This window comes from Podarcis pityusensis, assembly GCF_964106645.2.
Source record: "Podarcis pityusensis genome assembly, chromosome: 16".
NCBI classification, from domain to species: domain Eukaryota; kingdom Metazoa; phylum Chordata; class Lepidosauria; order Squamata; family Lacertidae; genus Podarcis; species Podarcis pityusensis.
The window spans coordinates 23,065,163-23,135,609 of NC_138041.1; the positions used below are offsets into that span (position 1 = coordinate 23,065,163).

The window sequence follows — 70,447 nt, forward strand, 5'->3', positions numbered from 1 at the left end:
TTTCAAGTGAAAGATGCAGTTGGGTGAGGAGTGCTGGCAAGATGTTGGGAGGGCATACCTTGAACAGGTCCGCGGTCAGACTTTGCATGGCATGCAAGACTTAACAAAAATTCCAAATGTATATTAATTTGCATATAATGAAGAATAACGTCTAGAAGTGGCTGTAAAGATTATAATGATATTGGCCTTCATACATCAGACACAGATGATTGCATTCCCAGGATTTTATTTTCAGTAATGTAAGTTGGGGTCCTATCAGGGGGGGAAATGAGAATCAGATCATACAATTGGTTCTAATGCCATACATGTAAGAAAACAAAACTGATATTTAAATACTTGATTTTAAAAAATGCAGTTGGGCCACCCTAACAAAATGACATTTCAGTTCTCCAGACCTTTAAACCTGAGAAACCTCACTTCCTGCAATCAAAGGAGTACATTCCTTGAGCAAAGAGATTTTATCACCAACACAGAATTGTAACGAAATCCTTTGTCCTACCTTGCTGGAAAAAACAAACATGAATGTGTCAAAGGCATTCCAAGATGCCAGAACAAACTTGCAAAAGTTAGATTTAGATGGCTGATTCAGACTAGAGCAGTTCCGTAAACTGGTTCCACTCCAATTCTAGAACTGCAGGAATGCGACACCGGCGCAAGGAAGAATCTGTGTCAGTGGTAGATTACAGACAATGGCTGCTATTCTTTGCACATGTTCCCAAGTCCTTCTCTTTTTAAAAAGGGGCACTGTCCTTGGAAGTTCCATCTGAAAAGAAGCAGGAAATGCCACCTTCACTGTAATCTGTACAGCAAAATATGTCCTAGGCTTTGGATGTCTTTCACGAGCGCTGGAAAATGAAGATCAAGCCAAATTTATCAGCTTCTTGAAGAATGGCTGGCACTCAATATTTGCTCTGCATGCAAAACACCCCAGATTTGATACCTGGTGTCTCCAGATAGGCCTGGGAAACACTCCCATTTGAATCCCATGAGAGCTGCTGCCTGTCAGTGTTTGGCAGTACTGGCTTAGATGGATCAATCGCCTAGTATAAGGCAGATTCCTATGTTCCTGTGAGCACAACTTTGTTTTTGGAACATTGGTTTAGAGAAGTACCATAAAACAAACAGTAAAACAAACAGAATAATGAAATAATCTGTTTTGACAGGGTGAACAATGTTCAAAAAGGAGTGCCTTAAAAGAGAAAAGCAACAGGAAGGAAAGCATGAGCCGAATCCCATTTGCGCAAGGTGACTCGAGGATTGCAAGAATAACATTTTTCTAAACATGCAACGCACATAGGGAAGTGACAAGATCCACCACCGCTCCACATCTAAGGAATTCCAGGCTCAGAGACAGTATGTCTTAGGATCATGAATGACGGAGAGGCATTGTTCTCATGCCCTGCTCATAGGCTTCCCAGATGCATCTGGGAATATAGGACAAGATAAGTCAGGTGTAGGGAACCTTCTTTAACCCAAGGTACACATTCCCTCATAGGCAACCTTCTAGGGGCTGTATACTTCATATTTGATTTCTTAGAATGTACATATAGTTTGACTGTTAAAAGAAAACACCTCCGAGCAGTTTACAGAAAGAATAAAGCAATAAAATTATTGGTTAGAAAAAGTTAAAAATGACTATTTCAAAACCTCAACAAATAATTAAAATCAACAATCAGCTAAAAAAACCCAGATTAAACACATGTCAACACAGCGGCGTAGCGTGGGTTATCAGCACCCGGGGCAAGGCAAGTAATTTGCGCCCCCTAACCCGGGGCAAGGCAAATAATTTGCGCCCCCTAACCCGGGGCAAGGCAAGTACAGTAATTTACTCTCCCAAGCAGCAGCAGCGAGGCTTCTCTTTTCCCCGCGCTCTCCTGGAGCTGCCTCTTTTCTTTCCTTTTTTCCCTTTCTCCAAGGCTTTTCGCTTTCTCTCCTTAATTGATTCCTCCTCCACACCGCAGCGTTTCCTAGCTGCTTCCCCCCCCCTTCCCCTCTCTCTCCTCCTCGCTCTGCTTGCCTTGCCCTGCACCGGCAGCAGCAGGCGCAGCCAGACCCCCGCCAGCCAGCCCGCCCGCCCGCCCGCCCACCCGGCTTCCTCTCCTTTTTTTGCCCGCGGCAGAAGGCTTCGCTCTCCCCCTTCCGCGACCTCCTCGCCAAGCCGAGCGAGCGCGGGCTCCCTAACCCGTGGATTTTAGTAGGGGCAGAGAGCTGCTAGTGCGAGCGCGCCCCCCCGCCCATGTTGCGCCCGGTGCGGCCGGCCCCCCTGGCACCCCCCACGCTACGCCACTGTGTCAACATTTTACATGTCTGGACAGGCCTGCCTAAACAAAAAATGTTTTTACTAGGCACTTAAAAGAATACAGTGATAGCAGCTGCCATATCATTGGTGGGTGTGGCCAGGCACTCACAGCTCTCCATCCTTCATCCAAGCAAGCAAGCAGGAGTTATTATTTCAGTTCAGGGACACATTCAGGCTAGGTAAAACCCACAGAGGGGACACAAAGTAGCGATGGGGGAGAAATTCAATTCACTTTGCATCAAAAGGTGAACCTACCTAATTTGCACTTTCTGAAACAATACTGGAATGGAAACACAGCCATTCTTCACAAATCTGTACTATGAATTTTGCAGTGAGGTCTACAAAAACGCACATGCTGAGGTAAAGTATGCATACAAATGTATATGTTAGTAAAAATAACATTTCAAAACACATTATTTTAGGGGAAATTACTTTCCACGAATGTGTATATTAGGCGAAAGTACAAACTGTAATGAGATATTCGTACTATGGTGCTGGTGAATTTTAAGGATGGTGATCATGATGACAAACAAACTGGTGTGGAATTGTGAGGAACTGAACATAAGACTGGAAAAAGGAGAAACTTAGAAAAACAGAAATTGACATATTAATCCATCAAGGTCACATTCCAGCCAGGTAAAACTAACAGAGGCTGTACAGAGCAGAGCCAGTGAGGAGCATGGCGGGCTGGGGGGAGTTGCATTTGACCTGAGGTTCGCCACCTCTAATTTATATCCTAGATTTCTAACCTTACTTATTCCTGTGGTTCGGGTTCTCTGACCTACTTGTGAGAAGAAAATACAAACAGCAACACCACAACAACCCACCACCACAATCTTCAGTCTGCAAGCGCCCTTTTGTATTCTGCTGGAAAAAAATAAATAAAAGTGTGAAGAATCAACAGTAGCCTTCTTTCCATGCAAGAAGGAAGTTCATTTGGCCGCAGCTGAGAGTAGCAGGAGCTGGTGGAAAAGAACTTTGAACAGAGAATCTTTCTAAACATACAGAAAAGCAGTTTTTAAGATTGTAAATGGTGAGGCTGTCAGCTGGGAACTTGCTTGACACTGAAAGAACCCAGAAACTTCGGAAAACGTTTTTTCCCTCTCTTTCTCAATCTCAATTTTTTGCAGTTTGCATGAGACATGAACAAATAAATTAAAAGCCAACCTCAAACCGTCTATCTCCTGGGAAGACTCTGGCATCTTTTCCTGCATGCTGCATTCTTTGAAAGGGAGAATGCTGCCTTGTGCCTTATCACTGGCTGAGGCAAAAAAGGTTCTCTTGGTGCTCAAACAGAGCCAAGACAATTAGCGACATATATCTGTCAAACCTCCAGGCAATGTCAAGGCACTCATCCCAGGCTTTGACTGGATAGGACACTCTGGACCATTCAATAGTTGTGAATTCAGCGCTCAACAGCTTCCAAGCAGCAAATCAGCCCCTGAGACGGGTCTTCTTCTTATGTAAGTCAAACTCCATTTCCTACAGTTCCTTTGTTTAGAAAGCATTAGGATCTCGTCCAGATTTTGCTCCTGCCAAAATATGAGGTCCTTGTGAGCTATTTTTCAGGACCAGTTTAGCTGTGTGATGTTTGTGTGTGTGTCTTTAGCCCACGGATGGGAAAACTTGTGGCCCTCCAGATGTTGTTGGACTACAACTCCCATCAGCGTCAACCAGCATGGACAATGGCCTGGGAAGACCGGAGCTGTAATACAACACTGGAGGACCACAGGTTCGCTAACCCTGCTTTAGCCCTTGTACAGCTATTAAGGAAGAAACGAAGAAAATGCATAGAGGGACCCTGGAACTGCATCAGGAGGGCTGTGGCATGGAAGGGGCTTTAGCCCTGTATCCTTACATGGTCTCAATAAAAATATTGGGTGGGGGCAGTTCATGCCAGCTATTTGTAATGGGAGGAGAGCTTCCATCAGTACAAATGGGAGAGTTTCTTCCAATACAAATAGCAAGAGGGGACCCTGCTTCCACGTAATCCAGATCAGGACCACAGTGGTGTTGAGGGGAAGGGTGATGGAGCCCTTACTTCCACAAAGGTCATGGTTCAGATTACCCCCACCACCTCTGTGACTGCTATTTACTTTTTTTAAAGCCAAGTGTGTGAATGAAATAATGCCTATTTTGTCCCTCAATGTTCAACTGAAAGCAGCAGCCCTTGGTCTTCTCTAAAAACCCATTGGGGCCCCCCAAAGTGCATCGGCCCCTAGGAGTCAGGACCTATGTTAGCAGACACCTGTTCCCTTCATGGAGCTACAATTCTCAGAGTGGTTTAATGATCAATCCTTCTTCCCAGGGAACTCTGGAACTGAAGCTCTGTGCAGGGCATAAGGGTTTCTTAACACCTCTCAGCACCTTTAACAGACTGCAGTTCCCATGATTCCTTGGCGGAAGCTGTGCCTGTTGAAAGTGGTATGATACTGCTTTAAATGCATAGTGCCGATGAAGAACTATAGTTCCTCGAGGGCAAGACTGAGACTAAGGGCTCATCCAGACTTTTTATTCTGCGTTTCTAGGCATAGGTCCAGGTTTTAAAGCTCTGTGTGCAAGCAGGGTTTTTTGTCCTGGCACTTTCCCTGGGGAAATCTGCTTTTTACTACTGAATTAGAGCAAATGGCAATCACGTTTTCAGCAGTAATACAGAGGTTTCCCCAGGGAAAGCGTTGGGACAAGAAAACACCTGTTTGGACATAGAGCTTAAAGTCCAGACCTAGGCATGGATAGCAGGGCCGTCTTTACCTGGGGGTGCAAGGGGTGCAGGGCAGCTGGGCGCTGAATTCTGGGGGCTGCCAGGTGCCAGCTGCTGAAGCCGCCCTAGCTCTTAACTATCTACCTGTAATGAAATAATAATTTTGATCAAGCTAGAAAAACAAAATACATATATACCTAGGTATTACCGAAATGTATACCTACTGTTTCACTAAAGGACTTTCAACTTTATGTGCTCATTTACCAAAGACATGCCGCACCAGTGGCAGTGCTTGTCATTCAGAACGGCGACGCTTGTGAGACTTGGGGGCACTGGTCAGATCTTTGCACCCTGATGGTGCATATGCTAAAGACTCCCTGGATGGATAGCATGCTGCAAAAGGAAGTCTGGATGAGCCCCAAGGAGGAGGAAACTGACAGTGCTACTCCCTGGACCGGTTGTAAGTAAGAAAGCAGGCAGATGGTGGACGAGCCCTGTGTCTGCCACATTGAGTCAGCATGGTAAGATGGATGAAGGAATACTGAATGTTGACAAGGGATATCAGGGTGCCAAATCCTCCTCAGTTATTTATAAGTGATGGGAACGGTAGTCTGAAACATCAGGAGGTCATCAGATTGGGGAAGGCTGCACTATAGCAGGTACATGTTGTGGTCTGCTATTCATAGGAATAAAGAGCAGCAAAAAATACTGTTATGTCCAAGTTTTTGTCATTCTTTAGATCCTAGCCTTTGGCCTGCATATTGTTGTCAACAAGTTTCAGAAGCAACCCAGTTCAAAACAATACCATTAAAAATTTGCATATAGTCCTACAACATTTCTGCATTATTGTAGCTATAAAGCACATTTTACTTTACTGTAGTTATATAAAAAAGAAAGGAAAAATGTAATGCCAAGCCTCAGGTTTCAGCTATCAAAAACTGGCTCTGACTTTACAACCTTCCCCATATTTGTAATTTTTTGCATAATTTACTCAACCTCAGATATGATAAGCTTCGTCAATGGCAAGCGTTGTTAATAAAACCTGATTGTAAGTTTCCTAAAGACTGCCCTGTATTAGGCAACTTACAACTTAGATAAACAAATAACAACAGCAGCCCAGTTGTAAATGGATTGGGCCTCATTTTGCACCTGGGTATAGGATGTCTGCCAAAGGAAATTAAACATAAGTCATCCATGGTTTCTTTAAAAATAAATCATTTAGAAGATGCAAAAAGGAGAGCATTAAGTCTACAGCATTCTAAACAGCTTTCCAAGCCCCTTGAAGTACAAGGCAAACAAACTCTACCCACTGCAGTCTCCTTCCAGAGAGGAGAGAGGCTGGCATGTTAATAAGTAGATACTGAATAATGGTGAATTACAAACGAGAATAATACAGTCTGTCTCCTCTAGTGTATTAACACGTTTACTCCCTCTAATAGCAAGCTCAAGTGATGAGTGCCAACGGGGCTGGAGCTAAAATGGGGTCACAGAGAAATCAGAGGAAAGTGTCGGCATGTGTGAGTGAGGGAAACACTGAGATTGGCCGGCGTACAACAAACATATTTTAAAACTCCAGAAACCTAAGGAGCAACCCCCTCCTGAAAACAAGCCAAAGAAAACTGAGCATGCTCACTGTCCAGGGAATGTTGAGTGTCAGCAGAACATTGAGGAAGAGCCATAGTTCAGTAGTAGAGCATCTTACATTCAGAAGGTCCTAGGTCTGATCCCATCAGCCCCAGCCAATATGACCAGTGGACAGAGAGGATGGGAATTGCAGCCCAACAACATCTGGAAGGTCACAGTTCCCTATCCCTGCTTTATGGAGTATTATAAAGAGAGAGAGAAAAGGCAGCTCCCAGCTCCCAGGAGCTTACTGCCTAAACTTCCCAAAGTGGGAGACTAGGAGTAGATGAGATAGCAGGATTTGGAGAATGCAGGAATGTCAGGGCTAAGAAGTCGCTGGAGACAAGAACAGGGGTCACCGGGCAGTAGACACAAATGGGACAAGGAGGCAGAAGTACTTATCAGAGGAAACATAAAAGTAAGGCAGCATTGCATAGTGGTTTGAATTTGGAGTTAGGACCTGAAAAGCCGTGGTTGAAAGTCCTACTTGACCATGAAACTCACTGCATGACCCTTAGGGCGGTCACTGCTTCTTAACCTAACATACCATGCAAGCTTGTTTTGAGGATTAAAATGGGGAGAGGGAGAACCATGTGTCCTGCTGTCTATAATATATGAATACATTTCAAGACAGACCTGAGCCTTACAATGAGGCAGAGTGAGGCAGCTGTCTTAGGCAACAGCTGCTGAAGTGCAAGGAGTGGCCACAGCAGTGCCCCTGTACTCACTACACCATCCTGCTGCCAATCGCAGTGGAAGATACTGTTCGTTCACCAGGATTAGAGTAAGATTCCAATTGGCTTATGATGTGCCCTGGGGAGGGTGCCATCAGGCAGCAAAACGTCTTGAGCTGGCCCTGGCCCTGATGCTGGCAAAGGTTATTTGTACAATAACAATACACCAATATGTAGTAGTGTCGGACTATGACCTGGGAGACCAGGGTTCAAATCCCCACTCAGCCATGTTGAAGCTCACTGGATGACCTTGGACTGGTCCCTACCTCACAGGGGTTGTTGTACTGATAAAATTGGGAAGGGGGGAGGAAAACCCTGTATGTCATCTTGAGCCCCTTGTAGGAAACGTGGGATATAAATGTAAAAATTAAAAACTATAAAAGCCCAGAAAAATACACAAGTCCTATATGGTCTTATTTGCCTTTGATTTAATCAAAAGGGGACGCAAGAGAGAGAGAGAGAGGGAGAGAGAATTCAATATTTCAAGCCATATTTCTGGTTCTGAGGTTCTCCAAAAAGCCCTCTCTTTGCATCACAAGCCTAGATGGTGTACCGGGCCTGCAATCGCCCTGCCTGTCATGGAAACACTGTATTTTCTGCAACCCTGCTTTTTTATCTGGATTCTGTCATGTTGAGTGACAAAACAAGATATCATGGTGGGATTAATGTGCAATTTAGATAGAGTTAACTAGCAAACACGTACAGTGGTACCTCGGGTTACAGACACTTCAGGTTACAGACTCTACTAACCCAGAAATAGTACCTTGGGTTAAGAACTTTGCTTCAGGATGAGAACAGAAATCGTGCTCCAGCGGCACGGCGGCATTGGGGGGGCCCATTAGCTAAAGTGGTACCTCAGGTTAAGAACAGTTTCAGGTTAAGAACGGACCTCCGGAATGAATTAAGTTCTTAACCTGAGGTACCACTGTATTCAGTCTCAAGCTGTCTAGGGTAATCTCCTCAAACAGTGGGAGAGAAATTCAAGAGGTGCAGAATATTTCCCTATGTAAAGATTCTTGATTGTGACGTGCTTAGTGCCTTTTATCTTGTTCTCTGAGAATCAGGTCAGTTCCCTGTCCTTTTATATGACAAGGTGTCATTCCTTTTTTATGTTTTATTTCTGATGCGTTTCATTGGAACATGAGCCCACTGGTGACACACCTTTGTCATTATTATTCTTAAAGCTTCTCTTTACAACTTTTGGGGCACGGATGAATGCTTTTGTGCTCAAATTCTGCTTGTGGGTTTCACACAGGCATCTGGCCTGATCCAACAGGTTCTTAGCCAGCACCCACTCTCTTTCTAACACCCCTTCCCTTCTCTCTCTCTCTCTCTCTCTCTCTCTCTCTCTTTTTCTCTCTCTCTTTCTGCCACGCCCTATCCTCTCACTCTTCCTTCTCCTCGACACCCCCATTAAATTAGGCCATGGGCCACGTGTGGCCCATAGGCTACAAACTGCCTGATCCTGCCATAAAGAAATATTGAGAATTGTCGACTGCTGAAGGCCCTGAGCATTCTCAGGGCCTTCACTCCACAGAATGATAGTTCCCTTGGTTCCTTCCCTACTGTGAGAGAATAACTTTCAAAACAGTTTTAGGTTGCAATCCTAAACAAATTGACTGGGGTGAAAACTCCACTGAACACAGCAGGGGGTTACTTCTGAGTAAACATGCATAGAATCGAACTCTGACAATTTAAGTTTGGGAGCTCAAGACAGTGTACACTCGCTCTGAATTATAGTGTTGGACTGGGACCTGGGACACCAGGGTTCAAATCCCTACATGGCCACAATGAAACTCACTGGGTGAGCTTGGACCAGCCACTGTCTCTCAGCCTAATCTACCTCACAGGGTTATTCTGAGGATAAAATGGGGAGAGGAAAAACCATGTATCCATGACAGCAAGGGCAAATGTATCAAAAATTCAGAGAACCTTTCTCTTAGATAATTTGTATTATTGGTACTCCAAGGTCTAGCAGATAGTCCTACTTGAGAAATTTCCTACAAATTATAGTGGCTTTAGTTAAAAAAAAAGGCAGGTTTCCACCCCCCCCCAACATGGTTTGATTTAATCTCATTTATAATAATAATATAATAATAATTTATTATTTGTACCCCGCCCATCTGGCTGGGTTTCCCCAGCCACTCTGGGGGGCTTCCAACAAAGATGAAAAATACACTAAAATGTCACATATTAAAAACTTCCCTGAACAGGGCTGCCTTCAGATGTCTTCTGAATGTCAGGTAGTTGTTTATCGCTTTGACATCTGATGGGAGGGCGTTCCACAGGGTGGGCGCCACTACCGAGAAGGCCCTCTGCCTGGTTCCCTGTAACTTGGCCTCTCGCAGTGAGGGAACCGCCAGAAGGCCCTCGGAGCTGGACCTCAGTGTCCGGGCAGAACGATGGGGAGGAGACGCTCCTTCAGATATACTGGACCGAGGCCGTTTAGGGCTTTAAAGGTCAGCACCAACACTTTGAATTGTGCTCGGAAACGTACTGGGAGCCAATGTAGGTCTTTCAAGACCGGTGTTATATGGTCTCGGCGGCTGCTCCCAGTCACCAGTCTAGCTGCCGCGTTCTGGATTAGTTGTAGTTTCCGGGTCACCTTCAAAGGTAGCCCCATGTAGAGCACATTGCAGTAGTCCAAGCGGGAGATAACCAGAGCATGCACCACTCTGGTGAGACAGTCTGCAGGCAGATAGGGTCTCAGCCTACGTACCAGATGGAGCTGGTAAACAGCTGCCCTGGATACAGATTTGACCTGTGCCTCCATGGACAGCTGTGAGTCCAAAATGACTCCCAGGCTGCGGACCTGGTCCTTCAGGGGCACAGTTACCCCATTCAGGACCAGGGAATCCTCCACACCTGCCCGCCTCCTGTCCCCCGAAAACAGTACTTCTGTCTTGTCAGGATTCAACCTCAATCTGTTAGCCGCCATCCATCCTCCAACCGCCTCCAGACACTCCAGACACTCACACAGGACCTTCAACACTTTCACTGGTTCTGATTTAAAAGAGAGGTAGAGCTGGGTATCATCCGCATACTGATGAACACCCAGCCCAAACCTCCTGATGATCTCTCCCAGTGGCTGCATGTAAATGTTGAAAAGCATGGGGGAGAGGACAGAACCCTGAGGCACCCCACAAGTGAGAGCCCAGGGGTCTGAACACTCATCCCCCACCACCACTTTCTGAACACGGCCCAGGAGGAAGGAGCGGAACCACTGTATGACAGTGCCCCCAGCTCCCAGCCCCTCAAGATGGTCCAGAAGGATGTTATGGTCAATGGTATCAAACGCCACTGAGAGATCCAGCAGAACTAGGAAACAGCTCTCACCTTTGTCCCTAGCCCGCCGGAGATCATCAACCAGTGCGACCAAGGCAGTTTCAGTCCCATGATGAGGCCTGAATCCTGACTGGAAGGGGTCCAAATGGTCCGCTTCTTCCAGGCGTGCCTGGAGTTGTTCAGCAACCACTCGCTCAACAAACAAAGAGGCACAAGGTCAGATGGTTCCTACAGTTTATGCTAAAATGCAGTATAAACCATAGTCAGCAAGGTTTCCTACTCTTCAATATTACTCTTCTTTTGTATTAAGGCACATATAATGACAAAACACAGGAGACAGTGTTATCATTTGAACCACCATTTGGTTAGCAGACTGGTAAACTGTTTATATATATACATCCTTACTCCCAAACATATAGAAGTATCTGCTTATTTACATAGGATTCCATTGCAACTGTACCATTTCAATAATGTTGTTATATGCAACTTGTTTTCTCTTCTGTTAAGTTCTTTCTTTCAACAATTCAAAGATATAATTAAAAAAATTTTAGAAAGAAAAGAAAAAAAATGTATGTCACCTTGAGCTCCTTGGAGTTGGATATCACCCAATTCCAGGTAGCACTGTACAAAATATTAAAGCACAATAAAACACCAATAAAAAAAATTCCCTGTACAGGGCTGCCTTCAGGTTTCTTCTAAAAGTCATAAAGTTATTTATGTGTTTGACATCCGGTGGGAGAGTGTTCCGCAAGGCAGTCGGGTGCCACCATCGAGAAGGCCCTCTGGCTGAGATGCCAATATTCCTGGTGGCAGAGTATTGTTTCCGGGGCTGGGGAGAAATTATCCCATTTCCAAAACTTTGATGGAGTTTTAGTCAGAGCCCCAGATCTCAACACCATGGAACATCTGAGTAACCAATTTTCTGACAAAAATTAATATAAAAATATAAATAAGTGTGGGCATACTGAAAACTGTTGAATTGAACTTAATTAACTCTGGTTTCAAAGGGTCTACACTTAATCCTGATCGGACCCTTTATCACCCGCAAAAACTGCAAACAGAACCAAAGCTTCTATCCTGCAGAGGAGCGTAATATGACGATTAACAACTGCTACGTTTATTATCTCGGCGGACCTTCCTCCGAACCGGAAGCGCTTCTTCGACCCCGGAAGCACTAGGCCGGCAGGGAAAACCGGGTGGGAGACTATTATTTGAGCCGTGTCGAAAAGAAACGAAAGCGGCCGCGGAAGCTGGAGGGCGTCCGGGCCTCGGGTCAGTGGTTGACTGAGGGGCGCTCTGAGGGAAGGAGGGGAATGAACCGAAGGGGGCGAGGCAGGCGCGTGCGAGCCGGAGGAATGGCCGTTATGACGTTACACGGGCGGCGTGGCAGCTGGTGGCGGGGGGGGGGGTTGGTGGCCAGTGACGTCGTGGCTCGCGGGGTTCGTTAGTGGGTGGCTGGGCAGCGTGGAGCCCCGAGTTCGAATCCACACCTCCAGCTATGATGTCGTCACCAGATGGCCGTATATTTAAAGTTCACCACTTACATTATTTTAAAGTTATGTTTTGTTAAACCCTTGCCTTCCTTCCTTTCTCCAAGAAGCTCAAGGTAGCGTAATAAATTTATTACTTATACCTAGCCCATCTGGCTGGGTTTCCCCAGCCACTCTGGGCGGCTCCCAACAGAATATTAATACAGTGGTACCTCGGGTTAAGAACTTAATTCGTTCTGGAGGTCTGTTCTTAACCTGAAACTGTTCTTAACCTGAAGCACCACTTTAGCTAATGGGGCCGCTGTGCCGCCGCTACACAATTTCTGTCCTCATCTTGAAGCAAAGTTTAAACCCGAGGTAATATTTCTGGGTTAGCGGAGTCTGTAACCTGAAGCGTATGTAACCCGAGGTACCACTGTAATAAAAACCATAAAAAGGCAATGAAACTTCCCTAAACAATGCTGCCTTCAGATGTCTTCTAAAAGTCAGGTAGTTGTTTATTTTCTTGATATCTGGTGGGAGGGCATTCCATATGGCGGGCGCCACTACTGAGAAGGCCCTGTGCCTGGTTCCCTGCAACCTCACTTCTCGCAGAGAGGGAACCACCAGAAGGCCCTCGGAGCTGGATCTCCATGTTCAGGCTGAAAGATGGTGGTGGAAATGCTCCTTCAGCAGTCATGTTGGTGCTGGGGTGACTTTGCTTATTTACATTATTTCTTAAAAATTTAGTTGTGTTTTATTAAGGCAATGCTCAAGGCGATGTACCTGGTTCTCCCCCAATCCATCCTCTCAGCAACCCTGTGAGGTAGGCCCAGTTGAGAGGAAGTGGCCAGATTTCCCCCTTCAGCAATTGGGTGACTTCATTTTATACACACACACACACATTTACAGTATTAATATTAATATTTATTTACATTTATTATTCTATTTTGTATCCCAGCCTTCCTTGAAGAAACTCAAAGCAGTGTCCTTGCCTCCCTTCCTCCCTCCACCCCCCATCCTCTCAAAACACCTTGTAAGTTAGGCTGGGCGGCAGTGATGGCTCAATTCCCACCTTCAGCATTGACTTTGTCACTGGGTGACATAACCTTGTTTTTTTTTTAAAAAATAAATATTAAATTGATTATTTTTATATTATTTTAAAAGTATCATTATATTTTATATCCCTGCTTTCCTCCAAAGAGCTCAGGGTGGCATACTTGGATTTCTCTCCCCCCCACTCCATTCCCCATTCCCCATTTTTACCTCAGCAACGCTGTGAGGTAGGTTATGCTGAGAGGTAGGGACTGGCCCAAGGTCACCCAGTCAACTTCCAGTCCAAGTGGGGATTTGAACCCTGGCCTCCCAGGTCCTAGTCCAACACCCTAACCACCTCACCTCACCCGGCTCCTTTCCAGCTTAACTTCCCACACAAGGTTGTTGTGATATAAAACTGGGAGGAGTACACTGCCTTGAGCTCCTTGAAGGGGGGATATATATGTAAGAAATAAATAAATACATTATTGAAAGGCGGGTAAGGATACAGTGGTTATCTGCTCAGAGATTTCATCTTCCCTCCTTGCAGGGAAGCAATAAAAAAGAGAGTCATACCGTTTTGGTTCTTACTCTTTTCTCTCCTCTGCTGCATCACAGTGTTGACTCATGTTATGTTTGTTGTCTACTAAGACCCTAGATCCTTTTCACATGTACTACTCACCTCCTCCTGTTGTGTTTTGAAATGACATCAAATCTGCATAGAGTGAAGAGATCAAGTGTGATATATAGACCTGATAATATATACTCACCTGTTCCACCTCTGATTAACAACTCAAGCATCTTAGAAATATCCCATAAGCTCTTATAGTTATCTCCCAACTGCATTCCAGAGAACCCCAATAAAGCTAGTAATAGGAAACAAGCTTGGCTAGATGACAGTATAGGAATGCTGTCGTATACTTAGCCAGACCATTGGTCCATCCATTTCAGTATTGCCTCAACTGACTGGCAGTGGCTCTCCATGATTTCAGACAGGTCTCTCCTAGCTCTACATGGAGATGCTGGGGACCAGACCTGGGACCTTCTGCACGCAAGGCACAAGCTCTAGCCATTTAGCCAGACCACAGAGTATCAGCCTGAGGCAGTGGCTGCTCAGGAGTCCACAAGAGAGCTAGTCAGAAATGTAGCTCACTGCAGGATGAAACGGTGAAATCTGCTATGATTAAATGGGCACAAGATGTTGGACATAACATAATGATGGCTGACTGGGAACAGTTATGGACCACAGGTATGAAGTTTACGGCATGTAATGCCTTAAGAGAGAATATTATGAAAATGACATACAGGTGGTACATGACCCCAGTCAAGCTTGCAAAAATCTATCATTTGCCCGATAATAAATGTTGGAAATGTAAAGAAAATGAAGGTACATTCTTTCACCTATGGTGGACGTGCCCAAAGATTAAGGCTTTCTGGGAGATGATTTATAATGAAATGAAGAAGGTATTTAAATATACCTTTCTAAAGAAACCAGAGGCCTTCTTGCTGGGCATAGTCGGCCAATTGGTGCAAAAGAAGGACAGAATTTTGTTTATGTATGCTACAACAGCAGCAAGAATACTTATTGCAAAGTATTGGAAGACACAGGATCTACCCACTCTGGAAGAATGGCAGATGAAGGTGATGGACTATATGGAACTAGCGGAAATGACTGGCAGAATCCGAGACCAGGGAGAAGAGTCGATGGAAGAAGACTGGAAAAAGTTTAAAGACTATTTACAGAAATATTGCAAAATTAATGAATGTTAGAATGATGTTGGATAGAAACTAAGTGGTCTTTAGCTGTAATGTTATAAGGGAATATGAAAAAATGGAATATTAATAGGTAAAAATTCAATGTTACAATATTTTATGATGAATGACTAGGGTATATAAAGAGGGGAGGGATTTGCTGAACAAACAAACTAAACTGGAATACAAAAAAGGGAGGCTTGAGGAGGTCCGGGAAATAAGCAAATGAAAGATAAGTAGTGGAAAGTAAGAAATGTTTTTAACTATTTTTATTTTGTATTTTTCTTGTATTTTTCTTTTTTTCTTTATCTTGTAATATTTCTGAAAACCTTAATAAATATTTTATATATATAAAAAAGAAATGTAGCCCACTGTACAGAATAGACTCCAGATCCTGCTGAATTACAACTCCCTTCATTTCTGATGGTTTACTATGCTGGCTGGGATTGACAGGTGTTGGAGTCCAACAACACCTGTCCCCATCTCTGATTCTGTTGCCTTTAGGATATTTGTATTGCTTTGTACACCTTAAAATTCCCTCACTCTCTGGTGCCTATTCATGAAGCGATGACCAATATCTCTAAATTATGCTTAGCTCTCTGGGCCCCGTGCAGGAAACCCACAAATACTTTTCCTCCTGAGTTGCACATCAGCTCCTCTGTTTGTGTAAAAAACATAGCAGATGTCTCTAGGTGTGGCTGTTGTACTAGGAGCAACCTGTCTTGCTTGTTGCTGGTTGTGCATTCTTGAAACAGTTCCTGATGCAACCTGTGTCTATGTGCTTATGTTTTAAAGGCAGAGATAACACGGCAGCATGCCAGCACTGCCACTGGATGAGCTCCAGTTGACAGAGAAAGATTCACTGACTGGGAAGATGAAAACTTTACCCGCCCTGGTAAGGGGGGTGCTTTTATTTTTTTTGCAGTTCAGAAGCCTGACCCATTCTCTTCTTATTTTTGTTAATGCATAGAATAAAATTAGCTAAGGGGTGAAAATGCAGTATATGACTCCTTTAACTTGGGGTGGGAACCTCCTGAGCATGTTTGACTCCAGCTTCCATTATCCCCCAGGCAGCATGACCAATAGTCAGGGATGGTAGAAGCTGCACCCCAGCAACATCTAGAGGGCCACATGTTTCCCTCTCTGGGCCTACACTGGCTGGTTGCAGATTTCTACGCTATTGGTCCTATGCTCCTGAAGGTTTCAGACAGGGCACTTTCTTAGCAATACCTGGAACCCGGGGCTTTCTGCGTGCAAAACAGTTGCTCTACTGTTTTACTGTTCCAAAAAGACAATTGGTCCAAAAGCAAATCAGGTGCAATAACAAAATAGAGAATTCCCTTCCTCTTAGTGCCTGGCATTCCTCGTTATAACTGGAAACCTAGTGATCTGGCATCTGTCCACTGAACTGCAGGTTTCCTGCACTAAAAACAGAAACTGCCCTAAAAATAGCTGAAATTAGCAAGCTGTGTAAATTATGCAAATATGCAGGATTTGTTTTGTCTAATGCATTCTGTCATTGTTTCTATTTTGCATACTTTATCCTGCTTCTCTTCATTATGGGGAAAAGCCAGTTGCTGTTTAGGGCACCACAGCCCCACCCCTACCCACCAGAAATCTCATTTGGCCACCTCTCTGGCTTCTGATTTTTTCCTCCCTCTGTTACACCAGGAAGGTTTTCTCAAACTTGTCCCAGCGAGCTCTCTAGCTGCAAAACCAGTTTCATCAAAAACCACAGTAGGACACTAAAAATAAAAAATGGAAAAACTAAAGCAAAACCTAAACCACATGGAGCAAAATAAATGGACATGTGCTTTTCCTGTGAGTAGCACTGAATCCACAATTCCCCCTTCCAGCTCCCTTGAAAAGCTGTCACCTGTGCAGTCACAGTAGAGACTACTCAATTAGGGCAAATAGGGCACTCTAACATGTCTGCCTTCACCTGCCTGCTTTCTCACTTACTGCCTGTCAGCTTCTTCCTCCTTAGTCTCAGTGTTGCCCTCATGGAGCTCAGTAGGGAGCAGGAGGATGGAGACAAAACTAGAATTGGTTGGCTCTGCCTCTCATTGGTTTGGCTCCATCTACTGATTGATCCCATGCCTTCTGCCCTACCAATCCCAATAGACACTGGTCACCCCTGGAATACGGGTTTTCCATTTTCATACTATGTTGTGGCTGTTAGTACAGGATCCTGGCATATTCTCAACACATCCAAAGAGTGCTCTCCGACCAGCTTCTGCTATTTTAGTTTTGAAAACACAGGAGCACGAGGAAGGTGCCAGCTCTTATCTTAACAGGAGCCAGGCAGCGTCTGTTGTGACTTCTGCAGGATTCTAAAAGTGTTATTTGCAAAACAAGGAGTTCTTCCCAAACTGCCACTCAGCAGGCCTCTTGCGATGAAAGAGAAACGGGAGCAGCCAGCAAGCCAAAGGCAGCAACAAATGAGGGGCTGGATTCCTGCTAAACCACAGGCCAAGTTTCTGACAAATAGGAGAATTATCCCTGGTGTGCCCAGGTTCTTGAGATAGCTCAGAAAGCCAACACCGAGGACTTCTGTTTAGTCTTTGACCTGTTGACATCCCATGGCATTCCTCCCCCTCTCTGCAGCATCCTGAAAAGAAAACAGAGCGGTCTTTTGTGCTGTATAAGCCCCCACCGAAAGCCAGAGGCGACCGTGCCCTGCTGGAGGAGTTCTGGGAGAGAGCCAAGTTTGTTGCAGATGACCTGGAGTGGCTTTTGACTCTGCCTCATGACAAATTCTGGTGCCAGGTATAATTTCTTTTGTAAAGGAAGAAAGAAGCATGTGTAGATGTGTTGGTGGTGACGATGAAAGTATAAGTCCTCCTCCTACACTGGGGTGGCGAACCTTTTTTTCATGCTGGAGGCTGCATTTCCCTCCTGGGCAACCTTCTGGGGGCCATGTGCTAGGGATGGGTGGGGCCAGAGGCAAAAGCGGGTGAGACAAAAGGTATGAATCGTTCCTTTCTGCAGTAGGCTAAGTTCCAGCCACGAAGAAGTCAGGCGTTTCTACACCCCCAGTTGTACACACATCTCTCGATCCGGGCAAATGAGAGACATTAACTGTGTTCAAGGACACATATCGATCAAGTGAAAGCAGTCAAGGAGGGGGCAGGGAAGGGTTGTGTACTAGAGAGAGTCCTAGGGGTTGTATTTCACCCCTAGCCCTCAGGTTCTCCACCCGTCCTCACAACTCTTAAAGCCCTACCCTTTTTTCTTTCACCTGAGCACTCTAGCACCTGCTGTAGAAGCATCAGTAAGGAGCTCGTAGGGGAGGGGTGAGGAGCCTTTGGCCATCCAGGTCCTGTTGGACTCCAACTCCCATCAACCCCAGCATTGCAGGCAGGCAGGGATGATGGATGTTTTGGTCCAACAGCAATTGAGGGGTGGGCTTCCCCATTTCCGCTGCTAGAAGTAAGGGGAAAAAAATGTAACAAATGCAGTTTTGATAGTTGATGCTGAGAGTTATGGGCACACCTTTTGTGGGTTTTTTTAGGAGGACCTTGAGTCTCTGGTGTTACTGAACACAGAGTAAAAAGATAGTATTCAGGATCATATTTTATTCAAGCTGTGACATTTTATTTACCAGATTCTTTTATTTATTAAATTGTAAGTTATCTTAATGCTTCCTTCAATACCTCAAAAAGGCATAGCTTGAGATTTTGATACGTGAATCAGGAGGCTTAACCAGCCAGTTAAAAAGCAATTAAAATGGTCAGTGGTCCTATTTATGAAGCATGTTTGACTCTGTAAATGAGTATAATAAAACCTGTAAAGGGGGTGAGGCCAGGCCTCTGCATTACACTCAAGATAAATGTGTGGTGTAATGAAACTTTGAAAATGTCCTGTCCCCCCCCCCCCAAGTGTCCTGGAATCTTTGCTTCTTTGGTGCAGCCTTCATCTTAAAATGTTTTGCTCACTTGTTGATTCAACGTGCAATAGACTGACATAAGTTCCTGCGGTGATCTGCTGTCCTGCTAGGCGGCCAGATTTCTTTTTCCCATGAGGCCTTTTGTTTCCTTGTGGCAGGTGATATTTGATGAGACGCTCCAGAAATGCCTGGATTCGTACCTGCGCCACGCCCCTCGCAAGTTTGACACAGTGGCGGACTTGCCTCCAGAGGTGAATGACCTCCAGAGACGCCTCCATTGGAACGTTTTCCTAACCTTCCTCCGCATGTCCACTCACAAGGAGTCCAAAGTAAATAATTTCTTTACTCAGCCTGCTTTTGAGATGTGTGTACATGTTTTTGTGTGTGGAAAAATAGCAGGTTTCTGTTTGTCTTTCCTAATGGCTTTCCCTTCATAGCCTCTACCTGGAGTTTCATATATATATATATATATATATATATATATATATATATATATATGCCATTCCCTAGTCATTAATGAATAGAAGCACAGTTACACTCCAATATATTCAAATGGTTTTCGGGAAATGTTAATGTATTTGTTTAGGTATATGGCCCATTCTGTCCTGAAGGCCGAGGTGGGAAAGAACATTTTCTTCTTTCCTTTCACCTTCACAAATAACATGTGTGGTGCCTTTTCAGCCAAAGAGGAGCCCAGTTTGAACCTAGGTCCTGATCCAATATTCTGTCAGCTGTTTCCTCGGGGGGCTCCTATGTACATAAATTGTCTTGCCACCAGGGAGGTTCAATTAGTTGGAACCTTCAAAGAGATGTAGTTCCATGGAGGTTATTTATTTCAGGGGCAGAAAATCTTTATTGTCGCCAGGGCCACATTTCCTTCTGGGCAACCTTCTGAGGACCACATGCCAGTGGCAGGCAGGGCCAGAGGCAAAAGCAGGCTGAGCAATGAATGTCAATCTTAAAGTTTCATAGTAGGCCGGTTTTGACACACACCCCTGTCTGTCCTGTATCCAGGTGAGCAAGAAGCTCACTTCTGAGGGCTAGATAGGGAAGCCTCCATGTCTGAGGTTCCCTACCCTTAATTACCTCAACTCTTTTCAAGTTAATTTTCATAGAAGTAACTTCAGTACATCCTGTAAAAAATAAGGCAAAACTGGCTGTTCCTATTGGTTCTATCTGCAAGAACACCATTGGCTCCCTCTTTCTTTTCCTTTTTTAGATGGATTGTATCCAGTGCTCAAAGTAGACCAACTGAAATTAATGGACCTAAGTGAGCCATGTTGATTGATTTTAGTGGGTCTAGTTTGAGTAGGGCTAGCACTGGAAACAAGCCACTGATCTTAACTTTTAAAAGCACAGGTGTCTAACGTGTGGCCATCTAGATGTTGTTGGAATACAACCCCCATCTCTGACCATTGGCCATGCTGGCTGGGGGTGATGGGAATTGTAGTCCAGCAACATCTGAAATGCCACAGATTAACCACTTCTCACAACAACCAGGTGACCTCAGCAGTGTATTTCTCACATATGACCCTCTTTTTTCACTAAGGTCATTGGAAGAGCCTCTTTGCTGTGAATCCTTCCACTTTTCTGAAGTTAGATTCAGGACCATGCTGAATCCACTGATGGGTTTTTCAACTAGTTTCTGGCAGCCAGGCAAGAGGTATCCCTGGTCTTGTGTTGGGCTTCAGAGGCACTTGAAAAGCTGTAGACCTCCTTCTGAGTGCCTCCAAAGCTCAGCTGAAACTTGTGGATGCCTGGTCAGATTGATGTAGCCAAGGAATACATCCTTCTCAGTAGTGGTACCGATGCCTTGAAAATAAAACCGTGGGAAATGTTCATAGGTTCTGCCCTGTCACTGTCCTTAGGCAGATTATATGGATGTTTGGAGCTACAGAGGGGTGGGTGGCTGCTTGCGTGCGATTTTATCCTGTTTTACAGTGTTTGTGGCTTTAAGATGTCAGTTCTGCTGATTTAGGGAGATGAATTTTAATCTGTGCTCGTTGATCATGGTGCTATGTTTTTGTCATGCTGTGAGCTGCCCTGGAGGTTCTTTGGAGGCATGTGGTATCGTCTAAATTCTGAATGCCTATGCGTACTTAAAAGCTACTCTGTAGAGCCTTTTAGCCCTAAATATACGCTGCTCAAAGCATGCTCTGTAAAGGCAGCAAAATCCAGAGCACTTTTAGATCTCTCCAGGCCAGCCCCTAAATCAAGGGCTTGTGCTCTTCCTGCTGACTATAAAGACTGGCTTGTCCTTTGTCCTCTTAAACTTTTACATCACAGCATGAAGGGCAATTACGCACACATGTGCATCATCCCTCCCCAACCCCCTCAGGGCGCTTGCAGTAGAGAGTCAGCGTGGTGTAGTGGTTAAGAGCGGTGGACTCGTAATCTGGTGAACTGGGTTCACGTCCCCGCTCCTCCACATGCAGCTGCTGGGTGACCTTGGGCACACTTCTCTCTGAAGTCTCTCAGCCTCACTCACCTCACAGAGTGTTTGTTGTGGGGGAGGAAGGGAAAGGAGATTGTTAGCCGCTTTGAGACTCCTTTAGGTAGTGATAAAGCGGGATATCAAATCCAAACTCCTCCTCCTCCTCATATCTGTCATGACGACAAAGAGCGTTTTGCTAGTTATCCATAAGCATCTTTCAATATCTTTCTCTCCCCACCCCTTTTTAGGATCACTTCATCACACCATCTGTTTTTGGAGAGATCCTTTACAATAACTTCTTGTTTGATATCCCCAAAATCCTGGATCTATGTGTGCTCTTTGGAAAAGGCAACGGTCCTCTGCTCCATAAGATGATTGGTTAGTGAGGGAATGGGGTGTGTGTATGTGAAGTGTTGGGGGGCGGCACCCTCTAAAAATCAGGATTTAAATCAAATTTGCCACTTTCCTCAGTCCAATCGACTTTACTAATTGTAGGAGTAAAGTGTCTGTTTCTTAATTTACTGTTTAATATTACTTTCACTTTGGTCAAGTCAGGCTCCATTATTTCTTTACTAGGAAACAGAAAACCAGCATTCAGCTGCAATAGTTTTTAAAGAGGGGCTGTTCCAAAATGGCCCATTGCTAAGGGACATTAAAACTTTAAAGCAGGGCTGAGGAACCTTGGACCTGGGGTCCAGATATGGCGCTCCAAGCCTTTCTGTCTGACCCTTGGTATTCACTGGTCCTGCTTTACACCCTCCCTCTGTGTTTTTGGCTGGCTGGAGTGTGTCCTTGAACTCTGATAATGCCTCACCCTTGCCTGGGTGGAAAATAGAGAGGAATGTGCTAAACCATAGTTTGGCTTAATGCAACATTCAAACCAGGCCATTATGAGTTATGTGTAACATGAAGAGGATGCATGGAGATCTCCTAATTAAGCGTGAAGCCTTTTGTGGTGTTGGATATTTTAACCTGCCTGAAACCAGTCTTTTTCTCTTTCCTTCCTTTCTTCCTCCCTCTCCACCCTACCCCTCAGAAAACATCTTTACTCAGCAGCCAAGCTATTTCAGTGACTTGGATGAAACTGTGCCTACAGTCCTTCAGGTTGTACTTCTTCTTGGGCTTATTTGAGAAGCTCTGTTCCCATTTGTAACAGTTGTGGGGAAACAAATGTTGTTGGACTCCAGTTCCCATCAGCCCCCAGCCAGTATATCCAGTGTGACGCACACACACCAGAAAATTGGCCTGAAGGAAATGTGAACTGGAAGTTGGAAAAAAATGCTCATTGGCCCCCCTTTATAAGGAAGGGAGTTCTTTCCTTGGAGAGCAGACCTATAAAGTCCCATGTGGCTTGGACCCAGGTGACTTGAAAAATCCTATATAAACCTGCCCAGGTGCTATGATCCTTAGCTCAGCACCTGCTTTTGGTCCCATCAACACCAGAGGCACGATTGTTGGTGACCGAGAGAGAGCCTTTTCTGTGGCTGCTCTCTTTCCCAAGAGGGGAAAGACTGGCTTCTTCTTTGTTATCCTTCCGCCAGCAAGCCAAAATCTTCCTGTTCAGACAGGCCTTTGATAACTAAGATTCAGTCTATGCTGATCTCTGGACTGCTGTCAGGGCAAAATGGATTTTCATTGCTGATTCTAAATGTGTTCTGATGTGTTTTAATCATTGTATGTAACTAGTTTGATATAATTACTTGGTATTATATAATGTTTTTAAATGTTGGAAGCTGCCATGAATTCCAGCTTGGGATAAATGTGGGATATAAATACATTAAGTTATTATTATTATATTATATAAATTATTATAAATTTATTTATTTATTTATTTATTTATTTATTTATTTATTTATTTATTTGTAATAACAACAACTAAACAACTACAACAATAACCTTGGTCAGGTGATGACCATCAATAAAAGGCAAAATGCACCCAGTTGTATTCCGCTTATGGACCCTTTGTGCCTTCTAGGTACTCAGCAGCATTCTGCATACGTGTGGCTTGCAGTGTGAAGGGGCTTCATCCACACCACAGAAGCTGGAGGAAAGAATCCGATTGACTCCTGGGGATATTCCTCTGCAGGTGGGGTGGGGCAGGTATTTCCTGGGACCGATGTACTTCCTCCAAACCTGGCCTCAGCTTTAATCTTCACCACAGATACTTTCTCTCTCCCCACCCCACCCAACAGATTATGTCTCATTCTGCACATGGTTGCTAGTAACACATTCCCTTCCCTGTCCTGTGACTGGGTGAGGCAGCTTTTCCTCATCACATGAATTTTCCTGTGCTTTGCGATAGACTTTTTTCTGTATTAATATTTTATGTGTTCGGTTTTAAAATCTCACTGAACACTTCCTTTCTTTGTATTCTTTGATAAACAGAACCATGGGCATCTGCAATAATTTTTATAGGGGACAAAGGAAAACACTGATTTGGGGAGATGGGGGGTAAGCAGGCTAGTTTCTCATGAAAAATGAGGAGAATATACTGCCTGTAAATTTGGTTTCATCTGGTTCTGCAAATGCTAGCAGCTTGTGTGTGTGTGTGTGTGTGTGTGTGTGTGTTTTTAAATGACAGCTGGGAATTTGTGGATCAGGGCTGCATAGACACCATATATTTAAAGGACATGACTTCCCCCAGGGAATCTTGAGGAAGAGCTCGGCCTCTCATTTGCTGTCCTGATCACTCAGTTTCATGGAATTTTATGTGCTTAAATGTTCTCCAGATGTTTTGGATGACAGCTCCCGTCAGCCACAGCATGGCCATGTTTGCGGGAGTTGGTCTAAAATGTTATGAGCTCATCAGGCAGGAAAAAGCTGGCTTAAAATTAAAATCTGATGTAAAGAATTGTCGGTTTGCTGTCCTTTAATGCTACCGCTTGTGGTGGGCCTAATAATGGAGCTGACCGCTCTAGGAGCTCCCTGGCTCAGATTCCGAGGTGCGATGTTATGCCAACTCTGAGGAGGAAGTGAACCCAGAGACTGGGGCAGGGAGGGGAGGAATCTAGGGCAGGGAATTGCTTTGTTTGGCAGCTTACTTTTAAAAGAAAAATAAAATTGTGCTTTAAAATCTGATTTATTTTTTTAAAATGAAAAGCCTTCCTTTCTTTTCCTCCTAGGAGCTGAAGGATATTGTCCTGTACCTGTGTGACACTTGCATCACCCTCTGGGCCTTTCTGGATGTTTTTCCTTTGGCTTGCCAGACATTCCAAAAGCATGACTTCTGCTACAGGTATATTAGTAGGCTGCCTCTGTCTCTGTGTGTGTGTGTGTGTGTGTGAGTGTGCATGTGTGTGCACGTGCTTCAATTCCACTAGATAAGTGTTGTTGGATTCCAACTCTTATCATCCCCAGCCAGTTTAGCCTTTGGTCAGGGATGATGGGAGATGTAGTCCAACTACACTGGGATCACACCAGGTTGAAGAACACTGCCTCAGAAAAGGTTACAGCTGAGAGAGCATCCATTATTATCATTCTCTTCATCACCCTCTATATTTATTTATTGTCATTATCATTATTTAAATTTGCATGACACTTTTCAAAGCAGCTTCAAAACATAAGATACAAATCATTACAATAACAAATACTAAATCATTTCAAAACGTAACACAACAATCTAACAACTCGGTTTGATTCTATTATATTACTTTAAGGTCATCATAAAACAAGCATTGAAACAGATCAGTTAATGATAGATACAATAAATATCCCAAGGCGATCACTCATCAAGAATAATAGAACCAGCAACTGCGGTGTGGTAGTACTTAATGCCAAATGGTATGAAAGCTAAAAAGTGTTTCCTAGAGTTGCTTACTAAAAAAAATATGTGTCAGAGCAGCTTACCATTTTTTGAATAAGGCAAACAGTACCAGATTTAAAATAGCATCTGTGGGGCACCATGTGACTATACCTACTCTAGACAGAGCTATGACCCCCCTCCCAGCTTCCTCTGTATTATCAATATTAGAATGTTGTACACATAGCCTTCCTTGATTTGATTTCTCTCTGTCTCTGTATATAGCTATCTATCTATCTATCTATTTCACAATTAGGTGTGTTTCACTTTTTTCAAAAAAGGCTTGCTGCATTTTATGAGCTGGTGGTACCTGAACTGGAGGCTGCTATTAAGAAGAGGCAACGCGAGGACAGCAGGTATGTTTCCTGTGGAGGTGACCATTCCCCTCTGAAATAAGTGCAGTTGTCCCCTCCAGGCACAAGCCCTGCAATATATCTGCCCAGGTTGCTCCTGCAGCATACCTGAAGTTCCACCATCCTTTAGGAGCAGGTGGTGGGAAAACATTTATGCTCCACGGGCCAGATCCTCATCAGGATCGGCTTTGGGCGGCTGCCCACCTGACAGTTGCCTGACATCACAATGACATCAGGTGCGAAGTGCAGCTACAACAAAGGCTCTCTCACTCCGTTTTAGCTGTGGGTTCCTGCTAAATTCAGGAAGGGGGTTGTATGGAATCCTGCTGAACTGAGCAGGATTTAACCCCTACTCATCAGTAACTCATCCTGCTCAGTTGTGTTATCTCTGTTCCCTGCTGCAATTGATTGGGCTGGAGGTCGTTCCCCCCCCCCCGAGATGTAGGAGAGCCAGTAAGGTACAATGGTTAGAGCAGCTTTCTCCATCCTGCTGCCATTTCAGATGTTCTTGGACTTCAGGTTGCATCATGGGAGGGAAGCTCCATTGAGCTAGGAGAAGTCCTAGCCTGGACTTTCACCAGCGGCACTGCTTAGTTAAATCTAGCCTTTGTACTTAATCATGGCTTTAATGTTTTTTAGTGTTTTATTGAACGTATATACCCCACTTTGGAACCTTGCAATGAAGAGTAGGTTGAAGAAAATAATAGTAATAACAACTACCTCTACAACTTCCTTTTGCTTCTGTGTCAGAAATTCTCTCTCCCCTCTCCCCTCCCCACCATCAGCTTATTGTCGGATTTGTGGAAGAGGCTGTCTCATTCTCGGAAGAAGATGGTGGAAGTTTTCCATATGATCATAAACCAGTTGTGCCTTCAGCCCATTTTGGAAAGCAGGTACCGTATTTTTCGCTCTATAACACGCACCAGACCATAACACGCACGTAGTTTTTAGAGGAGGAAAACAAGAAAAAAAAATATTCTAAATGAAACAGTGGGTGTATGATTTTTGTGGTTCATGCTGTGGCCACAGACATGTGATCTGACAGTGAGTTTGGAGTAGCCCAATGCAAAAATCCTGAGGATCCATGTGGATCCATGCTTTGTAACCACGTTTTTGCACCATTGCAGCCCCAGGCAACAGTGGGTGCGTGATTTTTTTGGTACAGACTGTAGCCATGGACATGTAATGTGATCTGATGGTGAATTTGGGGTGACCCAGTGCAAAAATCCTGAGGATCCATGTGGATCCGTGCTTTGTCACCACGTTTTAAATGGGGAGGGAAGGAAAGCAAAAGCCCCCCCCCCCAAGCCAGACAGGATATACGAAGTATGATTTCTTTTTTATTTACGGTATTTCTTTTTTGGCCACCTCTGTCACTGCAACCTTTGCTCTGTGCTTGCACACTTTTGGGCAATAGGGCATGTAACACACTTTTTTTCATCTGCCAAGATATAGAAAATCAATTTTAATGTCCCTATATAAAATGCCTAGTGAAGCAGAAGGATATTACATCAGCCACTGTATTAAGGCTAAACGTTTGAAGAACAGCTCTCTATGGGGGGGGGGGGAGACTAAATTCCATTTTCAATCAATTGTTATTGTGGCAGCAATTATCAGTGTATAGCACACAATGAGGAAAAGAACTTTAAAAAATATATATAAAAAACATTCTCACGTTATACTTCAAAGAAGAGTATTAGGCTTTTAATGAAGGGGAGAGGAGAGATGCTGTAATCCTCCTGGCTCAGGAGATTCTGATTTACCAGCCGCGTGTAGAAAGTATAGATTAAGATATTTGATATACAGCATATAAATCCAGAGATTTCCATGTCTCACTCTGCAATCCAGCCTGCTGTTACTTACGAGCAGGGAAGCAGGGTTTCTCTTCCAAACAAGCATACTGTCTCCCTCCAGCAGTACATTGCTTGGAGAAGCTGTAATTTGGAGGGGGCCTGGGGGCAGGGCTCTCTGCTTTTGGAAAAGAAATGAGAAACCTACCATTGTAAAGCAAAAGTCCCCCCCCCCCACCCAAGCCAGCCCTCTCTCTCTCTCTCTCTCTCTCTCCCACCTGCATGCTTTTGCTTTTCGGCTGCCTGCGAGTCCCTAGAGCACGGAGAGGAGGAAGTGGTGGGCTGGAGCCTGCACGCAGTGTGACTAGGAAAGAATTAGAAGGAAGGACTCGATCCTTTCCTTAACCCTCTGCTTGCCAGGAGGGCAGGGGATTCCCTGCTCTTTGTTGAGTTTGAGCAAACGCAGCAACAGAAGCGGGTGGGCAGTAAGACCCTGAGGCAGAATGCAGGAAAGCTTCCGCCTTCCCCCTTCCCTCCGCCCGCCCGCCCGATCTTTTTTTTGCTTGATTTTTGCCTATTTTGCCCCTGCGCTCCGGCGAGTCAGCGCCAGGGTCCACACATTCGCTCAATAACACGCACAGACATTTCCCCTTACTCTTTAGGAGAAAAAATCTGCGTGTTATAGAGCGAAATTTACGGTACTTGTTACGCACATGGATTCCATGCAGTGGGTTGCCCTTACACACTCATATCTATGACACCAGGAAAGAAACCTCAGAATCAGATAATGATTACAGATGTTGGGGAACAAATTTAGGAGCTTCTGCATGCAAAGCAGATGCTCTCTCACTCAGCTGTGGCCCTTCCCCTGTCACAGGAAGCTGCCTTATGTCAAGCCAAACCATTGGTCCATCTAGCCCAGCGTCTGACAGCAACTGTCCAGAGTTTCAGACAGGAGACATTCCAAGTGCTGCTTGATGGTGCTGGGATTGAGCCTGGGACTTTCTGCATGGAAAGCTGATGGTCTACCACTGAGCAACGGCCCTTCAGTGTACTGAGTCAGACCATTGGTCCATCCAGCTCAGTATTGCCTTCACTAACTGGCAGTGGCTTTCCGGGCTATTTTCTTAGCCTACCTGGGGATTGAGGGGATTGAACCTGGAACCTTCTGCATGCATAGGAGATGCTCTACCACTAAGCTACAGCTCTCCAGGATTTGGAGCAGAGCAGTATCTTTCCCAATCACCTGCCACTTGAACCTTTTAATTTGAGATGTCAGGAACTGTACTTGGGAGCCCTGAATGCACAGGGTGTGCTCTGCCACTGAGCTCTAGCTTCCTTTCCTAGGAACATGGGCTTGTCTGGGAACTGAACCCAGGACCTCTTGCTCCCAGCTCCAAGGATCAGCCCCCTTGGATGAACAAGCTGCACCTGAGCCTATACAGGTTCCTTGGTTGTTGTTAACATTACCCTCTTGTTTCAGCTGTGATAATATCCAGCCTTACATAGAAGACTTCCTGCAGATCTTCACCTCAGTGCTTCAGGAGAGGAGGTGAGAGTCCTGACTGGGTGTTGGCGGTCCTTTACAACCTCTGGAATATATTTTGACAATGCAGCCTGGCCTACAGCAGCCATCAGCCCCAGTCAGTACAGTGATGTTGCAAACCTGCTTTGTCTGGCAACAACAATGGGGCTAGAGAAAGTGTATGCATGTGTGTACAGTAGGGCAGCTGGCTTGAAAGACACACATCTTTTTCACCCAGGTTTTGGGTGGCTCATTACACTTTTAAAAACCTCCCTAGCCATTGAAACTGTTCGGCAGTCCATTTTGCATGTAAATTTCACAAGGCAGGCATTTTTGCTGGGAAGGTCTCCCTAGTAATTGTGCAGTGTTTATATTTGCAGGTTTCTCCGTGATTATGACGAGCTCTTTCCTGTAGCAGATGATGTGAGCCTCCTCCAGCAAGCCTCCTCAACCCTGTATCCTTTTCTGCTGGCATTTCTGGGGAACTTCCTTCACCAACCTGATGCCCTCCAGATGTTCTGGACTTCCACTTGCCTGGCTGGGGCTGATGGGAGTTGTAGTCCAAATCCTATGGAGGGCACCAAGTTGGGGAAGACTGGCTTGCATCCTCCAAAACATTGCTGCTCCTCAAGGTTTAATGAATACAGGCATTCACCACAATTCAGGCTTGGAATCTGTAACAATAAGGGACAAGGGTGCTTCTGAGAATGTGCACGTTATCTTTCCCCGAATGCATGAAAATCCACAACCTACCCCTGCACATCTGCCCTGAATGCCAGGGCTTATAGTTACATTGTGTGTGATTTACATCAGATTTATGTGTGCGGTGCCTTAATGCTGTTGGGCAGAGATGAGACCAGGACAGCTTACATCCTGCAAGGAGTGGACAGTGCCTGGGAGGGAGTGGACAGGAGGAAAAAAACAGCCCACAACCTGCCCCTGCCGGAAACCATGGCCCCGGTGCTGCCCAGTAATACAGAGGGGCTAGAGACACTTGGGGAGGAAAACCACACAGAGGTGAGTCTTCAGGGTGTGCTGCTAGCCTTGACTTGCTGTGAACTGGGGAACAAGGTTGTTGGGGAGCTACCTATGTTAGCCATGGAGCCTGCATATCTGGGATGGGAAACCCCCAAATGCTGCTGGACTCCGATCATTCCTGACCATTGTCAGGTAGAAAGTGGGGGGAGGGAGGTGGCTGGTGGTGCCCACTGGTAGGCAGAATCAACTAATTTTAGTTTTATCTGACCTCCCTCTTGAATTCTACAAGGGCAGTACTGAGACTAAGATTATAGGTTGTGCCACTCCCTGGGCTGATTGTAAGGAGTGTTCTGAACAAAGTGGGCCCTGCGACTCCTGAGAGATTCATCCTCCATTCCATGTTTGCCTCTTTCATATTGAAACTGCTTTGAGCCTGCAGTGAATTTAGATAATGGGGAAAAGGGGGGGGGGGCTGAATTTGATTTATGCATATTTGGTACAAAAACTTGATGACAACCACCCCCCACCCTGCCCCGGCTATGGTTCTGCACACCCAGCTACTTTCAGCATTGTGACTCTTCTGGGGTAACACTGCCTGTTGCCTTTGATGTGTCTAGTACGCTGGAGCAGCCGCTGCCCCTGTGTGCAAGGTCTCTGGGGTGGAGTTGGATTCCCTGATCTCCCAAGTGAAGGACCTGCTCCCTGACCTTGGAGAAGGCTTTGTCCTGGCCTGCTTGGAGGAGTACAACTACAGCGTAGAGCAGGTGATCAACAACGTTCTGGAGGACAAGCTGGTGGCAGCCTTGCAGAAGCTGGACCGAGCAATGCCCAGGTAGATCTGGATGGGGGAGTTGCTTCTCTTACCCACTTGGAGCCCCTGCAGGCTGCCATGTTCTGTTTTTTGTTTTTGTTTGTTTGTTTTGAATTTTGTTTTGCTGGCAATAATAGTGCATCCGTGGTGGGTTTAACCTGGACCATCCACACATCATTTTTCTTTGTTAGTAGTTTCGAGGATGCTTTTAATCTGATTTTTACCTTATTGTGGAAAGAAGCATTCTTTTAAACCAGGCATTTGACTAGGAATAAAAAAGTGGCAGTGGTGCTATTTTGTATAATTAATTTTAATTTTAATTTTGGTTGTTTGTTTGTTTGTTTGAATACCACCCAACATACAGAGGTCTCAGGGCAGTTCACAGAAAAGATCACAATATATAAGATAAAAATAAAAACAATCACCTAATAACATATATATTATATGTAAATATGTATATTTATAATCAGTGTATTGGTGACTGACCTTGATTGAAATCCCCTTAAATCAGCTACAGCATATGTCTGCTGTACATGTCTGCTCAAAAGCATGCTGTGTTGAGTTTGGGCGGTGCAGCTCTCAGATAAGTGGGCTTAGAATTGCAGCTCCAGAGCCACAGGCTGCTGCTTGGTTTTGTGAGGAATTTTTCAAGATTGTGTTTCTGAAGAGTGTGGTGTAGTGGTTAGAGTGCTGAGTTAAGAACTGCGTCCCCAGGGTTCAAATAGCCACTTAGCCATGTTAAGGCTCATTGGCTGACCATGGGCCATCCGCTCTTTCAGCTTAAGCTTTCCCACAAGGTCATTGTACGGATAACATGGGGAGAGGAAGAACCATCTACTTCACCTTGAGCTCTTTGGAGGAAAAGTGGGATATAATAGCAATAATAAATTGGAGGGCTTGATCTTTTTCTGTCAGGTCAGTGAAGCCAGACCCAACGCCTCTTCTCACTTCCCGATGCAACGTTTTCCAGAACGATGAGTTTGATGTTTTCAGCCAGGACTCTCTGGATCTCTCCCGCGTGCAGAAAGGCAAGAGGTGAGTTGCCTGGGGCCTGGGCAACCCTTTCAGGCTGTGTCTGATCAATGGCTGTCAAGTTAGGAAATATTACCAGTAAAGATAAAGACCCTACATCAGGAGTGGCCCTCTAGGTGTTGCTGAAAACAACTCCAATTAGCCTTAGCAAGCTTGGCCAATAGCTGGGGATGATGGGAGTTGTGGTTCAGCAACATTTGGAGGGCCAAAGCTTTCCTGTACCTGCCCTGCGTAATTTCTGTGGGTTGGGATTGGCGGATCTGTTTTTCTAGCCAACAGTGTTGGGCATTGTTCCTTTTTCATAGTGCTCCGGTTTTTAACATCCTCGAGGCAGGAAGGTTCTGTCCCTTCCCCTCTCCTCCCACCATGGGTAGGAAGGAATCTGGAAAGGGCCATTTTTCAGAGAGCAGAGGTTGACTTCTGGAGTGTTATCATGAGTGATGGCTGTTGTAACCGGTATTTTAAAAAACAAAACCTGTTTTTTGCCATTGTTTGGCGTGGTGGCAGCTCCTTTTCACGACCCCTGTTACCTTTCTAATCCTCACTCCCAATTGTTCTAATGCCAGAATACCACCTGAATCAGCCTTCACCAGCCTGGTGGCCTCCAGGTGCTATGGACTACAACTCCCATATGCCCCAACCAGCACAGTCTGCCCACCTGCTGCTCTCAAGGCACTATGATAATTTTTAAAAATCACTTTGCTGATTAAGATTAAGACCACATTTGCACCATACATTTAAAGTACTGTGATCCCACTTTAAACGGTCACGGCTTCCCTCCAAAAGTTCTGGGAGCTGTAGTTTGCTAAGGGTCCTGAGAGTTGTTAAGAAGAGACCCCTATCCCCTTGCTTGGAACTACAATCCTCAAACCGCTCTGGGAATTGTAGCTCCCTCTAGCTGTTTCCTGATGTAAGGAAAGCCAAGGGTGGAGCCCTGGAGGGGACTTCCCCTCTGCTTCTTTGCTTGCAAGGAAGCCTTTCATTAAGTCAACACCGGGATGCCTCAAGCAGCTGGTTGTTCCAGTTGCACTTGCTCCTGACACATGATCTTCCATCCATGGTATGTGAGGAATGCTGCACGGAAAAGCCCAGACGTGAATACCTTGTATTTCCCCGGGAGCAAAGTAATAACAATAAATCGCTGGCTTGGCAGTTAGGAAGCAGATTTTGACATTGTTCCTTGGTAAGGCTTACTGAAGCATAGGGGGTGTGGCACTGATCAAAAGTGTAGGTTGCTGGTGGGCGTTCCAGGCTGAGCATCTGCAGGATCAGGGCCCAGCGTGGCACGACAGCCCCAGGCAGTATCACCAGAAGATGTCTGCAGAAAGGACAAGTCCAAAATGTCATTTGCTTGGCTGGGATCTCAAAACCAACGTGTCAGTCCAAAGGGAGCGGGGAGCCAGCCAGCCAGGGAAATGGGATAGGCCAGAGACAAGGGAAGGAGAAGGTGTCATGCTCAAGAATAAGGAGCGGTCACATAGGAGGCTACTGATTCAGACCCATCGGTTCATCTAGTGTAGCGTTTCAGACACAGAGTCTTTCCCAACCCTACCTGGAGATGCCACTGGGGATTGAACCTGTGACCTTCTTCAGAGCAGATGCCCTACCACTGAGCTACAGCACTTCCACATTACAATGACAATGTGGTTATATAATATACACATTGTTCAATTTGTGGAGTATATAAATGGCTAAGCATCAGAGGCAGACCATGTTGTGGCCTAGCAGGAAAATAGGGAGCTGCCTTATATTGAGTCAGACTGTTGGTCCATTTCACTCTACACTGTCTACACTGTATTGTCTACTACACTGACTGGCAGCTGCTGTCTCCTAAGCCCTACCTGGAGATGCCAGGAATTGAACCTTTGACCTTTTGCCTGCAAAGCATGTGTTCTGCCACTGCATAACAGCAAATACCTCCCTACAATGAGGTAAGATTCTAGTTCGCATGGTTCCAAATTAAAGGCTGATTTAAATAGGAATTCTGTGTGTCTTATCTGACGGAGCCAGGCCATTGGTACATCTAGTTCCGTATTGCCCACACTTGACTGGCAGTGGCTCTCTGGGTTTTTGAGCAGGGGACAGTGCTCCTGTAGATGCTGGGGATTGAACCTGAGACTTTTTCCATCCAAAGCCAATGCTCTGCCAGTGAGCTAAAGCCTTTCCTTAAGACGTAGGAAGCTCCCTAATGCCCAGTCATGCCACTGGTTCATCTAGTTGTGTGCATTGACTGCTAGCGGTGTTCTAGGATTTAGAGGAGTTTCTATCAGCCCTACCTTGGAAATGCAGGAGATTGAATCTGGGAACTTCTGACGCAAATGTTCCACTACTGGCCCGTGGCCGTTCCCCAGGGGCTTCTGTGTGGAAACCGGATCAGCCTTTGTTCTGATCTGGCTGGGCTTTCCTTGCGTTCCCAGGAGTGACAAAGCCTCAACCAAAAGTCTGGTGAATGACAAGCGCCTTGTGAATGAGCAGAGGGAGCGCTACAGCCAGTACTCTGTGATAGTGGAGGAGGTCCCAGAGCAGAGCGGAGCAGGTCTTTCCTACCCGGATGAGTATGAGGACGAATACGATGACACCTATGATGGCAACCAGGTGGGAGCAAACGACGCCGACTCAGATGACGAGCTGATCAGCAGGAGGTGAGTTTAGAGGCCTTTCTGAATGGAGCCTGCCATAATCATTTGTGTAGTGCAGCAAGTGTGATTTGAAGGGCACTCCCTCTCCCTCCATTCTCAGCTAGGTCCCATGTGTAGCTTTTCCACAGTCAGGATGTATTCACACCATGCAACTAAAACCCCGTGCTTCCACTTTAAACAGTCATGGTTTCTCCCAAAGAATTCTGGGAGCTATAGTTTCTTAAAGGGTGCCGAGAGTTGTTAGGAGAGACCCCTCTTCCCCTCCCAGAGCTACAGTTCCCAGAAAAGCAATTGAAAAGCAATCCCTCTCCTTGGAATGTCTCATCCATTCATTTCTCCCTGCATTAGGCCATTTACCATCCCTCAAGTTCTGAGACCAAAAGATCAGAAAGAAGAGGACGAGGAAGATGACAATGAAGAGGAGTTGGCGGCAGCTGATGAAAAGGGGGCTGCAAAGGTGATTGTTGCAGGGCAGCTCTGAAGGGGGAGGAAGGGGTTGTGAGGCAAACCCTCGCAGTGCTGTTCTTTGGGGAGATGGCTCTTTGGGGACAGGACGGGGAGGCCTCCGAGATCCCTGTGGCTCAGTGGAGCTGATGCGCTTCAGCCAATGGAGATGTAATGATAACCACGGTCTGTGGGGCTGTACAGAGCAGCAGCAAGAAGATGGGTCCCTGCTCTGAGGAGGTTACAGGCTAAAATTCAACACAGAGAAGACAGTGGAGGGAGGGAAGTAAGTAAGATGGAGGGGAGGGTAGATTGGGGAAGTACAAAGGGCCCCAAAGATCCATCTCCACAACAAAGAGCATACTGCCTTGTTGAGGACTAGCCCCTTTTCTGTGGGGATAAGGGAGGTGGGGCCCCTCCCCTTCATCCACACTGCAGATGCTGCTGGGCTCTGATTCCCATCAGCCGCAGCCAGCCTGGCCCATCAGGGATGTTGGGAGCATTAGTTCAACAGCACTTGGAGGGCCCACCAGCATTTTGAACTGGAAATGAACTGGGGCTCCATTCTTTCCTTCATGTGCAGCAGGACCACTTTGTGCAGGACCCAGCTGTGCTGCGGGAGAGAGCTGAAGCCCGGCGGATGACTTTCCTCGCCAGGAAAGGGTAAGATGCAACTCCCCTTCTGTGGCTCCTGGTCTTTCTACCCCATGTGGATCAACAGCCCTCAAATAGGGGACACCTTCAAACAGAGGGCCGCATCTGACAACCCTTCACAACAGACAGCTGGTCTAGCTGCCACTGCCGTATCCGTGGGACTTGGAATTCCTCTGTGCAATATTAAAATGGGTGTTATGTTGGCCACCCCTTTCAATGCTAAGAAAACCAGTTTCATGAACAAGATTGCGTACTCTTGTTAGAAGATCAGAAAATTCACATTTGAGTTCTTCCAAGAATTCTTGGTTGCAAGCCATGTAGGCCCAGTGACTTGCTCTGTGCTGTATCCAGCTGAAGTTGCTCAGCTGACAAGAAAGCTTCCATCAGATGAACGGGGAGGAAAATTTTTTTGGGTGATTACCCCTCCTCATTTTAGTCCTCCGCATCCCCTTAGATCCACTCCAAAGGGTTGAAGGACTTGCTCAAGCAGATATTTTTAAAGTGGGAGTGTCAGCTGACCATGACTAATCTTATGGGGATGTTTTTAATGTTTGATGTCTTATTATGCTTTGATATCTGTTGGAAGCTGCCCAGAGTGGCTGGAGCAACCCAGTCAGCTGGATGGGGTATTTATATTGTTGTTGTTGTACCTCATTCCTGCTGCTTCCCTGATTAGTTTCTAACTTATTTAGCATTTAAATGCATTTTATTGCAATGTCCTTTTTCACTGTCAATTCACCTTTTCCCACCCGCCCCCTTTTTTTTAAACCCTGAGCCTCCTGCTTCTTTACAAACCACATATTTAACTATGGAACTCGCTTCGACAGGAGGCAGCGATCACTAACTTGGATGGCTTGAAAAGAGGATTGGACGGATTCATAGAGGATAGGGCTGTCATTGGCTACTGACTGCAATAGCTTTGTTCACCTTTAACTGTGAGAAGCAGTAATGCTTCTTAAGAAAACTACGCAGGGGTGGGTGGGGAGGGGAGTACTCTTGTGCTTGAATCCTGCTTGTAGGTTTTCTATAGAGAACAGAATGCTGGATTAGATGGGCCATTTTGGTCTGATGCAGCAGCCTCTTCTTATGTTTTGGCCTTTTTGAAAGGATGTGATCCACCTCATTGTCTCCCATTTTCTTTTCACTAATTCCCTCATTTTTCTTCTGCGCCCCCCCCATTAGAAATATAACTGAATATGTTGGGCTTTCCATTCACATGTGTGCTGAATTTGATAACTTTGTGAGCACAGTCGCAAACTACTGGTCAGAACCACTTGTTTGAGGGTCCTGAGCGCCCTGCAAGATTAAATCAAGGGCTGCTTCCATGACTAACTATCCTAAGGCGCAATCATATCTACAAATCATAACTGTGACCCCAATGTGAATTTTCCCAGTTATTGTGAGGGCACTTGAAGGCTTCCACTAAGACAAGATTTACTCCTTTTGTCCTGTCTTCAGATGTCTGAAGGAAATAAAAGAGGCAGTGTCAGAGTTTTGATTGGTGGAATGGAGAATAGTATATATCTAGTGTTCTGTTACTTTGAGGGACTAATATTTAGAAGTATACCTGAGAGCCTTTGCAGTTTAGTGGTCCGAATGTTGGACGAGGACTTGGGAGGCCTGTGTGCAAATCCGCACTCAACCAGCCATGAACTTGTGACCTTGGGCCAGTTGATGTTTCTTAGCCCAACCTAACTCACAGGGTTTGTGGGAGGACAAAATGGGGAAGGGAAGAGTCACGGATGCCGCCTCAAACTCCTTCAAGGAAAGATGGGGTACAATGTATAATAATAAACAAGCACAGCAATCTTGGGAGGGGAAACTTAGGGGATGTTGAATTCCTGCTTCCATCTGCCCAGCATGACCAATGCTCAGCGATGATGGGAGATGTACAGCAGCTTCTGGAGGCCCGCTGCTCCCCTGGCAGAATTTTTAAGACTTTTCATTACTTGGATACTGCCACATTTGACATATAGAGCAGTATCACTTCTGAGACGGCTGTCCCTGTGTTTTCTACAGATTTTGCATTTCAGGATTACTGTGACCCTCTGGTGCTCAGACCCACTAAGTTTCTGTCGACCTGTACTGCCTCCCCTCCCCTCCCCACCCCACTCTTACACTACCAGCGAGATTTGTTGTGCCTATTTGGTGGAACTTAGCAATGAAACTTTTCTTCTTCCTCTTACACAGGCACAAGCCGGACAATTCAGGTGTCATTTTGGGCAGCGCCAAGGGACATGGCCAGAGCCGAGAGACAGTCCAGGAGCGCAGGAAGAAAGAAGCCAGCAAAGGGACCAGGGCGAATCATAATCGGCGTGCCATGGCAGACCGGAAGCGAAACAAAGGCATGATCCCTTCCTGAAGAGGTGGAGAACGGGGCAACTCTTCCTCTTAGAGGCTCATAGTGCAATGCCTTTATCCCAAGGGACAGTACTTTTCCATTCTTGTTTGTGGAGAGCATCAGCATGTAACAACCAGCAACCCATTACAGAGAACTGCAACAGCTGTGCATTGTTATTTATAGGGGAATGCAACAAATATATTTATGCAGACACAATGGACTTTGCTGTGCAGGCAGTTCCTTGTGAACATTTGTCAGCACCAATAATGTATCAGCCTTGATGGATGAGATCAAGTTCCCAACTAGTCCACCAGCTCTTTTTTCCAAGCCCACAAGCAGGATGTGAAAGTGAGGGGCTACTTGTGTTCTGCCTCTAGCCTCCGTTGTGCAGAGGGGTACTACTTCTGGGGGAGGGGTCGTAGCTCAGTGGTAGAGAAGCTGCTTTGCATGCAGAAGGTCTCGGGTTCAATTCTCAATATGCCCAGGTATGGCTGGGAAAAGGCACCTGCCTGACACCCTGGAGAGCCGCTGCCAGTCAGTGTAGACAATACTAAGCTAAATGGGCCAGCGATTTAACTCCATACAATGCAACTTCCTATGTCCACCTGAATAGGTGGCCCAATGCCCTTTTCAAGAAATCTATAGATTGCTGGCCATCATCTCCAACTTTTATTCTTAGCGAATTCCTCAATTACGCATCAGGATTGTGTAAAGTACTTCATGCTTTCAATCCTGCATTGTTTCTCACTGCCTAGACCAACCTAGCTCCAGCAAGCAAGATGGTGACCTCATGTATCTTCAGACCATGTTCTGGGCTGTTATTATTGCATAATGATGTTATATTTGCAACCTCCTTCCGAAATGCTCAAAAATAGAGGATCAAAGGGCTGTCAGGGAGTTCAGTGGAGAAAATTGAGAAACGCCGTGGAAGTCGTTTGACTTCCGAGGTGCGTTTGAAAACAGAAGCATTCACTTCCGGGTTTTTGGCGTTCGGCTTTACAAACGTTTGGCAGCCAAGACATTTGAAAACCGAAGTTTGACCGTACTTTGTACTCTACTGCAGTAGGCAAGTGTGAAATCCGTGTGTAGGCATCTCATGAGCCTAAATGGGGATGAAGATCTTTAGCAACAGAGGCCTTACTTACCACTTCCTGAAGACTCCCCAAAAGGCTAAGGGCTGGGAAAAGAATTGGGGACAAAGTAAGGCATGTGTTCTGAGTTTTCCTCCCTAGCCCTCCAAAAGGGGAAATAGAGGTTAGAATATGTACTTCCCGATTCCACACACCACCGTCCCACTTTTGAACTTAGACTAGGCGCTCCACTTACATTTTTTCACTAATAGGCTGATATAGTCACCCATCACGTCAAATGTTTTCGTCGGTAATTACAGCCAGTTCAAACTTCAGCAAGGTTGAGAGATTCCTGTCCATTAAATATATGTGTCTTGTTCTTATGCCCAGGCTGTGGGGCTCTCCTGTTCCCCCAGCACACAGCTGTTCCAAGTATCTGGCATCAATGTTATTTTGATGCTGGGCATACAATAAATGTACTGGCCTCAGCTGGTCCATGAGAACCCCTGGGGCCTGCCCAGCAGGTGATGGGCTAGAACACACTTTGACACAGCTCTGAAAAGCATTGATGTGTCAAAAGTTGTGCACTGAAATTTTCTCGTAAGGAACCAAAACTTCAGCCTGTCAGTTGGATGTTCTTTAGCAATGAACCTTACCTAATGTAATTTCACGTTAAGTCTAGTGCCAAGATTTGAATCAGTGAAGTGAACCAGCTCAGCAGCAGGCGGACCCCAAGAACAGGCACTTGAAATCTGATAGGATGGCATTTTCAGTCAATACTGCAGCATGGAAATCAGCCAAAAGAAAGGCAGCATAGAGTGAGCTTTTGCTGATTTGGTCAGTTCCTGCATAATGGTTTTACCTTGTCTGCATTGATCATGAAGCATCAGCAGCTATTACAAGTTAGGAAGGGAAGAATTTTTTCCATTTGTCCAGCACTGTAGCAAATAGAGTTAAAAGAGTTAAGAACAAAGGAGTCTGGCTTATAGCAGGGTCAGGGCATTGGTCCATCTAGCTCAGTAGAGTCTACACCTGGTGTGGGGAACCTGTGGCTCTCCAGCTGCTGTTTCAGGTCCACCTAGCATAGTCAGTGGTCAGGGATGATGGGAGTTGTAGTCTAGCAACATTGGGGGGGGGGGCACAGGTTCTGCACCAATGGCCGTCTTCCAGAGTAAACCTGTGGTGGAGGGTGGTAGTGGAATGCTCTGCTTGAGTCTCTTCACCTTATAGAGCAGGAGTGGTTCTAACCTGTGCCCCTCTATAGGTTTAACTCTTAACTGCCTTCATCCCCAGCCAGCATGGTCAATCAGTGGTCTGTGATGATGTGAGCTGTATTCCAACAACTTCTAGAGGATCGCAGGTTAACCAACCTGATGGAGGGCAAGGCTGGCACCCTGAACAGAAAGCAGCCCCGTTCAGTGCGGATCTGTTTGAAGATTTTGCATCACTCTATTTGAGGCTTTCCAAATAAACAAAAGCAGACACTTAAACTAGCCTAGCCTATAAATGCCCGCAGATTTTTAGGGGAGAGCAGGCACAGAATAGCATGCTTTTCATTGTTTTTTTTTTCTTTATCCAAAAATAGAGAGCTAAAGTCCCACATTTCTAAGGAATCAGCTCAGAGGAAATTAAAACGGAAGGTCTGAAGTACACAGTGTCTTAGAATGTATTTTATTAAGCTACATTTCACAGCACAATAAGTTCATAAGTTCAGGTAGCTTGTTCTTGAGAGGATGCACTCTGGATCAAACTGCCACATATGGACAAACATTTTCTGCCTCAGCAGCCGGTGGTCAAGAAGAAGAGCTTGTAGTGAAGATCACAGAAGGTCCATCAGGAATCCAGCATTTCTGCTTCACTCGTCACGTGGCTCTTCGTACTTATGCTTGATGTGCTTCCAGAGTTTCTGCATCATAAGAGACACAAGAATACAGTAATCTTAAGCAACAACCTCAGGAATGCTTGTTTGCAGCTGAACAGGATATTACAAGCTGGCACAGTCCACTACTTACTGCCACCAGGATTAATGGGTGGTATTTGCAAAACACAGCAACACCACTCAATACTACTCCCAAGGTGATTTAAAATAAAGGTGACAACAGAGGTAACAAGATGCACAGCTGCTTTGATAACCTGCACATGATAGGGACACGGGTGGTGCTGTGGGTTAAACCACAGAGCCTAGGACTTGCTGATCAGAAGGTCGGCGGTTCGAATCCCCGCGATGGGGTGAGCTCCCGCTGCTTGGTCCCCGTTCCTGCCAACCTAGCAGTTCAAAAGAACATCAAAGTGCAAGTAGATAAATAGGAACCGCTCCAGCGGGAAGGTAAACGGTGTTTCCGTGCGCTGCTCTGGTTCGTCAGAAGCGGCTTAGTCATGCTGGCCACATGACTCGGAAGCTGTACGCCGGCTTGTTGGGTAATGAAGCAAGATGAGCACAACTGGACCTAATGGTCAGGGGTCCCTTTACCTTACATGATAGGAGTGTCATCATTCCAGTATAATCCTAAATATGTTTATTCATAAGCCCTGTTGAACTGAACTTACACCTTCATCCTGAAAAGCGAGAAGAGCATTGCACCCCATAGTCACCTTTGACTGGACTTAACCATCCAGGGGTCCTTTACTTTTTTACTCCCTAAAGGTGTAATTAGGACTACAGCATTAAAGTCTATATTATGCATCCTCATTTTCTCATACAACTGCACTCTTTACTTGTCAACTGTTCTCTTTCTTTGCCTTTAACACTTTCTCTTTGCCTCAAAATCAGTGCTGTGGCCTCCCCAAAAGTACAACCACACAGAATAAAACATCCAGATATATGTCAACAGCAAAAAACCCTCAGAATAAGAAAGCTTGATTTCTATTTATAGATCACCAAAGTGTCTATAAAATAAATAAAATAAAATGATGATGAGCAGATGAAAGTGCCTGCCCCAGGGAGATTACAATCTGAATATTTGTCACAGGGAAGATGTGGAGAAAGATAAAACAGGAAAAATATGCCATTATTTCAGCTACACATTCTTAAGGTTATAGATACAGTAGGGCATGAAAACTAGAAGGTTGAGGCAAATGCTTCACAGAAAACATGAGTTTGTTTGACGGATTTTGAAGGAATGAGGTTGCATCCCACAGGTGTTCTGGAAAGCAGTTCCAAGCATTCTGGGGAGCAGGAGAGAAACTGCTGAATCTTTTGAGGGAGCAAGAGACCTTGATTTATTTGCAAAAGCAGCCACTTCCTATGGCTCTTTCCCAGAAGCACAGGCCATTGTTCTCTTCCATGTATAAGGTGAAACATCTGTTCTTCCATTGTAGATGCTGCAAAACCTGAACTACAAATTTCACAGCTGAACTAACAGATCATAATGGGTGGTAAGAACCATAGAATAACAATGCCATGGCCTTTGGCTAGCACAATAAAAGTTCATGCATGTAATTCAGCATTAAGTAGGCACTTGGGACTTGACTTGGCACAGCTTATTTGTTTATAGTTTACCTGCCATAGCGTCTCCCCAAGACTTCTAGGAACTGTAGTCTCAACTGTTGTTAGTTCTGCTATAAATTAAAGTGCGTTAGTGACTGATTAAATTCTTTCATTACCCCGCTATGCTCACAATCCAGGTAGTTAAGATTGGTCACCCCTCTCATTGGTCACCCCTGAAAGATAAAATAAGGATCTTAACAGACCGTAGTCACTGCAAGCTGCACATCCTTTCAGGCCCTCTGGCTTTCGCTTGTTTGGCAGACTGTCCCTCGTACCTTCCTGGTGGCCCCATGCAAGACGCACAGAGAAAGCCCAAGCAGGCGTTCAGCTGTTTCGAAGAACCGCGAGAGGCCCGAAGCCGGGGCCTCTCGTATATCAAGGCCCCGTTTGACCTTCGCCCAGCCCCGGCCCGCGTTCTACGCAAGTCCGCGGCTCGGGCCTGCGCGACCCTACAGGCTGACTTACCTCCTTGTTAATCTGCTCGAAGATGGAGTCCGCGCCCTGGTCGAAGGCTCGCTCGAAGAGCAAGGCGCCCACCACGACCGTGAGAGCGAAGGTAGCGCTGCGGCGTAAAAGCACTCGGTAGACCTGCTTGGCGAGCGTCATCTTCGGCAGCCTTCAGGTACCGCGCACGCGCAGCTCTCGCACTCCTCTAGCAAGGGCGGCCCCTCCTGCTGCCAAAGCTTTATGGGTAACGAAGCCTTTTCCCGCGCGGGATGATGGGCATTGGAGTCCCGCTCCAGCCCCCCAACCTGTAGTCTGCCGGGTAGATAAACTTCATTTCCCGGGATGTCCCACGGTTGGTGTCACGTGATCATTGGGAGCTCATGCCTTTGGGAGTCGGAGTCTTGTGTGCTTTCCGGGGATTTTAGAATCCTGCACCAAACTGCAGCTGCTAGTTGGATAGAGTACTATAGTTAGAGATGTTGCCTGCTGGGTTCCTCTACCAGGTGTGAGGGGCGATGCCTGTGATGTCTGTGTAAAGGGAGGTGAGTAGTCTGTTGGGCTGTTTTGCTTTACTTCCTTGCCGCCCATGGCCTCGGCTCTTATTTACAATGGCATGGTTAGCTGCTTTCTACCAGGTAAGACGCACTTGTCCATCCAGGTTGCCTTATACAGAGTCAGACCATTGGTCCACCTAGCTCAGTATTGTCTACACGGACTGGCAGCAGCTCTGTAGAGGTTCAGGCAGGAGACGCTCCCAGCCCTGGCAGGAGATGCTAGGGATTGAACCTGAGACTGGTATAAAGAGGTGTGGGAAATAGCTATTACAGTGGTACCTCGGGTTACATACGCTTCAGTTTACATACGCTTCAGGTTACAGACTCCGCTAACCCAGAAATAGTGCTTCAGGTTAAGAACTTTGCTTCAGGATGAGAACAGAAATCGTGCTCCAGCGGCGCAGCAGCAGGAGGCCCCATTAGTTAAAGTGGTGCTTCAGGTTAAGAACAGTTTCAGGTTAAGAACGGACCTCCAGAACGAATTAAGTACTTAACCCGAGGTACCGCCGTAATGGTAAATTAGCATGTGCTGTTAAGGTAAGACGGGGAACATGCAGGAGAAATTATTTTGAGTAGATATGGAAGGTGTTTGTAGAATTTGTACTGTTAAAATGGGCAGGGGTCAAACCATCGCAAGAGGTGATGAAATTTTGGGAGGCTGGATAGTTACAATGGAATGGTCTCGGGGGTGGGGTGCACATTTTTATTCTTATTTATTTATTCTTATTACTTTGTCAAAATAATAAAATTTTATAAATATCTGAGACTTTCACTGGTATGATCGGATAGAACAAGGAGTATTCACTGCTTGCCAGTATTGGCAATACTGAGCTATATAGACCAAAGGTTTGTCTGGGTATGTAGGGCAGCTTCCCGCGTTGCTTTCTCACCATTGTTGTTGTTGTTTAGTTGTTTAGTCGTGTCCGACTCTTCGTGACCCCATGGACCAGAGCACGCCAGGCACTCCTGTCTTCCACTGCCTCCCGCAGTTTGGTCAAACTCATGCTGGTAGCTTCAAGAACACTGTCCAGCCATCTCGTCCTCTGTCGTCCCCTTCTCCTTGTGCCCTCCATCTTTCCCAACATCAGGGTCTTTTTCCAGGGAGTCTTCTCTTCTCATGAGGTGGCCAAAGTATTGGAGCCTCAGCTTCAGGATCTGTCCTTCCAGTGAGCACTCAGGGCTGATTTCCTTCAGAATGGATAGGTTTGATCTTCTTGCAGTCCATGGGACTCTCAAGAGTCTCCTCCAGCACCATAATTCAAAAGCATCAATTCTTCGGCGATCAGCCTTCTTTATGGTCCAGCTCTCACTTCCATACATCACTATTACCTCACCATTACCTGATCTTTAAAAAACCCAAAACAAAACAACCCTGGAGATACTGGAGATTGAACTGGCGGATGGGGGCTTGCAAAACACATGTTCTACCACCAATCATTCATCAGCAGAGATCACTTCAGATTGGCAACCGCGTTAAGATTTTTGCAGCAAAGACAACATCAAAGAACCTGGCAATGTCTGAAGAGACAAACAGATTTTGAAGCAATTTTAAAGTAACATTTGTATGACTCATTTTAGGAATGTTTGGGTGCCTAATTCCTTGATTGATTGTTTGTTTGCTTGTTTAAAGCTTTATAAATTGCATTCTTGTTAAAAAAAAAAAAGTTCCAAAAAGAATGAAAACATCAATAAACTATCGCAACAAATGTCCATAAATACCAGTTGGTTAAAAAAAATAATCACTTTGCAAAGGCTGGTCTAAATAACACCATTTTCAGAAGACGTCTGAAAGAAGGGTGTGATGGTTCCTGTCAAACTTTTAGTGGCAGTGAGTTCCACAGGGCAGGGCCTGCCATGCTAAAGGCTCTGTCCCCAGTAATAATATTAATAATAATAATAAATTTTTAATTATACCCCGCACTCCCCAGCCAAGACCGGGCTCAGGGCGGCTAACAACCAATAAGAAAAACAAGTTGATTAAAATACAGTAGAGGCCAACCGAACCTCAGGGGAGTCGGGAACCACCAGAAATGCCCCATCAGAGAACCTTTGTGACTGAGGTGGAGCATAAGGAGCAATTGTTTTCCCATTGTAGCTATAAGAATTTAAAAAATAAATAAATTCAAAAGTAATAGTTCAAGGGTGGGTGGGGAACTAGCACCATATTTATTTATGTTTTTGGCTCAAAAAATCATGTGCCTCTATGACTTTAATAGCTTTCTAGGTGCCACTACTAGACTCCAGCCTATTTGCAACCATCATCCCAGCATCCGAAGCAACTCTCAGTTGCCTTCTGGGCAGCAAATGAGCTGATTTGATCAATGAAGCCCAAAATGATTCTGACTCAACCATAAATTAGACTAGTCTCCTCTGCTGAGCTGTAATGTTGTTGTTGTTGTTTTTTATAATTTTTACAATATTTATATACTGATTATCAACCATCATGGTTCTTGAAGCGGTATGCAATAATGCTGATCAGATTTATAGGCGGATGGGATTGCTATTACTGCAATAGACCCTATTAAGTCAGCCTGGTAAATGAGCCCACAAATAGTATTAGGCTGCAAAAATAAATATTGCTAGCCTGTTAATGAGGCTAGTGGAAGAGGGGGAGCTGTAGTCTCTGAAGCTGTAAGAATGTACCGAGAGCCTGTCTGCTGGATCTGGCCAAACACCCATCTAGTCCAGTATCCTGTTCTCAGGGTGACCAAACAGATGCTTCTTCTGGGAAGCCCATAGCCAGATCTGAGCACAACAGCTCTTTTCCCACTTGTGATTCTCAGTGACTGGTATTCAAAGGCTTACTGTGTCTCCATCCCCATCGTTCAGCCCGGACACTGAGATCCAGCACTGAGGGCCTTCTGGCGGTCCCCTCCCTGCAAGAAGTGAGGTTACAGGGAACCAGGCAGAGGGCCTTCTTGGTAGTGGCGCCCACCCTGTGGAACACCCTCCCTTCACATGTGAAGGAAATAAGCAGCTATCCTATCTTTAAAAGACATCTGAAGGCAGCCCTGTTTAGGGAAGTTTTTAATAATTAACAGCTGTACTGTTTTTAACACTTTATTGGGAGCTGCCCAGAGTGGCTGGGGAAACTCAGCCAGATGGGCGGGGTATAAATATTATTATTAGTATTAGTATTCGTGAAGAAGAGAACATAGCCATTGTGGCTTAGTAGCCAACGATAGCCTTCTGTTCCATGAATTTGTCTAATCCTTATTTTAAAGCTGTCCCCCAAATCACTACATCTTGTGGGAATAAACCTGTAGGAAAGCTGTGCAATCAAGGAAAGGAAGCCAAAGTATGATCATTTCTCTCCCCCCCCCAATAATATTTATTAGTTTTTCAATTAGATACTCCACGTACACATATTGTATTGCATTTTACATTTATACTTGCTCTTCAGAGCTGACTTCCCTCCTTCCTTCTTCTGGTTTTTATATCACATGCAATTTGATCACATTATTTTCTTCCAATTTATATATTTTTATTCATTTTCCATATTTGTCCATAGTGTATCCATAAACAAATAAGTCATCATGTTTATACAATTCTTGTTGTCTGTCTGTATTCATTTACCACTACTGTTAGTTATATGAGTTTCCTTATACATTTTGCTTCTTATTATTTTCATTATCCATCACTTTTCTCAATCTTTCCCGTTATGAGGTTTGTTCCCCAAAGTCTGATCATTTCATTGACATGTGGGTAAACAGTATTTGATCTTCCCTGCAGAGGTTTCCTTCATCAAGCGTCTCCATGGGGAAGCGCTATTTCTGCGACTACTGCAACCGCTCTTTCCAGGACAACCTCCACAACAGGAAGAAGCACCTAAACGGGGTTCAGCACCTTCGGGCCAAGAAAGTCTGGTATGATCTGTTTCGAGGTAAGAGGCTGCTTGGTAAGAAAGAAGAGCCCTTTGGTTGGATCAGGCCTGTGGCTTATCTGGTCCACCATCCAGTGGCCAAGCAGATGCTTATTAGGGGAAGCCCGCAAACAGGACCTGAGAATGACAGCACTCTCTTCCCACTTACAAGTCCCAGCAAATGGTATTCGGAGGCATTTGCTGTCCCCGACAGAGGATATGGAACTCCCGATTGTAAGCCTGGGTGGGATTCTTGTGGGACGCCTCTTGCTTGCCCTAGTGGATGTGTGGAGCGAGGCCCCTCACCTCATTTTATCCATTAAGGTCCATAAATAGTGGTCCTGGGCCCTAAGGAGGTCAGATTAGCCTCAACCAGAGCCAGGGCATTTTCAACACTGGCTCCGGCCTGGTGGAACGCTCTGTCTCATGAGACCAGGGCCCTGCAGGATCTGATTTCTTTCCGCAGGGCCTGTAAGACAGAGTTGTTCCGCCTGGCTTTTGGCTTGGAATTAACTTGATTCCCCCCCCCCTTTCTTTTTTCTTTTTTCCTTCTGTGATGGAACTCCTGCTTGGGGACTTCCCTTGCTTTTTTCTGGCCCATGTAGGACCAGTCTGGATAGTTAGCCTTGGTGAAGACTTGACCTTTTCATCCCCAAAAAAAGTTTGTGAGTTTCTGCTGAAATGAGGCTGCATTTTAATGTTGTATTTTAATCTTGTTTTTAAGTTGTATTTCAATCAATTGTTTTATATTTGGTGTTAGCCGCCCTGAGCCCGGTCTTGGCTGGGGAAGGCGGGGAATAAATAAAAAATTTATTATTATTATTATTATTATTATTATTATTATTATTATTATCCTCTCCATACTTTTAAGCAGAGGTTGGGTGGCCACCTGTCATGGATGCTTTAGTTGAGATTGGACTAGATTGGGGGTTGGACTAGATGACCCTTGGGACCCTTTCCAATTCTTTGCTTTTACGATCCTTTGCCATCTACAGATAATGCAACCATCCTGCAGGAGGAGCAGAGTAAGAAGCCGTGCCGGGAATTCCTGCTATCGGGTATGCTTTTCTTTTCATTGGGCTCTTCCCGCCTCCAAGAAGCTGTTCTCAGGGGCAGGGAGAAGAGTATCAAATATGGGGGGTGCCCTGCTGGATCTGACCAAAGGCCTGTCTGGTCTAGATTCCCAGTAATATCCAAGACAATATGATGACAAAATACAATGATACAATATCAATATACACTCTTTATATAATATGAAATATATGAAATCACAAACAGAAAACTTACGAATCTCTGAAAGTCACAAAATATGCACTCTTGATGGATTCTCTTGAAAACATAAAACCAAATAAACATAAGTCTTGTAAGTCTCTGAAAGTCTTTGAAGACTATGCAAGTCTCTGAAAGAAGCAATGTATCAGATTCTTATCTGGTGAAAACAGGTTGTAAAGCTTTGTTTATGGCGTCCTACGCTGCCGAAGTAGTTTGCAAACAGACGTTGTGAACATTGATTCCAGATATACCCACTGTTTTGTGAAATTCTTCAGCACAGCAGGAGGATACAGAAATGCTTCAAAAACTATAAAAGAATATTAAAACCATGGCCTGCATATGCATGGTAACTACAATAAACTCAAAATATTATGAACTATACACATAAACTATAATGTCAAAATAATGTGAAATAACACCAAAGGTACATATGGTGAATGGAAAAGTATAACAACAATTGCTATGGAGCGGTGGTCATAAAGTTATGTAGTCACTGCTACTGACCGTATGTTATCAAAAATATAAAAAGCTGATCCCAGGTGGTGCTCATAACAGGGAGATTGAGTTTAAAGGTACAGTGCAGTTACAGCCAGAAAATAAAGAATCAAATGAAACAATTGAGATCCAATTCAGAATTAAGTCCTCCCAGATGAAGTATTTCATATTATATAAAGAGTGTATATTGATATCATATCATTGTATTTGGTCATTGTGTTGCCATGGATATTACTAACTACTGTTTGCAACATAGGGGTTAAATTGTTTGGTTACCTGGTCTAGATTCCCTGCAGCGGCCAAACAGATATTTCTCAGAAGCCTGCAAGAGGGGAGCAGCCCTGTCCCTCTCCTGTCGTCTCCTAGCAACTAGCGTTTAAAGATATACTGCCTCTGAGCTTGGAGGTTCTATTTGTCTATCAGTAAGCCTCCAACGGGACACGGGTGGCGCTGTGGGTTAAACCACAGAGCCTAGGACTTGCCGATCAGAAGGTTGGTGGTTCGAATCCCCGCAACGGGGTGAGTTTCCGTTGCTCGGTCCCTGCTACTGCCACCCTTGCAGTTCAAAAGCACGTCAAAGTGCAAGTAGATAAATAGGTACCACTCCGGCGGGAAGGTAAACGGCGTTTCCGTGCTCTGCTCTGGTTCGCCAGAAGCGGCTTAGTCATGCTGGCCACATGCTGGCTCCCTCAGCCAGTAAAGCAAGATGAGCGCCGCAACCCCAGAGTCTGCCACAACTGGGCCTAATGGTCAGGGGTCCCTTTACCTTTAAGCCTCCATGAATTTGTCTTCCCACCCTTTTGAAACTGCTGAAGCTAGTAGCTGTCGCAGTGCATTTATTTCTCCCTAATTTTTAATTTGCGGCAGGTGGCAATAGATGCGGACTGTAATAAATAATTGAATTTGTTTGCTCAAATGGTTATATAAAAATCCCACGAATGGAGTTTTGTACACAGGAAGGACCATACTGCCAGTAATGGAAAGGGGGGGGGCGTGATGCAAGTTTTGACAATTCTTGAATGCTGTAATATCTCTTGGTCCTGCTGTGGTGGTAAGCTCCTTTGTTCCCCTGAAGCTGTGGTTTCGTTCTTTAAAATTGTGCTTGCTTTGGATCTCTCGGCAGGACGGTGTGATTTCGGCCCCAACTGCAGGTTCTCCCACATGACGGAGGAAGATCTGGAGCAGCTGAATGCTCATGTGCAAGGTAAATAGGGTCTGGAGAACGCAGGCACCCGTAGCCTTAACAGGGTGTGGGATAAACACAAGGAAAAGTGCTAATCCCTTCTGTAGACCCTGTGCAAATCACTGTTAGGCTGCCTTTAAGTCAAGAGCAAGCTAGCATCTCCTGTGTTGCATTATGCCTGCTATGGCACTGAGGCTGGCTTCTTGCCAGAGTCTTGACTGCAGTCATTGTGATGGACATCTTTCCCTAAACGCAGCCCCCCACTCCGCAGCCAACACTACAAAGTGGAGGCCAGGGAAGGCCAGAGAGATCCGAGCAGCTGTTCCCAGCTCCTGTTGTGTTTGTTCACCAATTATACAGCTATTGATTATCAATGTAGGGTAAATGGGCTGGGCAAAAGCAAATAATTGAATCAGCTGGAGAGAGAGAGAAAGGCAACTCTCCGTCCCCAACTCCTCTGCTTGATTCTGCAAATCGAAACCTTTTTAATTAAAGACACTCCCCTGCAAAGACGACCCTGCTGCCTAGACTTCTGGCATTTGGCAAGCCTGCCGCAATTGATTTTTCGTTTCCCCACTGTGCAGAAAGGGGCACTCGGTTGGGGTTAAGCTTTCTTTGCTATCTCCCTGGGAGTTCTGAGCAAGATAAGCTGAACACACAATGCTTTTTGGGGGGTGGGAGGCTCTTGGACGGGGGTGGGGAGCAATGGCTGCAGCATTTCTGTTTTATGAAAGTTGTTGACAATTTAACAATTATCCCATTGTCTTTGGGGAAGGGCTGTAGCTCAATGGTAGGGTGTCTAGCAAGCAGGAGGTCCCAGATTCAATCCCTGCCAGCATCTCCAGGTATACATGAGAGAGGCGCCTGGCTGAAATCCCGGAGAGCTGGTCAGTGTACACAATACTGAGCTAGGTGGACTGAGTATAAGGCAGCTTCCTATGTAAGTATGGAAAAGAGGCTAAAGTCAGGGGTGGTGGGGGCCTTGTCCAAGCCCCGCTTTGAGGGGAAGCAATATGAATTTCACTTGGACAGACTGGGGGTAAGCAAGATGTTTTATACCCTTCAAGTGTAGGGCCAGGCCAGGCACGACACAGGAGATTTGTTACTCATTTATTTTAAAAGCATTTCCCTACCACTCGATAGTTTGACATCTCTAAGCAGTATGCATGGAGGCAACTTAAAAACAGTACAGTGGTACCTCGGGTTACATACACTTCAGGTTACAGACGCTTCAGGTTACAGACTCTGCTAACCCAGAAATAGTACCTCGGGTTAAGAACTTTGCTTCAGGATGAGAACAGAAATCGTGCTCCGGCGGCACGGTGGCAGCGGGAGGCCCCATTAGCTTAAGTAGTGCTTCAGGTTAAGAACAGTTTCAGGTTAAGAACGGACCTCCGGAACGAATTAAGTTCTTAACCTGAGGTACCACTGTATTGTTGAAAACGGAGCTGCAACATTTTCAAAAAAAAACAAAGCAGCATTATTACAAACAAACAAATCGGAAATTCAGTAGTAACAGGGCCAGTTTTCTGGGTCAGGGAAAGCCTGGGCAAAAAGATGTCTTTGCAAGGCATATGACACAATGAGTGGATGGTGGATGGGCCAGGGCATTCCACAACGGTAGAAAATGCCTGTTTTTGGCTCCTCTCTTGAACCTAAACCAGAGAGGTTGTGGGATGGATGGCGGGGGGGCGGGGGTGGGGAGACTCTTCCATGTTACCCGTTTCTGGCTCCTCCTCCCTCTTTTTCCCCTTTCCCCGGCTGCACTCATGAATATTCAGCAGGCTGGAAGAATAATTGGCTGCCACTGCCGAGCTGGCGCGATCCTTCACTCTGCTGGAGTGGTGGCGGTGTTAATTTCACACCCTGTCGGAAAATGTTTAACATTTTGCTTAAAAGCGTGACATATGGCACCGTCTTGGTTTGGAGCAGGTGGTTGGCAGGAGGGTGGGTGCTGCAGGAGGTGGGTGGGGGGTCCTCCGGGGTAGGTGCTAGGAGATGCCTTTTTTGGATTCTGTTCTGGAATGGTTTCCTCTGGGGACTGGGCAGGGTGATCTGATCATTAACATGGGGAGCAGCGTTGTCCAAGTCCCTCTCTCCCTGCTTTCCCATTGCGTTTTTTGGTATTCAGGTGCCCCGAGGAATCTGTGTTCTCGTTGCTGATGAATGGAACGTTTCCTCCCGACTGCCTCCTGCAATCACTCAAGCTGTCTCTGGCTTATTCTGCCTTCGGGCCCGTGATTGCGCTGTTAATGTCAACGAGCCAGGATGTTTCCCCTCCCCGAATATGCATTAATGCACCAAAGCCGTAAAAAAGCCACAGCACAGGCCTCCTTTGAAAGGAGAAACTATCCTGGGGATGGGGCTTGCTTTGGGTCGCCAAGGCAAGATTTCCATGCCTGGCTTGCTGTGCAACGGGCATCAGTGTGAGTCCCCTGTCCCTGCTCAGGGACGGAGGTTGAGAATGCGAGTTCTGCCCCAGTCGTAACCGGGCGGCAGGGAAGCCACAGCTCCAAGCCCGCACAGGATCCTGAGCCAAGGGTGTAGAAATTCAGCCTGCGTGTAAGAAGAGGCTGGCTGCTGGATCAGGCCAGGATCCTGTTCTCACAGTGGCCAACCAGATGCCTGTGGGAAGCCAGAAAGCAGGCCCTGAGCACAACTTCACTTTTCTCTCCTGTGAGTTTCAGCAACTGATGTTTAGAAGCCTTGCTGCCTCTGACCATTGAGGCAGAGCAATAGCAAACATGGCGTTTGCGGCAGCTAGGCTGGTGACTGGGAGCAGCTGCCGGGACCACATAATACTGGTCCTAAAGGATCTGCACTGGCTCACCGTACGTTTCCGAGCACCATTCAAAGTGTTGGTGCTGACCTTTAAAGCCCTAAACAGCCTCAGCCCAGTATATCTGCAGGAGCGTCTCCACCCCCTTCGTTCAGCCCTGACACTGAGGTCCAGCTCTGAGGGCCTTCTGGTGGTTCCCTCCCTGCGAGAAGTGAGGTTACAGGGAACCAGGCAGAGGGCCTTCTTGGTAGTGGCACCCGACCTGTAGAATGCCCTCCAATCAGATGTCAAGGAGATGAGTAACTATATTATCTTCAGGACACATCTGAAGGCTGCCCTGTATAGGGAATCTTTTTAATGTGCGATGTGCTATTATGTTTTTATATAAGATGGAAGCTGCCCAAAATGGCTGGGGCAACCCGGTCAGATGGGTGGGGTACAGATAATATAATTATTATTATTTACTGGATTAGGCCAATAGTCAATCTAATCCAGATCCTGTTCTCACAGTGGCCAACCAAGTGCCTCTTCTGGCAAGCCTGCAAGCAAAGGCTCAAATCCTTCCTGGAGTTTCCAGCAACTGTACTGCTCTCAACACATAAACCGCAGAGTTTGATCCCACAAGATCTAGTACCCCTTTTTCCTAATACAGTGGCACCTCGGGTTACATACCCAGAAATAGTACCTCGGATTAAGAACTTTTCTTCAGGATGAGAACAGAAATTGTGCTCTGGCGGCACGGCAGCAGCAGCAGCAGCAGGAGCAGGAGCAGGAGGAGGCCCCATTAGCTAAAGTGGTGCTTCAGGTTAAGAACAGTTTCAGGTTAAGAATGGACCTCCAGTACTACTGTACTAGGACTTCCAACAACTTCAAACGTTGGAAAATTTGGGACAGACAAAAGTGCTTCCTCACACAGTGACGAACTCAGTAACTCGGCTGCACCAAGCCAAGGTTGCGTCAATACTTCAGGCATCAAACCTGTTTCCAAATCTCCTCCTCCTCCTCCTCCTCCTTCTTCTTCTGCCTTGCAGTCATGCCATTGCTCCGTTGAGCTATGGAACTCGCTGCTGCAGGAGGGCAGGGATGGCTGCCAATCGGGGCGTCTTTAGAACAGGACTGGACAAATTTGTGGAGGAGAAGGCTGATCAACAGCTGTTCAGCATCACAAAGGCTCTGCTTTGCCTCCACAGTCGGAGACAGTAATGCTTCTGAATTCTAGTTGCGGGAAGCCACAGGAGGAGAGCATGCTCTTGTATTCGGGTCTGGCTTGTGGGCTTACCAGAAAAGGCTTCTGGTTAGCCACAGAGAGAACAGGAAAGCTGGACTATTGGCCTGATCCTTCAGAGCTCTTTTGACGTTCTTGTGGCTCTTCCGTCTGTTTTCGGAGAGCAACATGGACCTGTCTTCTGAAGCAGGAACTGCAGCTGGCCCTTCTCTTTCTGTTCTGTGCACAACCTGTGAGTCTCATTGGCCCTCTCCCCGGTTTCTTTTTAACTGCCGTGTGGACCGCACTCGGTGATCCTCCCAGCCTGTACAAATTCTGCCAAGGCAAAGGACGTTGTTGCTGTTGTTCTTTTGAAAAAAGGCTGTTCCAGGATTTGGAGCTGCGTAGGTGGAGGACTGGATAAGATGGGAAGGCAGAACCATCCATCCAGAACTGGCCAAATCGCAGACGGAACGGCAGCTGGGAAGGTGGTTCCGTAAAGGGAACCATGGCGCCCGGGCCAGAACTGTCAGCTGCAGGAATACAAGGGGAAACAACCACGAGTGTGTTCAATGGGGCTGTTGGGCTAAATGAGATTGCCCTTGTCCGTCTTTCCAAAAAAACAGAAGAGAGGAGGGCGAAAGAGCAGTGGCAGGACAAGGCAGTCGTCACGCCTGGCACCATTGATGAGTGGCTGGAGAAGAGAGCCAAGCGGCTTGGCACAACTCAGACTGACAGGTAATGCACTCTCTGCAGCTGGGGGGGCGGGGCGCGAGATTTAGGTGATGGCAAAGCTCTGCCTCCACAGTTGGAAGCAGCAATGCGGGAGGGGAGAGTGCTCTTTTAAAAAAATAAAAAAATAAATTTTATTAGTATTTTCCACACAACAACAACACGAAAGATATCGAAAAATAACAATACACAACACACAAAAATCAACATTTGAAAACTAAAGAAAGCAACAACAACAACAACAAAACAACAAAACAAATCCATATCTTGCAAGTTAATATTATAGACACTAAAACAACAACAGCAAGACATTGACTTCCACCAATCTCACAGCACCTCCTTTATCTCTCATTGCGTCTTCCTGTTTTCCTGTTTTCTTTATCATCTCTATCCTAACATCTAGATATAAATCCCTCTTTCATATCCTTTCACTTCACAGGGTTATTCCAGACTCAGCCAGATTTCTGTCCTCGAACCTTGACACCCCCAGATGTTGTTGAACTACAACTCCCATCGCCCCTAACTAGCAAGGCCAGAGCTCAGGGATGATGGGAGTTGTAATCCAACAACATCTGGGGACCCACAGGTTGAGAACCACTGTCTAGTCTGACCCTCCCTGTTTGCAATATTGAGATGTTGACACTGACCCTACCTCACAGGGTTGTTGTTGCAAAGGTTACTGAGTTGTTGTTGGTGTGCCCTGAGCCCTGCAAAAGCTCTGTAGAAATATGGAGTCTTGTAGGGTTGTTGTTTTTTTAATATATAAAAGTATCTGATTTCCAATGCTGTGCTTTTCTTCTCTCAGTCCCCTCTCCGAGGAAGAGTCAGTTTTCCAGTACCCACCTGGTTGGCCTTCGGTCCAGGATCTTCCACCTTCCCTGCAGGCTCCGCCTCCTGGTGGGTGGCAGGTGCCACCCAATCTCCAATGGGGATGACTCTGCTGATGCCAGGCGGTGTCCCTTATGCCTTTGCTCCCAGTGTTGTGGAGGAAATACAACAGGAACAGGGAACCTGCGGGCCTCCAGATGTTGAACTACAGCTCCCATCCTCATCATATGGTGGCCGTGTTGGCTGGTGCTGATTGGAGCTGGAATCTTGGGGCGGCGCCACATCCTTCCCATCCCTGATACAGGATGTACATGTATGTCTTTTCAGCTTTTCTGATTATTGACAGCTGTCCTGCTGCTCAAGTTCATGCATATATAATGCGGAAAATGCAAAGGGGAATCAAAACAAAGTGGACCTTATTTAACGTAATGGTTTGGTGAGAAAAAAGAAAATGTGAAAATTGCTAATGGAAGAAGTCAGCCGACTGGGCACTGAAGGGTTCGCTCTGGCAGTCCTTGGAAGGGTGTCATAGGGTAGAATGGACCCATCTCAAGGCTCTCCGTTGTGAGGGGCAGACCTATTCTGCCCTTTGTGGCTCTGCTGTCAGTACTGTGGGGGTTAGCAAAAAGGGGGACGTTATGGAGGGGTGCACTTTGGATTAACCAGATCCAAAGTGCTCATCTTCCCACAGTGTGGCTCAAAAGCGTGTTGGGTGTGGGGCTAAGACCCACCAACCCTGGGAGAGAAAGTTCAGAAGGAGGAAGCGTTCTGGATGATGAAAGCAGAAGAAAATGGGGAGGGGGCGGGAAAACCATCCTAACCCACAGATGCCATCAACCACTCCAGCAAGAACCCCATAGCTCCCTGGATTTTGCAGTCCCTCCAACTTGGATTCTTTGCGTCACCTGCAGAAGGTGGGAATATCTGTTGTTGTTGTTTAAATAAAGTTCAGCTGAAATTTGTACTTCCTGTGTACTTGTAATATTTCTACAGAACCAAGATTTTGGGACACGTGTGTGGGAGAGAATATTAAATCGGCAGTACCATTTGAGCGTCCAAACTTGCGTTGTTTGACTTCCTTCTCTTTGCTGCCTAGTTTAAATGTGTGCTGGGGGAACGCCAAGAGTTTTAACCCCTGTGACATTGCACATGCCCAGCGTTGTGTTTAAGATTTGGCCCTTGGCTGCTATGCGTACACTGTTGTTTGTGTGCCAGGGATCTGCAGCTGGTGTGGGCACTGCGCTTGGTGTGCTGATGGCAAGGCTGAGGACAGGGCTGGCATCATAGGGCACCTGTCAAGGTGCTGCCTGTTTAAAAGCCTTCATTGCAGAGCAGCGATGGGAGATCTGTGGCCCTTGTTTTTTTGCTGGGCTTTGCACCTCCCATCATCATTGGCCTGACTCGCCAATTGGATCCAGTCTACTGGGAGAGCAGGGTTTGCTCCGAGGATCTTAAAAACCAGGTAGGTTCATAAAGGCAAAGAGTGTAAAACAGAGGGGACACTTATACATGTTTGGTGGACCTGTGAAAAAATCAAAAGCTTCTGGAACACAGTAAATGACCAGCTTAAAAAAATGTTTAAGCATAACTTTATGAAAAATACAGAAGCTTTTCTACTAGGGATAATGGACACAGGTATAGCAAGAGACGATCAGAAAATATTCCTCTATGCCACAGGAGCGGCAAAGGATCCTTATTGCTGAAAACTGGAAAAAAGAAACTGTGCCAACAAAAAAGGAATGGCAAGACAAACCGTTAGAGTATATTGAACTGGCTAGATTAACAGAGGCAATTAGAGATCACACTAGACAAGAGTTTCAAAAAGCATGGGGAAAATGCAGAGAATACTTCACAAAACAGTGCCCTAAAATACATACCTGGACTTGTTTCGATTAATGTCTGCAGGAGACTTTGTGGATATTTAAGTTAAAATTAGAAAAATCTTAATAATTATTCATAAAGGAAACAGTTTATAAGAAGTAAATAAGGAGGCCAGATACAGGATAGAGGAAGTCTTTTATTTCGTTGTTTGTATTGTTGTATGTTATATTCACTGTATGTTATGTTCACGTTTAATGAAGGTGGATTGTGTAATGGGGGGTGGGGGTTTATGTTATGTTGTAAATAAAATTCCAATTAAAATTATTATAAAAAAACAACAACATAAAGGCAAAGAGCCAGGCCTTTCAGTAACTGGGTCCCAGATCATTTAGGGTTTTGAAGGGAAAAACCAGCAGAAGAAAGCATTCCCTGAAGCTGAAACCAAATTGGTAACCAATGTAGCTGCTATAGGTAGAGTGCTTCGTGGCGTTTTGAACCATTCAAGATCTCTACAGTGTCTTCAAGGGCAGCCCCATTGCGAGAGCATTACGCTCACCTTGTCTGGATGGCGACAATGCCTGCGTGACTGAAGCCCTGAAGGATCGTGGATCTAGTGCAAAATATCTCTTGTCCCTGTAATCTCATTGAGCAGTCTAAAACCACCATAAGGCTACTAAGAAAGGGGATGCTGGAAGAAGGTGACTGTCAGGGGCTGGACTGAGGAAGAATGGTGGGGACCACCCCCCTCCTCTTGAACCTTCCTGGAAACAGGAGGACAGTATAGATTTACAACAGTGGTTTGCAGAAGGTCATAGTTCAGAAGTGGCAGAGGGGGAGAAGCTGGGAAATATGGGGAGAGCAGGAAGGAGAAGAAGAAGAGGAGGAGGAGGAGTTGGATTTGATATCCTGCTTTATCACTACCCGAAGGAGTCTCAAAGCGGCTAACATTGTCCTTTCCCTTCCTCCCCCACAACAAACAATCTGTGAGGTGAGTGAGGCTGAGAGACGTCAGAGAAGTGTGACTGGCCCAAGGTCACCCAGCAGCTGCATGTGGAGGAGCGGAGACGCGAACCCGGTTCACCAGATTACTAGTCTACCGCTCTTAACCACTACACCACACTGGCTCTCACATGTCTTTAGAAAGCATTCCAGCCCCCCCCCCCCCGACTAAGCGGGCATTGAGAGTAGTAGAACAGAAAGCTCAGAGGCAGAAAGCTCAGATCAGCTGGCACAGGGGTGACGTAGAATAGGAGAGACAGAGGGGATGGGACTTGGAGCAACGCCATTATCTAAGAGAGACTGCATTTCTTCATCTCTCTCTGTGAATATTGAATGAAATACTTGGTAAGAACACTTGTTTATCTGCTTCTTGGCTGCCACCGTGGGAGGGATCGGATTCCCCGAAGATTCCTGCTCTGGTCAGACCTCACCTGGAGTACCGTGTCCAGTTCTGGGCACCACAGTTCAAGAAGGACACTGACAAACTGGAACGTGTCCAGAGGAGGGCAACCAAAATGGTCAAAGGCCTGGAAACGATGCCTTATGAGGAACGGCTAAGGGAGCTGGGCATGTTTAGCCTGGAGAAGAGGAGGTTAAGGGGTGATATGATAGCCATGTTCAAATATATAAAAGGATGTCACATAGAGGAGGGAGAAAGGTTGTTTTCTGCTGCTCCAGAGAAGCGGACACGGAGCAATGGATCCAAACTACAAGAAAGAAGATTCCACCTAAACATTAGGAAGAACTTCCTGACAGTAAGAGCTGTTTGACAGTGGAATCTGCTGCCAAGGAGTGTGGTGGAGTCTCCTTCTTTGGAGGTCTTTAAGCAGAGGCTTGACAACCATATGTCAGGAGTGCTCTGATGGTGTTTCCTGCTTGGCAGGGGGTTGGACTCGATGGCCGTTGTGGTCTCTTCCAACTCTATGATTCTATGATTCTATGACAGTGAACCAGTGCAGAGCAGTGTTTAGAACGATGGACTAGGACCTAATAGATCAGGAGTCATAGACTGGCCGAATGTAGAGGAGTGGTGGGAGGGAAACCCCAGGGGAAGAAGGCTCAGAGCCAGGGAAATAAAGGTGGGATATAAATGCAATTTAAAAAGAGAGAGAGAAGGTATCTCCTTCTTAAGTGTGGTAAACAACTGGTTCTAATATAATACATAGATGCCTGCTGGCAACAGGTTTTGATCTAAACACACACACGTACACACGTGGTTCTGTGTCTACAGCAGAAGCCATTGCAAGGGGACAGGGAAGAAGCTATACGGGGACGACCTGATCTCATCAAACTCCGAAGCCATTAAGTTGTGTGATCACAGCCCCAGAGCTCACAGTTTACCTGTAGGGAGTCATAAATTACCAGCTTTTTATAGCCTTGTATTCTCCTTATTTTTTAAACAGTGCTGTGAGTAGGAAGCTGTAATGGTACGATGCATCATCGATGTGCCAGCTGTCAGGGGTGAACTTGTTAAAGAGTGCCATCGGAAAGGAGCTTGGCTGGGGGAAGTGCAGGCAGCGTGTGCCCCGGCAGGGTATTAATTCAGCACGTATAGCCTATTAACCAGAGGTGCCTGGACGGAGGGCCAGAGATCGCAGGGTGGTTGCTGGGGGCCTGGAAGCAGCTTGATGGGTCATCACCCACAGCCTATCGCTCTAGATTGCTCCCAGCTGTTGCCTTCCATTAAGAGCTTGTTAAAATGCATTGCACTTTTCCTCCACATTCATGCCCTCCCCCGCTTTCATTCAGCTTCTCCGTGCCAGTGGTCACTTGGCACAGTTGTGGTGGGACTCTGAAACGGGTGGGAAGGTTGGTGGTACTAGTGGAACGAAGCGTCCGTGTGAAAGCATCTCTCCACTCAGAAGGGATTGCCAGCTGGTTCATTCCACTTCTCTACAAATAGGAAGAGGCTTTTCACCAGAATCTGCTAAAATGAAGGGGGAAACCTTCATTTTAAATGGGAGTTTCCAAGCAACCCTCTTCCTGAATCAGAGAGGAGGTTGCATGGGATCCTGCCAAACTGAGCAGGATTTAACCCCCCCCCCCGCAAAGGTAAAGGGACCCCTGACTGTTAGGTCCAGTCGTGGACAATTGGGGTTGTGGCACTCATCTCGCTTTACTGGCCGAGGGAGCCGGTGTACAGCTTTCGGGTCATGTGGCCAGCATGACTAAGCCGCTTCTGGCGAACCAGAGCAGCACACAGAAACGTTGTTTACCTTCCCTCCAGAGTGGTACCTATTTATCTACTTGCACTTTGACGTGCTTTTGAACTGCTAGGGTGGCAGGAACAGGGACCGAGGAATGGGAGCTCACCCTGTTGGGGGATTCAAACCGCCGACCTTATGATCGGCAAGCCCAAGAGGCTCAGTGGTTTAACCCCTACACACACACACACACACACACACACACACACACACAAACCACACACCAGCCAACTTGCTGGGGACTGAATACTGCTGCTTTTGTCTGCACACCCCTATTCCCTACTATGAACAGATGCCAACACAGGATTGAACCCCCACCAACCTGCCCATCAGCTGGCATCACAAACTGGGGGGAGGGAATGGACTTACTGGCTGAACTGGACTACCCTGGAGGTCCAGGAATGGCCTGTGGGCTGGAGATTCCTCACCCTTGCAATATCTCATCTTTCTCAGGGCACTGCTGGGTTCATGAGCGTGAGACCAGCATTAAATATTGGAATCTGTTGGCTTCCTGTGCCATGGTCCTTTTGCTGAGCACCCTTGGAGCAGAGAGTTAGAATCACAGAACTGCAGAGTTGGAACAGATCCTCCTGCAGGATGGTTGCATTATCTGTAGATGGCAGAAGATCACAGAAGCATAGAAGGAGAGCCCAACACCTTCTGAAGTAGTCTGTTCCACTGAAGAATGGCTTTTGCTGTCAAAAAGTTCTTCCTGATGTTGAGTCGCAATCTCCTTACCCTTTGAAGCCATTGGTTCAGGCCTTCTCTTCTGGAACATCAGAAAACAAGCTTGCTCCACCTTCCATGGGACAGCGCTTCAGATGATTGATGTTGGCTATAGTATCGCCTATAGGGATGCGAGTGGTGCTGTGGGTTAAACCACAGAGCCTAGGACTTGCCGATCAGAAGGTCAGCGGTTCAAATCCCCATGACGGGGTGAGCTCCCGTTGCTCGGTCCCTGCTCCTGCCAACCTCGCAGTTTGAAAGCACATCAAAGTGCAAGTAAATAAATAGGTACCGCTCCGGCGGGAAGGTAAACGGCGTTTCCGTGCGCTGCTCTGGTTCGCCAGAAGCGGCTTAGTCATGCTGGCCACATGACCTGGAAGCTGTACGCTGGCTCCCTCGGCCAATAAAGCGAGATGAGCGCTGCAACCCCAGAGTCGGCCACGAGTGGACCTAATGGTCAGGGGTCCCTTTACCTTTATAGTATTGCCGCTCACTTTCCTCTTTTCCAGGCTAAACATACCCAATTCCTTCAACAGTTCCTAATGAGGCTTGAGTTTCCAGACCCTTGATCATCTTGGTCACCCTCCTCTGCACACCTTCCAGCTTGTCAGTATCCTTAAACAACGATGACTCCAGGTGAGGTCTAACCAAGGCAGAATACAGTGGTACCTCAGTTTAAGAACAGCCCTGTTTACGAACTATTTGGTATAAGAACTCCGCAAAACCGGAAGTAATGTTCCGGTTAGCGAACTTTACCTTGGTCTACGACTGGAAGCCGAATGGTGGAAGGTTACTGGCAGTGGGAGGCCTCATTAGGGAAAGCGCACCTCGGTTTCAGAACAGCTTTGGTTTAAGAACGGACTTTTGGAACAGATTAAGTTCGTAAACCGAGGTACCACTGTAGAGTGGTACAATTACTTCCCTTGATCTGGACGCTATATTTGTGTTGCTGCAGCAAATAATTGCATTACCCTTTCCAAAGCTGTTTTTGCTGCTGCATCACACGGTCTTGTTACCATCAATCTATTTGAACGCATAGACTGTTTTTATTAATATGTAGGTTTAAATTAGAATTGATGTGTTGTTCTTATTGCTAATGTGAGGTGATGCTGCTTCTGTTTTTCTTTCTGGTTTTGTGTGTGTGTGTCCTGCAAGGCATAATTCAGTGTTCTCACAGAACTCCAGTTACTGACACCCTCCCCCCCCCCACGGCCTCCTTTTATAAACGATTGCAGAGTGACAGCTTTGGAAAAGCTTTTTTCCTTTAGCAAATTTGTGTGTCATTTACCATGTCTGATATGCACTTAAGCTTCCTGAACTGGGCTTGGGAGAGGGGTGGGGGGGGAGATACAAATGTACAGATCTATAACTCTTATCATAGCAACAGGAAATTGGAAACAAGCAAAGCAAATCAGACCCTTTTTTTTTTTTTTTTAATAAGAAGACGACCAGAAAATCCATTGATCAGAAATAGGCATCTTGAGCATGGCCAATCCTGTCAAGTAAGAAGGGGGAAAAAGGGCTAGGACTTTGGAGAAGAGCCGTGGCTCAGTGGTCAGAGCATCTGCTTAGCATGCGGAAGCTCGCAGGTTCAATTCTTGGCATCTCCAAGTAGTGATGGAAGAGAGTCCTGTCCGAAATCCTGGAGCTCCACTGCCAGTCCATGTAGCTAGAAGGGCCAATGATCTCACTCAATACAGTGGTACCTTGGTTCTCAAATGCCTTGGTACTCAAACAGCTTGGAACCCAAACACTGCAAACCCAGAAGTAAGTGTTCCGGTTTGCGAATTCTTTTTGGAAGCCGAACGGGCCCCATTTGAGTGTTACGCTTCCAATTTGAGTGCCACACTTCCGTTTTGAGTGTTACGCTCTCTGTTTTTGCTTTTTTCTTTGCGATTTTTTTTGGCTGCTCTTTTTTGTTTTGTTTTTGTGGCTGTGTGGAACCCATTTTAGCTACTGACTGACTGATTGTGTGATTGCAGTACATTGTTTATTGCTTTCATTTTATGGATCAGTGGTCTCGTTAGATCATAAAATTCATGTTAAATTCCTGTTTTAGGGGTTGTTTTTAAAAGTCTGGAATGGATTAATGCATGGGTAGGCAAGCTAAGGTCTGGGGGCTGGATCCTGCCCAATCGCCTTCTAAATCCGGCCCGTGGACAGTCCAGGAATCATCGTGTTTTTACATGAGTAGAATGTGTCCTTTTATTTAAAATACATCTCTGGGTTATTTGTGGGGCATAGGGATTCGTTCATCCCCCCCCCAAAATATAGTCCAGCCCCCCACAAGGTCTGAGGGACAGTGGACCAGCCCCTGCTGAAAAAGTTTGCTGACCCCTGTATTAATGCATTTTGCATTACTTTCTATGGGAAAGCATGCCTTGGTTTTGGAACTCTTTGGTTTTGGAATGGACTTCTGGAATGGATTAAGTTTGAGAACCAAGGGACCACTGTATAAGGCAGCTTCCTATGGATATCCTCAGGCAATGCATCCTATTGAACCTCCATTAAGTAGGTAAATCATGGATGGACAAATCTGTCAATTTCACTTCCTCATTTTTCCATTAGTCTTCCACATCAGTTTGAGATTATTATTTTTTTAAAGTCCTCAGGAAAATTCATCAGTATTTTAAGGCGATTTTCTCTTAATATACCCATTTTATGGAACTTTGCCTAATGCACATTTTTTTTTCTTTCTGCAAATCAGTTTTCCCTACCTTTTTTTGTCTGTTGCTTTCACTAACATATGCACTTTTATGCACGCTTCACCCCAGTACATGCATTTTTGAATGCATAACTTGGCTGGAGAACTCCACTGCGCAATTCAGATTAGGGTGAATCTGGGAGGATGGCTGTTTCCCCTGTATCATTTCAGGAAGTGCAAATGAGTCAGGTTCCCCTTAAATGTGCGCTGAACCAAATTTCTCCTCCACCCCTAGTCTAAACTAAGAATTCTCATTCATTATGACATGGTATACAAGATCAACACCTGGCTTCATAAGCTTTTTGCAACCATATACAACCCTCCTTGTTTCTCTAAACCAGGAAGCTACAGGCAACAGGTGAACCAGGAATTATGTTTAATGGCTTCCTAACAACCTGGGATCTGGAAAGCTGATTTAAACCACAGCTTCATTACCTAGTTTGTTTGGAAGCCACTAACCATAGTTTCCTGGTTCATATGTAATTGAAAGCTACAGCTGATTGCAGTAGCAATGCTTTTAAATACCAGTTGCTGGAAAGCACAGGAGATGAGAGTGCTCTTGTGGTTGTGTTTCTACTTGCAGGTTTATTGCAAATATCTGGGTGGCCACTGCGAGAACAGGTTGGGCCACTGGCTTGACCCAGCAGCCTCTTCTTATATTCTCATGGAAGGAAAGGGGCTATGGGTGAATGCATTGGACCTGGCATATTGAGCTGGGGTTTGATCACCTGGATGTGGCCGCTGCCTTTGTTTTCCCATTGGATCCCTGCAGTACGGCCGAGGCATTGCATTTCTGCCATTAGTGGGAAGTGGAGCTTGAAAGAAGGTTCCACACCATCTCTCAGAATAGTACCATCTTCTCCAGCAATGCCTTTTCCTTGTGGCCGACTTCCAAGTTATAATGTTTCTTTGGAAATAAGTCCCTTTCAGCAACTGTTTGCTGCAATGTTGAAGAAAAAGTTTCTCTTTTGTAGTCAGGCCACTTAAGAGACTGTTGAAGGGATGAGTGATAGTCCTATTCATCAGTAACTCCTCTGCTCATCAGAGAGCAATAAAACAAGCAGGACCTGAAAACAGGGAACTTTAAATTAAAGGCACAGGAGGCCCCAGAAGTCTCAACAACACTTTGCCCACCCCACATTAGATGGGTGGGTGTTGCAGTTGTGATTTTGTTGAAGAAAAAGCACAAAAAATCAGATCTGGGGCAAAAAAACACACAAGGAAGGGCAAGACAGGGAATGCTGGATTTGAACAAACTAATAGTGACTGGGTCAGGAATGAGGAAATCTGGAAAATATGGCAATTCCAGAGAACAGAGGGAGCATGAAAGAAGCCTGGGTCGTTCTCCAGATTTCTAAGGTTGCAGATTTGAAGGAAAAGCAAACCTAGCTTAATTCATATTCTGAATTAAACGGTGCCTCCTGTATGGTGGGAGGCCTAGGATGTGAAAGGCACACCAGGGCGGGGGAAGGACAGAGGTTCTGCAGATATAGTGCTGGGGGATTTGCTAACGACTCTTGGAGTTTACCCCATTTTTATTTATTATTTTAATCTGTTTCCTATTAAAAATTCATAATTTGGGGGACTAAGGGAGGATCATTCATTAGGTAAGTGTCAGAGACTTCTGCCTAGAATGCAGGCAGAAATGATCTCGAGAAAGTATTTTACGTAAACGAGGCATCGTTTTCATTAGTAACACATTTCCCATCCCTCTTTGCAGAACTGGAATTATAGCTGAGCACAAGGTTATGGCAAAGACGCAGGGGTATGAGTCCTCTGATCCTGGTTGCACGGTCAAATTGCTCTGTCTTCAACAGGTCAAAGCTAATATCAGCTGCAGCATTTAAGAGAATTGAGTTAAATCTGCGCTCACTGTGCCTTGCGGAACTTAGCATGTCCTTAAAGTTAAGTGAGGCTTTAACAGGCTTTGCTGCTGTGGGATGAAACACTTTATCTGGTTATAGCTGTGCAAGGTAAGAGAATATTTTCTCTAGAGCAGTCTTCCCAAACCTGGATAACAATTCCCATCAACCCCAGCAAAATATGGTCATGGCTGATGGGCGCTGTAGTCCAAAACATATGAAGGGAACCAGGTTGAGTTAATATAGGTTAATGCCCTGAGCTGTACTTGTCTGGAAGTCCACGGGCAGGCTGGTAGTTTAAGCACCATGGAGAGCTCCAAACAAGCAAGTTGCTCCAGGAATATCTGGAGCTCTTCTTCTCAGTTCCGATTTAAATTGGAGGGGTTTTTTTTTTGGGGGGGGGGATGCATCAAAATGCAGTATTTAATATGGTCAAGCTTGCAGGGGCTTATTGGAGCTGCAGTTCCAATTCCTGACTTGACTTGGATTGGGAGCCCACAGGGCACCAGCTAGGCTGGTAGTTTCAGCAGCACACAGAGGGCACAGGGCTAATTACTGGTTTCAGCACCACAGAGAGCTCCAAGTGAGCACGTTGCCCCAGGAATATCTACAGCTCTTTTCCTCATTTTGGATCGAAGTTGGTGTTTGGGGGAAATGCATCAAAATGCAGCATTTCATAAGAAATGACAGGATAGATGTAGATTGTTGCTAACATCATCTCTACACTGCCTCCGAAACCTGCAGTGGAAGCTCACAGGATGCAGAGCAAATGGGTGTGTGTACACAGCCTTAGATTAGAAGCCAGGGGTTGTGCTGTTCATTATTAATATTGTGTCAACCATTCCAAGGCCTACTGGCCCATCGAATCCAGTATCCTGTTCTCACAGTGACCACCTTGAGAAACCTAAAAGCAGGATTCAAGCGCAAAAGAACTCCCCTTTTCTGTGGATTTCAGCAACTGGTACCCAAAAGCATCACTGCCTCCAGCTGTGGAGGCAGAGCTTAGACACTATGGCTACAGCCATTACTAGCCTTCTCCTCCTTGCACATGTCCAATTCTCTTTTAAAGCCATCCAGGTTGGTGGACACCACTGCCTCTTGTGGGAGTGAGTTCCATAGTTTAACTATGTGCTGCATGAATGGCTCTTACAGGAATGCACAGAGAGGTGCAATATGTTTTGGCAGCACAAAGAGACACATTCTGCACTGTCATGCATGTGCACACACAAATGCACACACAGGGTCTTGGAAAAGAGCAGCTACTACCTCCCTCGCCACACATAACCTGCCCATCAAATTGACAGGCATCCCCCCCCCAAAGGAAAACAACAGTAAGGACTGTTGTCACCAGCATGCAAAAATTATGGTTAATAATGCACAGCAGGCTGAATTGTTTAATCTATACTTAAAAAAAAACCAGCAACCAAGAGCTCTTTATTTAGAAATTAGCAGTATGATTTATGCCTTTTATTATAAATGATGGTGAGCAATTCCCTCTTTGATTGTAACAATGGAACAATATTCACTCTGTCAGGAGCATTGCAAACAGAACCAACCAAGACTCTCTCTTTTTAAAAAATAAACCCCCTCGGGCTTACATTTTTGAATAAATTCTGAGAATGTGCATATTATTTCAAACACCTTGGCGAATTGTACCAGCAGGGTTTTTGTCATGGCAACTTTTAGTTCAGCCTTCCCCAACCTGGGGCCCTTCGGATGTGTTGACTATGTCTCCCATCATCCCATGCTACCTGTCCTTGACCCAGATCACAGGGGACCATAGCTCAGTGGCAGAGCATATACCTGTAGAAGATCCAAAGTTCAAGCCCCAGCCTTTCCAGGTAGGGCTGGGAATGTCCTCTGCCTAATACCCCAGAAAGCTCCTTGCAGTCAGTGTAGACAGCCAGAGCTAGATGGACCAGGCTTCTGACTCAGTATAGTGATGGACCATAGCTCAGGGATACAGCTTCTGATCTGCATGCAGGAGACTCCAAGTTTAATCTCCAGTTAGGGCTGGGACATTATTATTTACTCCTTGCCATCATTACTTACTCCATGTATTCCACCTCACTCTGCCCAATGGAGGGACTCGCCTAGCAGACTGAGACTGTCAATTGCTGGATGCAAGTCCTCACCATGATTGGATTATTATTATTTAAAAAACCCTTATAGAAAGGTCAAAGTCAGATATGGAAGTAAATGTGTGCATTTAATGTGTCTGGTTCCCACCCCCCTAAAAACAGCACTTGCAGTGGTGGAGAGAGCAGGATCAAGATTACAACACACACAAAGGTTTGAAAACATCAACCCTAAACTCTTCCTCTTTCCTGCCAAAAAGTGCCCCTGAAGCACTAACACCTGCTAGCTCAAAGAGAGAAGCTTCTGCAGCTAGTTTCTGGCATCTGGATGCACAAATCCTTCCGGGTGCTCAGCACTTTCCATTGGCTGTGTGCATTGGTTTCGGAAGAATGTGTGACAGTTAAAATCCTCAAATACATCTCATGGTTTCCCCTTTTATCGGGAGTGGTCTCACAAATTACTAAAAGGCAGGTCTTAGATGCTGGTAGATTCCAGCTGCCACCAGGTGGGGTCGCCGTTGCTATCTGAAACTGACCAGAGAGAATTCTGGTGTGGTTTTGCTATTGTACCAGCCCCAAATGGAAATCTATATCTGAACATTCAGGCCAATAGCGTTTATTGGGTGGGAGTGTGTGTGTGGGGGGGGGGGGTTGCCAAGGAAAGTGCACATATATAGTGCAGTCCACACCTTATTCTGGGTTCCGTACTTTTTTTGTCCTCAAAAGCTTACGTTTTTGATCCCAGGTCCCTGATAAAAAAAAAACCAGGATGAGTTTTTGACATCCCAATTCTGCCAAATCGCTTCCTTTCCTCCTCACCCCTAATACACAAATGATTGTCCATGGAAGAAGCTCTATAGTATTCTTCACCAACCTGGTGCCCTCTGGAAGTTCTGGACTACAATTCCCATTAGCCTCAACCAGCACAGCTGAGGCTGATGGGAGTTGTAGTCCAAAACATCTGGAAGGGGACAAGGTTGGCCAAACCTGCTTTGCAGGTAGCCAGCATGGAACCCTTTGGATGTCATTGGACTTCAACTCCCATCAGCCTCAGCAAGCATAGCTAGTTGTCAATACCACACCAGTATCTCCTATACTAGCTTATTTAGAAATAGTTCATCTGTTGATTTAAAAGCAGAGGGGGTGGTTTTGTTCTTTCGGTTAAATATATGTTTGGAAAAAAACATACTGGTCTTACAATCAACACAAGAAAAGCCCTGCTAGATCAGGCCAATGGTCCATCTAGTCCAATGTTCTGTTCTCACAAAGACCAACTGGATCCCCACGGGAATAGTGGTTAGTGTGTCAGACTACGACTAGGGAGACCAGGGTTCAAATCCCTGCTTGGCCATGAAGCTCACTGGGTGACCTTGGACCAGTAACTGCCTCTCAGCCTAGCCTACCTCATGCGGTTGTTGTGGGGATTAAATGAGGAGGAGGGAACTGTGTACGTCATCTTGAGCTCTCTGGAGAAAATGTTGGGATATACAGTGGTACCTCTGGTTGTGAACAGGATCCGTTCCGGAGGCCCGTTCGCAACATGAAAAGAGCGCAACCTGAAGAGCCGTATCTGCGCAGGTGTGTGGCGTGATTTGGTGCTTGTGCGCATGCGTGAAGCACGATTTAGCGCTTCTGTGCATGCACGAGGGGCAAAACCCGGAAGTAACCCTTTCTGGTACTTTTGGGTCACCACAGGACGTAACCTGAAAGAACATAACATAAAGCAAACGTAACATGAGGTATGACTGTAAATGAAATGAGTAAGATATAAATAATAATATACCTGAGTGAAAGAGAACATTCCACACTTCTGAGCCCCAGCAAACTGGCATTCAGAGGCATATACCCTCCAATTCCGGAGGCAGAGCATAGTCATCATAGCTAGTAGCCACTGACAGCCCTCTTCTCCACGAATCTGCCCAATCCTCTTTTAAACCCATCCAGGTTGGCGGCCACCATTGCCTCCTGTGGAAGGGAGTTCCATAGTTTAACTACGCACTGCATGAAGAAGTTCTTTCTTTGGTCTGTCCTGAACCTTCCAACATTCAGCTTCATAGGATTTCTACAAGTTCTAGAGTTATGAGAGAGGGAGGAAAAACCTTTCTCTCTCTCCCCTTCCTCCTTCCTATGAGTGCTTTTTATAAACCTCTATAATGTTGCCTCTGATTAACCTTTTCAAAGCGGGCGGCTGGAGTGCTTCATTCACATAATCACCCATTCAGGGACATTCACTAGCTTCCCCCTAAAAGCAGCCAATGCACATTTGCCAACAAAAAAACGGAACATGTGAAAACTCCATAGAAAACCATGATACAGGTTGACACAATAGGAGGGTTCCATTGTTGGTATTGTGTCTTGGGTGGCCTAGTCATGCGTACAAGTCATCCCCTTGATGGACATGCACGTATGTGAACCGGACAGGCCCACATGCACAGGAATTCAAGGCAGAGAACTCCCATGATGTCCATTGCTTGCTTAGGCCAGTCCCAAGAGCAGGGGAATTGTAGCTCAACAAAGAAGGCTGAGCTGTCTCACCTCATCCTCGGCCAGAGC

General features: G+C 45.8%; 3 protein-coding genes across 5 annotated transcripts; 2 read left to right on the forward strand and 1 right to left on the reverse strand.

Moving 5' to 3' along the window:
• The first annotated feature begins 11,763 nt into the window (after positions 1 to 11,763).
• ASCC2 (activating signal cointegrator 1 complex subunit 2) lies at positions 11,764 to 37,807 on the forward strand. Of its 3 annotated transcripts, none has more exons than XM_080986257.1 (19): positions 11,764 to 11,914; positions 15,694 to 15,793; positions 17,506 to 17,667; positions 18,946 to 19,116; positions 21,470 to 21,599; positions 22,258 to 22,325; positions 23,197 to 23,307; positions 24,344 to 24,456; positions 25,302 to 25,376; positions 26,159 to 26,266; positions 28,647 to 28,715; positions 29,069 to 29,143; positions 29,537 to 29,705; positions 30,284 to 30,498; positions 31,393 to 31,512; positions 33,927 to 34,151; positions 34,497 to 34,605; positions 35,176 to 35,255; positions 37,437 to 37,807. In XM_080986257.1, the coding sequence occupies exons 2-19, from the start codon at positions 15,713 to 15,715 to the stop codon at positions 37,606 to 37,608; spliced, it is 2,253 nt and encodes a 750-aa protein (XP_080842383.1). In that variant the 5' UTR covers positions 11,764 to 11,914; positions 15,694 to 15,712; the 3' UTR covers positions 37,609 to 37,807. The 3 variants fall into 3 exon arrangements, with proteins under 3 accessions (XP_080842383.1, XP_080842385.1, XP_080842384.1); XM_080986259.1 differs by having other exon boundaries at positions 35,179 to 35,255; XM_080986258.1 differs by lacking the exon at positions 11,764 to 11,914 and adding an exon at positions 12,067 to 12,248.
• A 2,505-nt stretch (positions 37,808 to 40,312) lies between these two features.
• Positions 40,313 to 42,809, reverse strand: UQCR10 (ubiquinol-cytochrome c reductase, complex III subunit X). The gene is made up of 2 exons (XM_080986553.1): positions 42,610 to 42,809; positions 40,313 to 40,563 (listed from the first exon to the last, which is right to left on the reverse strand). Exons 1-2 carry the CDS (start codon positions 42,748 to 42,750, stop codon positions 40,513 to 40,515), a joined length of 192 nt encoding a protein of 63 aa, XP_080842679.1. The 5' UTR covers positions 42,751 to 42,809; the 3' UTR covers positions 40,313 to 40,512.
• Positions 42,810 to 42,953: 144 nt separating this feature from the next.
• Positions 42,954 to 56,464, forward strand: ZMAT5 (zinc finger matrin-type 5). The gene is made up of 6 exons (XM_080986526.1): positions 42,954 to 43,133; positions 46,878 to 47,028; positions 48,003 to 48,065; positions 49,898 to 49,978; positions 54,567 to 54,678; positions 55,478 to 56,464. The coding sequence occupies exons 2-6, from the start codon at positions 46,902 to 46,904 to the stop codon at positions 55,605 to 55,607; spliced, it is 513 nt and encodes a 170-aa protein (XP_080842652.1). The 5' UTR covers positions 42,954 to 43,133; positions 46,878 to 46,901; the 3' UTR covers positions 55,608 to 56,464.
• Positions 56,465 to 70,447: the final 13,983 nt, after the last annotated feature.

Bases quoted from the DNA above. Each gene is read 5' to 3' on its own strand.
- ASCC2 (XM_080986257.1), top strand. From the start codon at position 15,713: ATGCCAGCACTGCCACTGGATGAGCTCCAGTTGACAGAGAAAGATTCA. The intron at 28,716-29,068 runs GTGAGAGTCCTG...TTATATTTGCAG, and splicing joins TCAGTGCTTCAGGAGAGGAG to GTTTCTCCGTGATTATGACG. The intron at 35,256-37,436 runs GTAAGATGCAAC...CCTCTTACACAG, and splicing joins ACTTTCCTCGCCAGGAAAGG to GCACAAGCCGGACAATTCAG.
- UQCR10 (XM_080986553.1), bottom strand. From the start codon at position 42,750: ATGACGCTCGCCAAGCAGGTCTACCGAGTGCTTTTACGCCGCAGCGCT. The intron at 40,564-42,609 runs GTAAGTCAGCCT...CTTATGATGCAG, and splicing joins TCGAGCAGATTAACAAGGAG to AAACTCTGGAAGCACATCAA.
- ZMAT5 (XM_080986526.1), top strand. From the start codon at position 46,902: ATGGGGAAGCGCTATTTCTGCGACTACTGCAACCGCTCTTTCCAGGAC. The intron at 47,029-48,002 runs GTAAGAGGCTGC...TGCCATCTACAG, and splicing joins CTGGTATGATCTGTTTCGAG to ATAATGCAACCATCCTGCAG. The intron at 49,979-54,566 runs GTAAATAGGGTC...CCAAAAAAACAG, and splicing joins GCTGAATGCTCATGTGCAAG to AAGAGAGGAGGGCGAAAGAG.